The following is a 72,089-nucleotide window of genomic DNA, read 5'->3' on the forward strand; positions in this document are numbered from 1 at the left end:
TGGAGCTGGGGTGCCCTAGGAGAAATAAGGACCAGGATGGAAGCAGAGAAAATGCTTCTGAGAAAGCCTGCCTCCAGCAGTCACCTGCCAGGCAGGTAAAGGTGGAAGGATAAACTTTAACCTGCCAAGAACTGCCTGTGTCCACCACTGATGAAGAATGGCACGAGTCTTACCAACACAAACCTGCCTCACCCCAAAGATGATGCTTTCTAAGTGAAGAAAAAATAATTTTCCACTGCTGCAGCAGGGTTTGCTCTGGCATGCAGTGTAGGTCTGTTCTGGGTGAATAATGATATCTTTCAGTGCAATCTGGGAGGCTCAGCTCTCGAGGTGAGAAAATATTTTCAATGTTTTGTCCTCTGTATTAACGATCTGAAGTTGATGTTTTACAGCAAGTATATTGTTGGGTTTTCAAATGACACCAGTCATTATCCCTTGAGATATCATTTGAAATAATGTTACACAGTGGAATCCCCTTTCATTTTGACAAAAGGTGGATTTGAATCAAGAACTAAACCCTGCTACACTTCTGAGGGTTTTTTAACCTTTTTTTGATTACAAAAACAGCCATAAAATGTTAAGATCACCTTCTAGCTTTTCTTTGAGATGAGTGCCAGTAATCTGTGCATTTCAACACATAACATCACCAGAGATGTTAAAAGGAAAGTCTTTCTAAAGGTTTTTAGTGACTCATCTCCCAGTGGTGTTGTAAGAATTAATTAGCTAATGCCAGTACAGCATTATATAAATGCTAAGTATTATGTTGACAGATTAAGGTTGAGTGCCAGGTGGCAACATGAGCTTTGTTATTGAGAGTTGCCTCTCATTCTTGAAGCAGAAGAGACCTCTCTCAGGAATGACATGGTAAATCACTCTTCCTGAGTTTCCAGCCTTTCTCTCTCACTGAAGATGATACGAGTCATACTGGTGGGGTTTGTGACAGCAGCCCAGGAAGGAATTGCAATAAGCTAAAAGTCAATTAGGTAGAAGTTTCCTCTGCTGTTAACTGAATCATAGAGCAATATCCCACTGAGAGAACTGTCATGTCCCATTTGTCTGCAGCTCAGCAACCATGCACTATGTAATCTAGGATAAATAAACTAAAACCTGAAAGGGGCATAAGGCACAACACTCATTTTTGCTGTACCAGCCATTTAGAAACCTATGCATTTATAGTTCCAGCTCCCAGAAGGAGTCAATGCAAGCAGTTGTAAATGCATATGCAGCTCATTTTCCACTAACACAAACAGTGATCGTCAATCTTAAATGACAAGTTTTTGCCATGACTGCTTAACTGCTCTGATTCAAGTAGCTGCTTTAGTGTGTTTATATCTTTATATTCTAGAATGCATATGCAGAACTTATTTTCTTCAATTTACATTATTTTAGCAAATAAAATCATCAGAAGTGATGGATTGGTTAGTAAGGTAATTAAAGAGGTTAAAATATGCAAAAAAAAGGTATAAGTAGTCATGTGCACATGAGTTATAAGCAAACTCTTTTTCTCTTGTTCCAGCATACACAATGTGCTAAAACATAATTATTTGAAAACTTCCTGACTTTCAGAGGGAAAAAACAATTAGACTGAACATCATGTGGAATTCAAACAATGGAACTCATCATAGGTTACTCTCTCTTTCATCCCTTTCTAAAAGTTTTAATTTTACATATTTTCCACGCTTCCATCTAAAGTTGCCCTTTTACCAAGCACCAAAAAATTATAGCATATGAGGCACATCAACATATCTCACAGCAAAAGAGTAATCAGGTTTTGATTTTCTGTCTAAGACCTTTGCAAAAAAGTAATGCATTAACAAAACCATTGCTTAAAATTACATTTTACAAAAATTTCCAGCATGTTTCACCTCTGCTAGTTCTGTCACAACAAAACAAAATCATTAAGAGAAGCAAAACCAAACAAACAAAAATAAAAGCAAAAACAAAACCCCAGAGCTTGTTAGTCTAAGTGAAAGACACAGATCAGACTAAACTTTGCCTGACAAAATAAACCAGATCAGACCTTATCCCTATGATTGCCACCTAACGGCCTGGTCAAAAAGGGCAACTCAGATGAGCAAACTGGATTAAAAGTGGATACATAATAAATGCTTGCATAGAAATAGGATGTTTGATCATCATCTGTGATGAATAAAAAGGTTATGACCAGAAAATAAGTCAGTCATGGCAAAAATATTGATATTTTTCTGATCATTTTAGCATCAGGGACAATTCAAATATTAACAAAAATTTATTGAAAATAGATAAATTAGTGCTCCCCTTTGGAAAATTTTTCTGAATTTTTTGTTTGCCAAAAAATCCAATTTAACATTTCTTGGGTTTTTCTTGCATTCCTGCCTTCTCATTATCTAGAATAAAAACCCCTCCAGTAACTACTATTTTCTTCCTACTTGCAGTACTTACACTCTGTAATTAAATATTCTATGATCTTGTTTTAATAAGCTAAACTCTTCATCTTTATCATCTTTCTATTTTCTTCAGTTTTTACATTATTTCTGAGATTCTTCATTATGCCCTGCCCAATACAATACAATACAGAGAAGGAAAAGTTTTCCCCTGACTGCACTACTATTTTGCCTAAAAGGGATTTATTTTACTACACAGTCCATGTTGTTTCGTATGACTGTCTCACCCTCCACCTTAATTGCCATGCTGCCCCACATTTTATCATTCCCAGTAGAAGCATTGCATGGTGTTCTGTGCACAGTTTCTACAGAGCTTCAGGAAAAGATCTCCAGTGAGATGCAGTGAGAGTAATTCCCTCTAATGATTGTTTTGGCGGGCTGCAGTTAGTTAGTTCTTAACCTGTGTACTACACTGTGCCTGATTTACCCTGTACAGCATTATCTTTTAAAGAGAAAGCCAGGTAGTACTGACTCAAGTGTCCAGAATATGTCAAAGCAGACTGTGAGTTTGGTAAGTAATGGAAGTAATCTCCTCGGTGAAGAAAAGCAAAGTTGTTTGACCATTTTCTCTAAAATAATATGTATTGTACTGATTATATTTATGTTTTTCTATCAGTGGAGTACCAGCTTTCTTATTTATCATTGTGCCTGGGAATAAGGACGTGCATAATTCTCCACATATCTTGGGATCGTCTTGTTTGACTTTTGAAAAACCATTACAATATTAGCACTCAGAATTCTTGCTTGTTCTTAGTACGACAAAATTTAAAATTTAGTAATCAGATCAGGGATTACCTCCACCTCAGACTAGTGAATGCGAGTTGACTGGCCCTATACAGCTGAATTGCTAATCTAGCATCAAATTTGAATAAACAGTGCTAATACACCATGTTTCTGTGCCTCTTACCTTTGATGTGTTTGTTACTTCCAATGTGTTTCTGCAGAAAGTAACCCAGAAAGCTGTGCTCAAGTAATGAAGTGATACAATATTCATAATTAAATACTTAGTTCCCACACTCAAAAATGTAAAAATGCTGTTATACTGATTATTGCATTAGCTGTACATATGAATGAGTGATTGAACATGAAAATACTCAGATTTACATCTTCCTAATATTGCGCTTTTTTCGCCATTAATTTAATACATTTTTTTTTTTCTGCGACAATAACATTCACTTTTGGAAAATGGTGCCTATTCCCTGATTTCTATTTAATCCCTGCAATCCCCATAATCCTGTGTGGCATTTCCTTGGTACCAGGTTAGTTGCAACACTTTCCACCCTCTTGATCGTCTTCAAAAATTCTCTTTGGGCAAGGCCTCTTGTCCAAATTTTTATTTTAAATCTTGTATTCCTGGGTGCTGTGCAGTTCAATAATTGTGTGTTATGATTCCTATCTGTGGATGATTCACCTGAATTCATTCAAACAAAGCCTTTTATTGCAATTTTTTCCTGTAATTTGTAGGACACACTAAACATGTTAGAATTAATTTAATTTAATGCAGTATTTTGTTGAAAACTGGAGTGTTGCTATATGAGATTACTTGGTTGTGTGCAGCACAGTGACTGCCCAGCACTTCTTTAGTTGGAGGCTGGAAGAGAGGGCCTCAGCGATACACAACCAGGGGATGCAGGGTGAATGTTTTCAGGATGAGAGGAGGGAAACAATTTGAGGAATACTTCTGTATCACTCACAGTTAGCATGTAGGCTGCTGCCAAATGCTGGTTATTGTCTTCCTTCCTGAAGCGCTGGTGAACACTGCAGCACAATGCTATTTTCAGCTCCTTGACAAGATGATTACAATGTAAAGTCATGCTGCGTGACCAGCATGCCAGGTGTTCCCTGTTCTAGCTCTGCTTTTATTACTTTGGGAACGAGAGAATGATGAAGGGAAGGATTGGAGTTACTTAGATTTTCCAACAGCAGGTCAGCTTAGATAGCTGGGCTATACTTACGTGAGGCATTGGCATACTGAGTCTGTCATTTTCTTTGTTTTACAAATAAAAATTAATTGGAACAAAATTAGCCAAAATAAAATGCAGCCTGTTAAGAATTTCCAAGGCAAAGTTTGACTTCTGAGAGGTTAAATAATACCAGGTTGGGTAGACTTCCCCTGAGCAGAACAGGTATTGAGAAGGCTGCAGCTGAGCAAACTCCCCAAAACACACAGCATACATGCTCACAGGCACACAGGGGTTGGAAGGCAGAGGAGAGATGTAGCATAGACACCTTTTATTTCCTTCCAGACCTTAAGTCTCCTGCTAAGTCTATTAAAACTAGGAAAATTACAGATGGCCCTTGCAATTCTGTATTTTAGTATGCTTTCTTTTTAGTAGGAATTTAAGAGAGATCAGATACATTACTTAAAAATCAATTACTTGTAATTATTGATAACTACCAACTAACATGTTTCCTCTGAATTTCTGTTTTGTATACTGTGTTCGAAAGACATAATTCTCATTCTGATTTCATAGCAGCAAAATTTTCCAAAGATGTCTTGCAACTAACTAAGAAATGCAAATATATTTCAAGATACCTATTTAAATCCAAAAAGACTCAACTCTGACTGAATTGTTGGTTCCAGATATATTTTAAGATATCTGGCCTATATTAGCAATTTCCCTTTTTGATGGAAATGGGTCAAAGAACAGTATGAATGGAAGTATGAAGCTTTTTTTTTTTCAAGCTTAAGAGGTTAAATACGTATAAGCAATCCCAAAGGAAAGGAAGTACTGATGATATTAGCTAACAAGGACTTCAAAGAGTCTTTCAAAACTTATCAGTCTAAAGGGAAAGTGATAAATGGCAAAACAAATGTATGACTCTACAGAAAATAAAGATACATATAGAAAATAAATTGGTCCCAAAGCCATTTGTGATAAAGTAAAATATCAATTGCTATTTTAAATTTGAGTCATAAATTTTGATTGCCTTTGAAAGAAATTCCAGGGAAGTTTCCTTACAATTCTTAGGTTGAAAATCCTGTAATTCACAAAATTATCGCACAAGTTAGGAAAAAGCCTTGTGTCAGTAGAGGCATCACAGTAGAAATAGCTCTATCATTATTAGACTATGGCCTGATAAAACGACACCAGTGACCCACTTTTCATTGGCACAAAAAGTTTCTTTAGTTCAATTGTATGCATGCAAAAGAGCTCTGGCAGTGACCAAACGAGATCAGCAGCCTGAAACACCTCTACCTAGTTGTAGGCTCAGACTAGTCTGCGCTCAGTGCAGATTTATGGTCTTCTAATCTCACTTAACCATATTCAGCAATAAAGTGGGAACTACCTTTGCAAGGATTCAGAACTAAGGAGAATTTAACCAAAGCTACTAGAATTTTGTTATTCACCTGTACAGTCATGGAGATCATTCATCTGAGAGATTTATTCTGCAGTTACTTACGGTGAAAAAGGAAAGGCAGTCTGAGCTGCATGATGCCTCAGTTCCCTGTGCCTCACTGAGGCACAGACATGAACTAAGATTCTCAAGGTAAAAAAAAATAAATCTATAACCTCAGTAAACGAGCAATCTTTTAAAATATTTCCCATTTTCAATCAGCTGTTTTCCTGCCCCAACATTTATCCACCACTTACCATCTTGGAATGCTTGTTTACGTAGGAGAAACTGTGATTTGGGGCAGCTGAAGTGTCTCTGATGAAAGCCTGTGTATTTGCAAAGAATGTACACAAAGCTTCATTTCCCTGAATGTGGTAGGAACAAACAGCAGAAGGTTATTTCCTTGCTCAGAAATCTAGCTCTCCATTTTCAGTAGGTACTCTATTCAACAGGAGCTTTTTGTCTTGCCTTTCTCCCTGGGCCACCCACATTGCCTATTGTTTTATCCCAGTTTTCTGATTATTTCTAAACACATAGCTCCTATCAGTTAATGTCTCAGTCAGTGAATATATAATAATTTCCCAGAAAGTTCTTTGTTCTTCACAAATTAGTTCATACTTCAGCTTGTCTTTGTAGGATAACTGCTTGGGTGGTGTCTTCTACTGTTTTTGGCAAATTTACTTCGTACAGGAGCTTAGCTGCTGCTTCTTGTTTAGACTGAATGGAGGGTGCCCCCATAACCAGGGAATTAATGAGCCTTGGAATTTTCTGCAGATCAAAGACAAACTTTATGGCAGCCATTAACATCTCCCAGCACTTGAGCACAGCATTCTTGAGAAAAAAAAAAGAAAAGCCTATAATTATCAAACCACAACATCACCTAATCACCCATTTCTCCTCATCGCAGTATTTCCCTCAGGATATCACATGATGTTACACTTCAGACAGAAAATTAAATGAAAAAGAGGAAAAAAAAATTTAAAAGATTACAGAAAAAGAAAGCTGAAGCACATATAGCATAAATAAATACACCTGAGAGGAAAGGGAGAGAAATAGTAGGATTGTAAATTTCCACAGAAAAAATTCATCACCTATGGGCTCTGATTTATACAGGGCAATTAATGAAAAATTGGTGGCTGCAGCATGCATTCTGATTTACTTTTATACCCAGCCTCTCTTTGACTATGATTACCTCTTAACAGCTCCTAAACTATGGTAGTTTTGATCTTGGTGTCCTACAGTCAATAGTCATTCCATGAGATATTCCAGTTCAGGAGCATTTTATGAAGAATTTAAGTCTTATCCTCTTCAGGGAAAACAGCCTCCATCAGAGAGATGCAGCAATCATTCAACTTTAACCTTCTGGAATGTTTCTATCAGAGTCTTAAGACAGATATTTCCTGGTAAGAGGACTGTGAACAGCCATGGGAAACAAATTAATAGTCTTGGAACAGAAGTTTCCCTAGGTGGAAATGCAAATTTTATTCACCAAATACTTCTTATTTGCACAAACATAACACCAGCAAAGACTGCAATTATGCTGCTGGATGTGCCAGTTCTCCCAGACCTTGAGCACAACAAGCACATATCTGTACTCCACATGCGTGCACAGCACTTTTGGCAGGCTGGGCTTGCCATCCTTGCTCAGACATTCTGTGCCCTGGCAGCTGTCTATCAGGTTATGGAAGCTGGATGTCACACCATGACCTGGGGCCTGAGAGCCCTGAGTCCATGCATCGTGAACAGCAGTGAGTGTGGGCACAAAACTGTAACGTGTTTTGAGGAACACACATGTGCAAGCTGTCTCTGAATACCTCCAAAAAAATCCCTGCAGGAGCAGAAATACAGATTGGTTGCTCTGTAAGGTAATCACAATAAATTTCATAATTTTTTAACGCAGACAATACAAAAGAAATAATAACAAATGGGATCCTTTATCCACTGTTACACTGATGGCTTTTCTCCTTAGCAAATTAGTCTGGACAAAGCCATAACAGTACAGAACTCTGTTCACACTAGTTATAGTTTATAAGACAAGTAAATTATTCTTCTACCAAGCACTGCATTCATGTAGTGACAAGGCTCTCAGGGAACTTCCTCACCAAAGTGATAGGAACAGTCTAGATAAGCTTGTGAATAAAACTGGAAAGCAGGCAGATTAAATTAAGAGTTAGCATGCCTTACTTAGGCAATTTTGCTTAGTTTTGTACTGCTGATTTGCTTTTCATTTAGCCAAGGTTTTGGTTGTTGGGGTTTTTTTTAATTAATTGCCTAGTTTCTCTTTGTATTTGCAAAGAATTCAAATAAATAAGGGTAAAGTAACAGAAAGAATTTAATTTTAAACATTATTCTTTCACTTTCAGACATAGAGACCAGATGGATAGGCAGATATACAGATTCTAACTATTCACAGTGGAAGCAGTCTATTACGGCTTCTCTGATCCAATTCGGTGCCAGATGTTTTGAAATAAAATTGCAAACTAAAGCCATCTTCAAATATTAATTAACAAATAAAATTGTTAATTGAAAAATAAAAAAAATAACTCTTTAGGTGAATAATTTTTTCTGTAACAGGAACATTCTCAATAAGAGTATTTATATTTTATTATAAATAAAAAAAAATCTATGTCCAGCATTTTAGAAATTCAGGGAGAAGTTTTAAATTTCTGGTTTCAGCTGCCTTAAAGAGAAATAACTTTGATCATTTCCATAATTTAATGTTTTTGTATTATCTTAACTCCAAAGCAGGCCGATTTCAATGCCTTGGTAATAATTTTTTTTGCAAGACATCTGAAATTACTAAGGCTCAGGAAGTATGAATTATATGGGAAAAGCAAGAACAAGAGCATCTAAGGTTGCCACCATGTGGATCCTTAAGCTTCCTGAGTCTCAGGAGATCTTTAAATGTTGACAGAGCAATGGTTTGGCTGACTGCCTGAGCAATAGGTGGGCACAGCTGTAAGCATGCCAAAAATGCATAACTGTGGCAGGAGTCATCTGCTGGCCAGGTACATTAGCATTCATTCATTGACAGGTTTAATCATGGGATCAGAATGACAGTTTTATAGTCTCCTGTAGATGGGTAAGAAGTAAAAAGAAATAATCATCTCCGGATGAAGGAAAAACATGACAAAACAAGTCAAATTTATTATGTCTCACAGGCAATAGCATAACAACTCCATGCTCCCAGCTTTATTCATAAGTCCATGTGAAAACCACTCTTGTAAGCTTGCATTTCCCACTGGAGGGATGAGAGAGAAAAAGCAACACAGAGGAGGAGCAACACACTGAATGTGGGGCCTGTATGTCAACAGTTGAAAAGAAAGTGCAATTTTACTTCTGCAAAGTGTCTGAAACTCAGCAAAATCTCTCAGGCTGAGGCAGTGAGAGACATGGAGTAAGTTTTACAGATGCTTTTACAGAGCTGGAGCAATTTCTCTACTGATTGAACCGCCGAGTAGACTGCCCAGAAAGTGGTACAAACTCATTCCTTTCTTCTGTCAGGAGGAAACTCAGCTTCCTCATAACATCCCCATGAAGAGCTATGTTTGATGGCTGGTAAATCCAAATATTTCTCATTTTAACTGTTTCACTTTGCTTGTATTCTTTAAATCGTCACAGAGAGGATATGAATGAAATGCCTGCTTTGGTCACATTTAGGGCAATTAAGAGAGGTGGCATTCTCTTGAGTCAATCATTACCAGCCCAGCTGAACAGTTTAACTCATTCCCTGAATCCAGAGAAAAAATTAAAAATCTCACATGCCTCCATCTAATGGGTTCTGTCCACCCAGAAGGCCTCTAAAGCTGGCTGCTGGGCAGCTGGGGTTGTACCTTAATGACCCAATGCTAAGAGCATTTTCAGGAAAGCCTGGTTATATCTGTTCAGCAACTTCCTCATGTATGCAACCTCCTCCTCTCAACTGCTGCTGAGATGCTTTGAAGACTCCTCTTCCCCAGCTGTTTTATAAATCTACCTTCAAATATTATTTTTTTAAATTAGAAACTATTCTTCAAATTTGAATCAGGATGACTGACAAACTTCATCAATCCTCCATTTTTAACATGCAGTCTACACAGCAAACTCCTTGGCTGAATGTTTGATCTGATCCAGGACCATGCACAGTGGTGGGGAAAAGATGGAGAGGTCTTGTTCCCCAGTGTTCACACTAAATATCTGGAAGAAGACCATTGCATGGACAATTTTTTTAGCCTAGTTCTCGTTGGAACCTACAAGTAGGATCCGAGGCTGCCCACCATCTGAAGTGTCTTTTGCCAGACTGGTGTCAGAGAAGATGGGGTAGGAATCAAACCTAACAACCATGTTTCTTACATTTGTACGCAAAAAGGATGTCTGACAAAGAAGTTCAAGCCAGTGGAAAATTAAAGTCTGAAACTGTAGCTGTTGGAGAAACCTGACAGCAGTTTTTTGTTTAATGACCCATTTCAGGCCAACCATGCTATTATGCCTCAGAATATTAAAACAGGATTGTAATTTTCCAGAGTGTTTGAAGGGCATAAGTCCTGTTTTTTCAAAGGCTACATGCAGCTTACCTATTTTTATCACCTCATTCGGGCATTAAGTTAATTGATATAAACATATAAAGCCCTAGAGATTCAGCTAGAAGATGATGGAAGGTTCCCAACACATAGGATTTTTTTAATTTTCTTTTTGCTTACTGTAGTCTAAGAACAAAACTTACTTTGCTGAAGTAGTGACTAAGTTATTTAGTGCATATGAAAGTGCTTTTCTTGATGCTTACGCTTTCATATAGTCTTCAGTCCAACAAAATCTGAAATTCCTGTGATTATTGAGTTATTTAATAACATACTTCTATTAAGACTAATCTGACAGTTGGAAATAATGCAATATGAAGTCTGTCATGCATCTAAAAATCACTTCAGAAATTCTTTATTGTGGTTATCTTTTTTCAGGAAGCTTCAGGTGTGGGGAGGAATCGGAAGAATTTATCACCTGAGTTTAGAGGACATAGATTGCCTTGCCCCACAGTATGTCCCTGTGGCCCTGGAGTAATACTTTTTTTCTCTGAGGAGTCTGAAAGTCTTGATTGCACCAGCATAAATTGGATGGTGTAGATAGAAAGATTAGGTACAAGAGAGCCTGAAATCTCTGTGGTTTGAAAACTACTTATGCATAGTTAGACAATGCAGTAATCCAAGACACTGCTTGGGAGCAAATAAAACAGGATGGTACATTATAAAAACTTGTGTAAATCTTTTTTTTTTCCTTAGTTTTGGGCATTTTTTAGGGAATCTATTGAAAGACAAACACGTATTGGAAAAGCAGGGGAATAAATCCATCTCTGTAAGAATTAGCCCCAACCAGTTTGCTTATGATTGTTTATTATTTACCATCTCTCTTGAAAGATGTTTCAAGATCAGAAAGCTGTGTCTCCTACTGTAGGGCAGGAGAACACATTACCTCAAAAACTGGTAGCTAATAATAATGTTAGACAATGAAGTCTTACATAGGCACATGTGCAAAGCAGTAAACATTTATCTGCCGGGTAGCAGACAAATGGCCTTACACATAACAAGTAAACCCTAAATACATAAAAAGCATAACCCTAACTCTAACCCTAATCCTAACCCATACCCTAACCCTGACTGCTCTCTGGGCTTTTTTTCTCTGTTTGCTTATTAGCATGTGTCACTGTAGACTGGTTTTATTGGGAGGGACCAGACACTGACAGATAGGGTGCGAGTTTGCCATTGGAATCATTGGCAATGAATGCCACCAGCAGGAAGCTCAGGGATTCCAAGAACCCATTGCAGCTGAAATCATTGTTGGTGTGAGGTTAAAATTGCCTGGGATGGGAAGGTTATCCTTGGACAAAATACTTTCATGTCAATCCTTGTTTTAAGTCACTGCAAAGGCCCAGGCTAGAATGATTAATCAACGAGTTACAAAAAGCCAGTGAGGAAGAAGGTTCCAATTCCCATTGAGATCTTTTAAGCAATCTGATTTTTCCTAACAATGCAGAAGAAAAATCCATTGCAAAGCTCTTTGTCGTGCTTCAATCACAGTTCCTGCTTTTCTTTTGGGCTATGACACACACATCAGACAGAGGAACAGGGAGATCTGAGGTACAGGAAGCAGCTGAGTGGGCAGTTGAAAAAATATGATATTCATTAACAACTGTGCTTCATATGGCAGAGGAAAAGCAGGAGGACTTCAAGAAAAAATTATCTATTAATTGATCTCCCTTTAGATTTGCTCAATTTTCAGTGCTTTTTTAGACCTGGAAAACAAACTTTCCTGGCTAGATGTGTAATATGGTGGAGCAGGGTGTCCTGCATGCACCCTATTGTGTCTCCAGTTCTCCTTGAAGCAACAAACCCTACCATCCATACATGTTAGCTATTTTACTTCACGGGATTTATTGTCCGTAGATGTGTTTCCTACCTGCATTCCCCTCCTGCTTCCAAGATATACTCAGGAAAGAGAGAGAGCCAAGAACAGGCTGTTGTAGTTGTCAAAGTAATTTTTGCAAGATAAGAGAACCTGTCTTACATAGTTATACTGCCAAGGCATCCCAGCAGGAACTACAGACTAGGCACCATAGAAATCTGTGAGGAGAAGGCCCTGTATCCAAAGCTTATAAATGTATTAAAAAATAATACAAAGCGATTGGAAGAAGACAAAAAAGCTTGATGTTCGGCAGGTCACATAGGTGAGCTGCTCCAGATAATATATTGCTGAAATGCGTGAAAACTTCTCTTTAAATTTTCCACAAGTTATACAGAATATATCACTCTGCAGCTCTGTTGTGTCACACAGAGCAGAGTTTTGCTTTAGAGCATGAATTCATTTTACTGTAAACTTCAGGTCTTAATTACAACACAGAACAGGTCAGTAATCTAATCACAAATCTGGTTTCCAAAAATGAGGTAAGCTCAAAATTCCTCAGTCAAAAGGTACAAAACCTCTGGCTTGGTCAAAGTTTATCACTCAATTCTTACTTTGTAAGCATAAGCAGAAAGTTTTATTGTACTCTCTTCTGTCTTAGGGTAAATCCAAAGTGTTGTTACTGCAATCACCTCTGTTCCTCTGCTGCCCTCCTGGAACGCAGGAAGATAATTTTTTTTTCTTTTTTTTTAATTTCAAGAATATTTTTACTTAGCCTAGAACATAGTAGCAATCACAGCAAAACTCATTAAGCTACCTCAGAAGGATACATATAAAATTAAACTCTAACTAAAATCTCTCCAGAACAAAGTTACATTGATAACAAGAAAAAGGTAAGATTCTCTAAAGAGTGTCTTGTAGGGAGACAATAAGCTACTGCTGGTGTCAATACCATAGGAATCATTTAAATAGAAAGAGGGAGAGGCTGCATGTTCAAGAAGTGTGCAGATGGACTCTGTATGTGTTTCTTATAGAAGTCATCTTGTGATTTGGTCCTACCAAGCCCTCCCAAAAACAGCAATTATAGTCAAAGCTCATGTTAGAAGTATCTTAGCATAACAAAAAAAAACCAAACCAAAACCAAACAAAAAAAAACACCCACACACACCAAAACAAAACAAAAAATAAAATAAAATTAAACAGCATTTATTCAGGTGATTCCTACTCCACGTTCATTGCTGGGCCTATCTGGTATGTCTGTAAAATGAAAAGTTATTGTCCAGGAGAAATGACTTCCAGGGAGCCTTAATCTCTAAATCTGAAAACTTAAACAGGGTTTCCTCACTGAGCAGAGGCAATCTCAATCCCTGACACCACCGCGAATGTCTTTCAGCAGAGGTGCAACCAGCAGATGGTGGCATTTCCACTGTATAAGGTACTATGGTGACATTTGAGTTGGCACGTAATTAACGGGATTCACAGCACACGTGTAATTTTCTGTGTAAGAGCAGCATGTTTTAAAAGGAGCTATAACTATAACCAAAGGACAGCAGTCTTTCAGAATAGGCTCAAATTGTTTATTCACCATTTCCACAATACCCAGCAATACTAGGAAGGCAGAAATTTTGAATTAGAGAAAACTGACTCTAAGAACTAGCAATGACAGGCAGGGGGGAGCATTTTTCTCCTGAGTTACCTGATAAAACCTGGGCCCTTCCTTCTGCAGATATCTTCCACTTCACCAGCAGTAACTTCACATACAGCTTAGGAAGAACAGTTGCTTGGGATACAAGAACTACATCTCAGCAGTGAGGACAAGGAAGAAACTCAGAAATTCTATACACCTACAGTTGCTTTTATTTCTTTTTCCTGAGAAGTCCATCAGTGGATGTGATCCATACAGGGATGCGTTGCTGACAAAGAGCAGTTGGGTACTGCTCCCTCTACAATGTTTTGAAAACTGCCACAGGCTTTCCCTTAAAATGTAACATTATCCAAGTGATTTCAAGCTAATTTCTTGCATTGGTCTTATACAACATCAGGGGCTCAAAAAGCTGTAGCCAGCAATAACAGTATGAAATAGCATTTTTCACCTAGATATCTTCTGGAGCTGAGGTTTCTTTGCATTTGATATCCAGGAAACAGCACTTCTATCTTTCGAAATTTTTGCTGTCTTCTATTGTAACTCCTAAAGTGGTTTTGGAAACTTAGGGCTGGGAGGGTCCTCCTGGGTCATCACGTGCATTGGTGAGCACTGTGAGTCTCTACTGTCAGTCTCTCAATAGCTGGCAGTTCTTACCACTACAATTTCTCTACTGAGAAGCAATTACAGGATGCTACTCCTTTAGTGATTAGTAATATTTACTAATTACATACAAAATATAAATTGGCAGTAATTTATATAAAGTAAATTCCAGATCTCTAAGAACTCCTGAAGGACAACTTTTATTGCTCTCTCATTGCTACCACCCTTCCACTTCTTTTCCTGACACATGTTGCTCACTCAGGAACTTGTAATTCAAGTTACAGTTCACTCTGCACAGTAGTATTGAAGGAGTATTTTGCAGTTTTCAGCTCCTTTTGCCTCTGCCCCAACATAGCTGCACTATCAGGACTCTCTAATTCAAAAAGGGTTAAGCCAGAAAAAAAGAATTGTTTTACTTCCACTGTCTCACTGGTGATGGGTGCCTTTCCACAGTCTGCAACTGCATGAAAACCTTTTGCCAACAGAGTAAGCCAGTATTCTCATATCAGCAAAGAACTTCTTGTGTAAATACAGCCTTGTTCAACATCCTGGCAACACTGGCACAGAATGAATAGAGCAAACAACCTGCTTCCTCACCCCTGAAAATGTATCTGAGCACATTAGTTGGTGCTGTTGGGCAGCTGGAACAGACCTTTCTTGTCTGGTACTTCCTGTGTCATTAGAAGGTAATTTCAAACTTCAGGGCTGGAATGTTACTGTGCACTCTGCGGAGGGGATTGGACAATTAGAAAAACTAAACTTTCTTCCCCTTCCTCATCTCGTGTAGAAGAGAAAAGTGCTTTTAAGACACTCAAGAAAATTAAAACTTAACCCTTCTGGAGTTAATATGTATATATATTGCAGTGCAGAACTTATTTTACTTAACAAGCGGTTAAATGCCACAACATCTTGGTAGGTCATTACTCTCAAATATTATTCCTGTTGCACTGGATTTAAGTCTGCATTTCAGATTATCACTTCCCCTTCCTCTGTCTCTTCTCGTAGACACATGATATGCCTTCCCTACCTCAAATCATAATGGATATCTAAGCTTTACAACAAGTGTTGAAGCCACCTGTCCTTACCTCTTATGTTTTGCCGCTTGACCCAGGAAACCACTGTACATGAAAAAGGGCCTGTTTTGTATCACGCACTCCAATAAAACAGTAAAATTATACATGGGCAAAATTCAAGTCACAGGAAATCATGTCAGTGTCTTTAGAGGGACTGGATTCTTAAAAGATTTGACTTTGGCAGTTATCTAATCTTCTCTAGCTTATTAAAATGGAATTAGGAATAAAATATCCATTATTTCCCTCTTTTCAAACAAATTACAGTAAGAACTGTCTCCTTCATTTTGCTGCAGCCTGGCATGTAAAGTATTTAGGAAACAAGATCTCCAAAGCAGTCAGTAGATTCATGCTCTGTGCTTGAGTTGCTTTAGACCTTTCAGGAAAACTAACAAAAAGTGACGAATGTTCCTTGGTTGAAGCAAAACCAGAAGGCCAACCACCTCAAGGGTGTCTGTGGCTCTCGTGGACTCTTCCTGGAGAGCCTGAATGCTTTAATGCCCCCCTGAGCTGCCTGTGCAGCAACATATATGGCATGTCGAATAAACAGGAAGAATTAGACATTTGTGTGTGGACCATGATCTCACTGGGACTACAGAGCCATGGTGGGAGAGCACATGTGACTGGAATGTTGCCATGGATGGCTATGTACTTTTTAGGAAAGACAGGCAGCAAATCAAGGTGCTTGAGCTGCTCTTTATGTGAGGGAGAGAAGTATGACGCTCTGCTTAGGGCTGGATGAAGAACGTGTTGAGAGCTTGTGGGTAGGAAATAAGAGACAAAATAATATGGTGATGCTGTTGTGGGTGTTTAGTAGAGGCTACCTGAACAGGTAAAAAAAAAAATCAATGAGGTCTTCTACAGGCAGCTGAATGTAGTCTAGTGAAACTCCCCAGGGGCCAGTACTGTCTTCAGTCTTGTTTAACTCATTCATCAATGAAGTGAGTGAAGGGCCAGAGTGTAAGTTTGCTGACAATGCGAAACTGGGAGCAGTGACTGATATACCAGAAGGCTGTGCTGCTATTCAGAGAGATATGGACACGTTGGAGACTCGAGGGGAAAGGAAATTAATGGAGTTCAACAAAGGCAGATACAGGGTCCTTCACCGGGGAGAAATGACCCCATGTACCAGCAGAGGCTGGGGCCAATCCACTGGAAAGCAGCTCTACAGAGCAGGACCTGGGAATCCTGGTGGACAACAAGCTGTCCATGAGCCACCAGCACCTTTGTGGCCAAAAAGGCCAGTGAGATTCTGGCGTACATTAGAAAGAGCAATTCCAGCAAGACACAGTAGGTGATCCTGCCCCTCTACTCAGCCCTGGTGAAGCACATCTGGAGTGCAGTGTCTAGTTCTGGGCTCCTCAGGACAGGAAAGACAAGGAACTTCTGGAGACGGTCCAGTGGAAGGCTATGATAAGGGGACTGGAGCATCTCTCTTATGAGGATGGGCCAAGGGAACTGGGCCTGTTTAGTCACAGAGGAGAGGAGTGAGAGGGAATACTATCAGTGCACACAAATATCTTAACAGCAGGTGTCAAAAGAACGGCACCAGACTCTTTTAAGTGGTTGCTAGACACAGGACAAGGGGAAACAGGAAGAAACCGATTCACAGGAAGTTCCACTTGAACTTGAGGAAGAACTCCTTTACTGTAGAGAGCAGGGACAGAGTCTGCCCAGAGAAGCTGTTGACTCTCCCTCTCTGGAAATATTTAAAACCTGACCGGACGTGATCCTATGTAGCCTGCGCCAGGTGAACCTGCTTTGAGGGAGAAAGAGGATTAGAGGATCTCCAGGGGTCACTTCCAACCCCAAAGATTCTGTGACTCTGTGACAATCTGTACCTACCTTTAAAAATTGTCTTTGAAATTTTTATTATACAATAAAAATTCTCTAGAGACTTAGCAAGAAAATTTATCTGTGATGAAAACTAGATAAAGGTCATGAAAATAAAGATTTTACTAAATTTTCAATATAAAAGAACTAGTATTCTAGAATATAATTACTGTAGATACTTTCATGGGCAAAAGCCAAGTAATATCTCTCAAAGACAAAGAAAAGCAATCTGTAGCCAAACCCAGAGGTCCAACTTTTCAGGTGAACATGTAGTGAGCAATAAATTAGATAAAGCTGGAAGAAAATTGGGCTTTCTTTACTGTTTAATGTGAAAGTAGAAAATCCAATGTAATTGCCTCATTTAAGAACACAGAGGAGGTATAGATCAAGAAATGTCACAGAATCACTCACTAGGCATCTGGATGGGGATAGAGAAGCATATTTTTAGAGCAGCTGGAGGATTGTGTTCAATTTGGCTATGAGAAATGAACAAACAGGTCAGTAGGCAGCAGAGAGGAAGAGATGCTTTATGACTTGGCAGAAAGATAAGGAACAGGGACACAGAGATCCAAAACTACAGAAAATAGAAGAAAAGTGCTTCTGGGTTTCAGCACAATATTTCCTCCCCTAGATGTGCCTATTTTCCATGTTAGTAAAACAAAAAGTAATACATTATTAATCATATATAAAATGTGTGTGTGTGTACACCTGCACACACATCCTTGACAAGTGAGATCATGGAGCAGTGGTTCAGGGAAAGTTGTGCCCGGGACCCAGGGCATCCACCACTGTTTGCAGGAGTGCAATCAGAGCTTTCCTCCCATGAAGGCATGGCCTCGGGATCCAGGTTACAGGAAAGAGCATTACTGCTGTTCTACCTAAGTGAATGAAAGCTGAAGATCAGGCAGGTGGGGTGGAGTGACACCTAGGTGGCAGTCTGGAAAGGTTCCAGCTGAAAGGATGAAATCCTTACCTAAGGTGATTAAGCAGAGTCCCATTTACTTCAGCAGAGCTGTGACATTTTACACTAAGGGAGGATGTGGCCTCGTTTTCTTCCTTTGTGTCTTGTTCTTATTCACGGTGCTCAGGAAGGCAGAGATTGCAATCACATTACACCTCACTCAAGACCTGTACACCTGCTGTCACCCACTGAACACCTTCCTTCTAGTTCCCTGGGAACTCAATTGTGTGCTTTCATTTCATGCTCATGCAAGGACAGACATGTCTCTTTAATTCTACCTATTAGCATTGTCCTCTAATCCTATCTTTAAAATAGTAGAACAAAGGTAGTAAGTAAAATCTGTTTTGCTTGAATATATTTTTTTAAAGGCAAAACACCAGATTTTCATTAGCAAAGCAGTGAGTCACCCTATCAACTGTACCCAGAATAAATAAGAACTGCATTTGTTGAATTTAAACTGTGTGCTTTCCCTTAATGGGCAAGTGTCTCTGAGGAGAACCTGGTAGGGGAAAGTTATCGAGCTTTTGGGGATGTTGTTCCTCTCTCTTCAGTTGCAAAAATTAATTTATTTTTTTTTTAGTTCCTGGGAACACAAAAGGTACATACCATGCAAAACAATACTCTCTGTTCTTAGTTGCTAGCAAAAAAGGTCTCTATCACAAAAATGTTCATAATAAGAGCATTCCTACATTCATGCCTGATATCAGATAATTTATTATCTTTTTTGTTATTGACAGTATTTTTTGCAGTGCAGCAGTTTTACAGAGAAACGCTATGCATGAACACATAGAATGAGAAGATAAAGACAAAACATGAAAGCAAAATAAGAAAACAGCACACTAGCAAAAACACAGTCACACACTCAATTACCTTAATTAAATATTATATTCCTACAATAGTCCCACTTACCTCATAGATAAATGAGGACATAAAACTTATGAGCAGAACAGAATTTGGCCTACACTCTGAATTAAAATAAGATGATGCATATTGCATAACTGCTCTGCATCAGTTGCCTATCAGGGATCAAGGCTACCAGGCAATCACAATAGCTCTCCAGAACCAGGTTTTGTCTGTCCTTTGCTGAAATTTTCACTAATCCATGTGGTATATTATAAACATTTGGAATGTGATTCAACTGAAAGAAGTGACAAAACAATGGTTTTGTGTCATTATCTACTGCCTCTTTTGATATCTTCTTATGTGCATCAGGAAACATAGTCCCATGAAGTCACTTACACACTTTCAAAATTCTGGGCTTTCTCTGTTGGATAAACATTCCAAATTATTTACTTAAATCTTGTAAGGTTCTTTAAAATAGCCCTCTAGAAAGCCCAGCAGCCTCTGACAATTTGTGCATGCACTTGCTGTCATAAGAAACCTTGCTGGCTGCCAGGTACTGTATCAATTCCTTGGAGCAACAGTCAGTCAGGAAAACCTAGGGCAGTCAAAAGGTTACTCTGAAAATGGGACACTTACTTGGCAAACGACTCCCTTACTCAGTGCTTGCTATTCTTTACTCTGAGTTTGCCAGAGCAAAGGAATGTCACCATTCCTTTAGGGGTGAGGAGTCACATTAGTACCTTATTTTAGCATAGAATTAATCTTACCTGTTTATTTCTAGAGTTCCACTCAGTCTTATGAGCATCTTAAATGACAGCACCTGCAAAGATTCCAGGGGAAAGTACTCCACTGCCTGGTATATTCCCTTTATTAGAGAAGGAACTTCTGTTCATTTACTCCATGTAAAATTTAATCCTCCTCTCTATATAACAAGACTTTTTAGGAGAACTCTGAAAGTTTAGGATTCTCTTTATGATCAGAATTATATGGGAAGGCTGGATTCTCCTAGGGCTTTTGAAAAAAGAGCCCCTCAGCACTGAAATTTCCTTCATTTATAGATAGTTAATACTCAAAAAATAAGCACACTAATCACACACAAACCCTGATCACACCAATTACACAAATCACACACAAAGTAGGTATACTAAAGCTTTAGCCATCCAGAGATGTTTACTGCATGCATGCATAAATAGTTGTGCATGTGCTGAGATTTCTTTTTCAGAATGAAGCTATCAACACCACAACCAGAAAGGTAAGTGCTCATTACCCATCTAAGCCAAACCCTTGCTGTACGTCAGGCTGTATGCTCATAACCTGGAGCAAGGAACATGTGTAGGTATATTTGGAAATGTCAGGCATTTTCTTCTAGCAACTTTTCTTCTAGCAGAGTTGTTCTGCTAGCAACAAAATTTTTCTGACAGCCATTTCCTTCTCCATCATCTGTGAAGTTCTCCCCAACATTCCTTCTAACCTAGTTAGGGTTTGTGGCACAGATGACTCGGAATTCAGTGCAACAGTCACCTCTCAATAACAACCCAAAAAAGAATCCCTTCAGGCCAAGTGTTCCCACAGGTATGTATACTCAAATCCCTCTAATAGCCCTCCAAGCCTAAAAGGAAATATTTCAAGTGACAGAAGGAGGGAAGCTTTCATGTTCTGCCCCTCACAGTCATCATCTGAGACCTAGAAATTGCAGAATATATTTCTCCATTTCAGAATAATTCTTATGTTTCATCATAATCTAAATTTCAGCAAAAGTGGACTATGGCAGAAGAACTTGATGATGAGATTCATATCGGGATCTTCATGTTTTAATTCTGGTTCACTGTCTCTTAACGTATTTATTAGCGACATTTTGCAATATCTTACATCACTTGTGACTGCAAGCCAAGACATGATGTGACTAACAGAAAAGGGAAATCACACATAATGATATGCAGCTAAGTATAAATACCCACCTTACTTCTAGCAAAAAACAAAGGGGAGTATGAAATTCTCTGTGACATATATTTTTAGACAGATTCATGAAAAAATCCTTTTTGGAATGGTTTTGATTACTCATTTTGGTCTTTCAGAGCTTTGAGTATATTATTACAAGCTGTGTCCTTCTGTCAAATCGCTCTTTAGTGAGGCAGAGGTCTGTGCAGAGAGAAGAAAGAAACACCGGATTTCCTTAAAAAACCTCTGGGCTGAAATCTAACTATTTTTAAAACTAAGGGGCTTGTAAGGGGTTTGGTTTTGGGGCTGGGGTCTATTTTTTGTCAGTGGGGTTTTGGTTTTTTCTTTTCAGACAGACACTGGTAGTGCAGATGAATTTTCCTGTATCCTGACACAAAAAAAGAAATGCTGTCAGAGAAGCTTTACATTATAGAGAAATCACCTCTCCTGCATTTGCATGTCCTTCTTAACTTGCTCATGTTTGCAAAAAAGCCAGTAGCCTTGCTTTCATTGCTAAAAGAAAAACTGCTTTAAAGATGAAGGCAGAGGTAGCTACTGGGTCATTCTAGGTTGGACAAAATAAATACACAAAATGTTTTTGCTCCTGTGTCTTTGACTGGCTTTTTCTTTCTTTTCTTTTTCTTTTTTTTCCTCTTTTTTTCTTTTTTTTTTCTTTTTAATAAAAGGATTAATAAATTAGAAAATTAGAAATAGAAATATTCTTCCAATTTTTTCTGAATTTTCTGGTGCTGCCTACTTTCAAGCCTTCTATCCTGATGCTGATGTCTGAAAGCATGCATATGCAAGAGGTATGTGCACTTCTCTCTGCATGAGTCAGTCGACAAGAGAAAGAAATTCCAGCAGTGGTGGGAACCCTAACTCCTACCCCATGCTTATGAACTAGCTGCTGAATGCCTTTGCAGATTACTGTTATGTCTCATGGCATAACAAAAAAAGCTCCAAAAGCAAAAACAATCAAACGCCCTATAGTAAGGCATTGCTAAAAAGTATTTTCACATTCTTTGATTAACATCCATAGTATTAGTAAAAAAAAAAATCCTCTAAAAATATGTGCATGAGGTCATGCTATAGAGGTGTTGAACTTGAATCTCATAGTGTGAAGCATCCAGTACAATGCACTGATACTCTTCCCTTACTCTTTAACAACCCAAGGCTTCACTACTGCCTACTACTAGGTATCTCTTTCTTTTTCCTTTTCTGAGATCTCTTACAAGTCTTATATTCTGCATATCTCTGCCTGAACAATGACTGCAAGAGATGTAGCAGTTACTGCTGATCCATTCAGCATCTCTGTAATAACTTCTCTGCTCCAGGACTGGCAGTGTAAGTAATTTTTCTGACCACATGAAACTCATTGTATTTTTCACTGAGAGCATCTATTCATTTAAGGAAAATAGTATGTCTATCAATGGAGAAAACAGTGTGAATATCAAGGGATGAAGTCTAAACAATTCTAACAAGAAAGAAGGTCAAATCCTTTCTATTAAGATACAGTATTCTGGGTGATATAATGACCCTCAACATCCACTAAAATATAGTATTCAGCAAATATCGAGTAAAGGTTTCTAAATGGTAGATTACAAGGAAAATAACAGACAGGATATCAAATCCTGAAAGAGAAGCAATGTGTATTTATTCATTATCAATGTTTTTTTTGCACAGAAGTGTCTTTCATATATCAAAATTAGTATCAATTTGCCCTGACTTCCTCTAACTCAATAAATAACTTTGGAAATGCTGTGATTCCTCAGCTGCATTTAAAACATTTGACGAGCAGCCTTTTCCATACACTGATAAACAATTCATATGCCTGAAATGCGCCTTTAACACAAATCAGAAGTGAAAGGATCAAATAAATCTCTGGTATAATTACAAGGCTTCTATGTGAGCTAAAGTAAGATGAATTTCACTCGAGGCTTTATATTTAGCCTGGAAACAAGCAGCCCGGGCATCTTCAATCAGACAGACCCAGCACACGTGCAAACGCTACAGCTGCCACCGTGATGCAGGTGCTAATAATTCAGCGGCTTTGTACCCTGTGATTATGCATGTGCTGTCTAGTGCTTCAGATTAAAGAGTTAAACAAAGTGCTTCTCCCTCCCCTCTTGGCGGAAGATAATTCAAACCCAGCTGATATTCACAGACAGTTGGACAGCAGCTGAGGTTTCATTAGGAATCCCACGTATGGCCAGAAGCAGCATACACCTCGGTGTTTCCGGGAGCCACAGGCAGCCAGAACAGATGGTAGAAATCATCATCCCCAGACAGTCATCAGGGGAACCTCAGGCCACATGCTTGATTTTTTTCTCAATGAAGCGCATAGAAGGCAGGCATTCGATCCATGTGACGGCAGCTGCCGCGTCCTGGGGGAGCGGGAGGCAGCCGAGTGGAGGAAGGCTCTCGCAGGTTATTAACAGGTCACGCTGTGACATTAGCAGTCCGGAAATATCGCCTCTCCCAGGGGGCTGAAACAAAAGCGAGGGAGAGGTTCCTCGTAATTCAAACACAGTTCAGTGCTTACAGATTACAGCACATAATCTGCTTGGCAACAGCACAGCGCACGGAGACGCTGACTTCCCTCTTTCTTCTAGCTGCTTCCACTGGAAATGTCAGAAAGGATCCTTGATGCAGCGAGTGTCCTATGTAAATCTCGAGGGAGGAGGAAGAGCACAACTTCCCTGCAATTTTCAGAATGAAACCCGGAGGCAAGGTGACAGCTCAACTCCCTCATTCAGATGTCCCTAACCTTTCTGTTCCGTTTGTGACATGCTACATGCAGCATTCCTCATTGATCATCCCTGCCTGTCTGAATCACCCAGTCCCTTCTGTGAGCAGTGAGACTTGCTACAGCTCTCAGCCTCATTAGAGCGGAAATTTCCTTGCTGACATTTTGGAGGAAACAAAGCATTTGGAGGAATAGTCTTAAATACTGCATTTGACAAAGTGGATGGTTTTAAAAATCATTGTCCCAGCCCTACAACTGCCTACCTCTTCAGTCTCACCACAGCTCTCCTGTGCATACCCAGCCGTGCAAACCAATCTGCAGATGGAAACTCTCCAAACCCCGGGCCTGCTTTAAACCTTCTTTGCTGACAGGTCAGGACCACGGTGCTCAGCCAAGCACTCCAGAATTACATCCTCGAGAGCGCAGTAATATAAATATACATATGTTGTGGGTCTGTGTGTACAGAAATAAATGGGTGAAGATGTTTGGGTGCATGCATTTGTAAATACAAATAAAATGACTTCATTCTCAGAAGCTACTTCCTTTTTGATTGCTTACATATTCTTAGTACAAAATGGAGTTTATCAGGATTGGAAGTGGACAGATTTTAAAATTAAATATGCTTTAAGATTTTTCTTGGGTGAAGTGTTTTACCAGTCACCTTTCTCTCTTGAAAAACTTAGTCATCTACCTTCTTGGCAGGACTTTCTAATTTTAGGGAGTTCCACTTTTCCTGCCTTGTGGAATAGACAAGGATTCCCCCACTCACACTTCTGGTCTTTTTTTCCTACTATGCTGGATACTGCATTTCCCACTCTCTTATTTGTCAGTTCATTCCTGGTAGCCTCTATGCAGATCTCTGCTGATGCTTCCCGGCTTCTCCAATAAAATTCAGTGCTCACAGGACTGTTGGTTAGAATAAAAAATCTTTAGTCCTGTCCAAAGGATCTTTTGCACTCTTTGTGTTGTACAGGGAAACGATGAGTGTGGACTGTGCAGTGTCTGACACACTGGTGCTTTCCAGTAGCCATTGCATATGACTTTCACCATTACCTGACCAAACAGCAGAAACCTGGATTTCCCATGCAAATACTGACCGTTTGTCCAGGACTTCCAGGAGCCAGGAAGACTGGCTGGAAGTGAGAGAACTGAATCTGTACTTGATACTGCAAACTGATTAGAGTGTTCAGCAGCCTATTAAACCCTAGGAAAAGAGTCAGGAAACTGACTTAAGGCCATCCAGTCATTGACAGTCAATTTTCATTCTATCACCATGTATCCATTACCTTCCTAACATATTTCTAGTTTTACATGGAAAACTCTTAAATGAAATCCTTATTTCATGAAAGGATTCCCAGTCATAAATACTTTGTGGGGTTTTTTGTTTTTTTTGTTTTTTTTTTTTTTTTTTTTTTTAAGACTTGAAGTTTTGCTTTAGAAACAGGGGAAAAAAGCAATTACTCTTTCCAAGGGAACACTGCACCACTGACCTTTACAAGATGTGAAGATGTGCAGTTATGTCTATTTTCATTCTCTGATTCAAGCTGACAGCTCAGTTACTTGTCCACCCATTTCCTGCAGGTGAGAGAGGCAATATTGGTCAACAATGTATCAATGGGAATTGATAGGAATCAACAAGGCTGTCCAGCAAATTTTGCTGTATGCCACAGTCTCTCAACAGCACAGCATGTCTTTCCTACTAATATAAGCCAAATGTCCATGTTTTATTCCTATATGACCTCATACAAAATCAATAACACCAAGGGTTAAAATCTTAGCTTTGTATATAGTACCCACATGAAGTTCTGAGCCCTACAAAATGCATTGTAAGAAAAATTGTATTAAGGAGGCTGAGATGCTGAATCACAGCAGAAGCATGTCACCACATACCATATATTAAAGTAATGGTCTGCTCCAGTCCTGTGGCATTAGCACAATATGAACATCCTCAAACAGAGTCAAGACCAGCACATTCCCCTTGGCTCACTGTGGAGCATGAGGACAGGGCTTCACTAAAAATGTATGGGCTCATTTGCAGACAAAGCAGGGAGGATATTACAGCTTCTGGCAAGGCAATGAAATATGCAAGACTGAAAAGGAGCAAATTAGACCACAGCAGAGAGAGCAACTATCTCAGAGCAAGCTTATGCTATTTTCTTACCCTGGCACAGTAGTACAACAAATCCTCGGAGTGTCAGAAAGAAGCAGGCTGAGAAAGGTGATGGCAGGATACTGGAGATGAAGCATTAATTCAGTGTGATCAGTCACTCAAACACTGAGTTACTGATTGCCAAACATAACCCTGCACTTTCAGAGAGCACAAGCTGACAGAAAGATTTAAGAAAAGCAAAGGTACATTAAAAGCATGCATGAGAAAGGCAAATACTGAGAAAATAGTAAGAACCGAGAATGACAAACAGAAAAGGAAGAACAGAAATACAGGCAAGTATGCACAGAACAAGCAATGGACAGAAAGAAAGGTAAAGACCTAAGTAAAAGTAGTGATTAAAAGAAAGGTTATCCCACAAATATTTCTGCAGTTTTTTTAGTCTCTGAAGAAGGAATTCAGTTGTAACAATTATTTTTCCAGAAGGGAAATGAAGACCTGCTTTCATCAACAGCAATACAAGATTCATAGTTGTCAATCATAGATTTCTCTTCTTATATTGATGTATTTCAAAGCTGCTGCAAAAAGAATCTGAAAATGCAAATGACAAAGCATCAAAATCTATCAAATTAGTAAAAAAATCTGGGAAGGATTTTTTTGTTTGTTTGTTTTAGTGAACTTTGGGTGGTGGCAACAGTGAAAATTCTATAGTCTTGCTTTGTTACCACTATATCAACTGTGCCAGCTTTTCACATATGTAAATACTTGTACATTACTGACTGCCTGATGTGAGAGCAGGAGTAAAACTCAGTCCTTTGAAGTTTTCTCTCAGTTTAGGATTTCAGGGTTACAGTCAAGATTTAGTACAGCAGGATTTCCCTGTACAAAAGGCTGCAGTATGCATCAATATTTCTTTTTGCCATTGAAATGAATTTCAGATAGCATAACCCAAATGTCAGGGAAAAACCATTTCTGTATCTAACACAGTGTCAACCTGAAATATTAATGGTGTCCAAAGAAAAATCAAGTTGCACTTCTGAAGGACCTCCCACACATATTTGTAAGCCTTTTCTGTTATGAAAAAATGTCCATCTGAATTGGCCCAACAAACTTCGAAGTCAGAATTTAAATTAATATCTCAAAAAAATACTCTTGGCAATAACAAACGCATACAGTTGCTTTGTTGCATCTTTAAAATTATAACAAAGCACCAGGTAACTAGCTGGCCCATTGAACAGCTGGCTTTGAGAGGAGATTCCTTTCCAGGACAAGTGTAAGGTGGTTAAAGATCTCTTTCAAAATTCCCCTGAGATTATTTTTATGGATTTAAAAAGCTGTGAATGAGACCCCTGATTCTCCATCTCCTCACTCAGTGTTCACAGCAGAGTTTAGAGTCAGAAGAAGTGGAAAAGTCTCCTCTTAAACAGAGGAGGACACATGCCACTTATTAAAGGACTGCATTAAGTAAATCTTTATAGACAAACATTGGGAGACTTGATGAGTTCTACCAAACAACACCAAAGTTCCAAATACATGTCTTTTTCTAATAACTAAGCTAGGAAGCTACCATAAATAAAAGCAAGCAAGCTGCCCTTCTTCTTCCCAACAATAAAGTCTTTGAGACATGAACTATAATCAAACCCAACTTATGTGTCATATTGCAGATTTTGATTAACTCAGCATAGAATCTCTTCCTAATAACCAACATCTCATGCTACTGATTCTCCTGTGAAAACCATGGACTGTGATACACCAAGGTCGTGACTGTTGCTCTGAGTGTGCTCTAGCGCAAAGTGGAATATCTCAGAAAAAACCAAATTACATACTTTAATTTTTTCTCTGAACTTGGAAGAACTCCACTGGCAGCAACAAAAACAGCTCCCAGCTGGAACCAAATTACACCTTTAGCCTCAAACATCAGTCTTCTAGCAGCCTGAATGACGTAGCAATGTAAGGAACATAACTTCAATGAGGTAGAAGTGAAACAAAGATGAGGTTAATCTCCAGCAGAGGTGATTAGGAAAGAAATATCCTAAGTTCTTGCAGAGAGCAGAGGAATGCCACTCAGGAAAGCAGTTGCCATTGTCATCCTTCCTTCCTTCCTTCCTTCCTTCCTTCCTTCCTTCCTTCCTTCCTTCCTTCCTTCTTTCCATGAGTGATATAAACCATTTTAATTCAAAACTTCTAATTAGCATATTCTGTACAGCAGGTGTTCTTGCAAAGTCATAGGCATCTGAATTAAAGCTTAAAGGCCTTGGATTATCTTTTAACACTAGAACAGAAGACTTTAATCAGGTCTGCTGTGTCTGGCACATACTGAGAGTTAATTAGGTTTAGCAGTAATAATCATAATAGAAATGCTTGGATTTTTGGGGTCTGGGATTTTTTTTTTTTCTGTTTTACATCAGTAGCAAGACATGAGAAGAATTCAGCTTATTCTTTCAAGATGATTTCTGTGTAACCTTGGGGCTCTGAGAATTTTTCTTCCTCTGGTGTATTCCAGAGCGTAAATTCTAGACTGTGTTACTGTCCCTGACTCTGCCTTCCAGATAATAACTTAAATGCATGGCTGTATCAAATCTGGAACATGCTACCAGGTTAAAACTGAAACACAGGACATGTGCTGCTGTAAATTAACATGCAAAGCACTCATTTTGCTTCAGGGAAAGAAAATATTTAAGGAGTGCCACCTAAGAAAGGACAACAGTTTGTGTTCCTACACTAATACTTAGTTAACCTAAAAAAAATCTTATGTTCTGAGACGCATGTTTTGTGTTTCTTTATTTATTGCCAGTTGATACATGACCCAGGCCCTGAGATGTAAATCTCCTTAGTTTGAATAAAGATTACAGAATTGTTCCCTTAGCTTGCATGTTGCTGTCCTGAAAAATCATTAAAACTATTGATTATCTTAGGTATTAACTTAGCTTCTTCACATTTCCAGTAAACCAATTTGCAATGTATTATAGGAAACATTTCAGCTCAAGCCAAAGAACTTCATTTTCTTTCAGTTATTATCCTTCTGTATTGTAGAGTCACAATTTACCAACTTCCCTATGAAAAATTTATTTATACTTCATCACAGTAGCATCAGAAGCAACCAGCCAAACAAAAACAAAGGGAAAAAAAAACAAAAAACAAACAAACAAACAAAAACATAGACGCCATTAAAAAATAATGCAGGGGGGGTTGAGCAGAAGGAGCTAAGCTACTTCCACACTAAGAACTGGCCTCCCAGAAGAGACATTGAGTACTTGCATGATTAGACCAATGAAAGTGATTTCTCTTTGGAATGAATTTATGACCCACTTTCAAATCCCTGAAGAAAACAGGGATTTAAAATGAGAAAGCTGAAAAGCCACAACAGCAGCAATGCAAACGTCTGTTCTTTTTCTCAGTTTTATAATAGTGTCATGGCCCTGATGTTAAAAAAACCCTAACAGTGTGTCAGCAACGTGCTGGAGGCAATGAAAGTTATCAATCAGTAATATGAAGGGGATTTAAGCAGCTTAATTGAGGGCAAAATTCAATTGATTAATGGTTAGGGAAGTACTCACTGATGCAGAGGTTTCAAGGAATTACAATCTGATTAAAATTCCATTTTAGAAATGAAGGGATATAGGATGCTAATCAGTTCTAAACCACAGATTATTAGTGCCAGCTATTTGAAACAGCTGGGACTATTGTGATAAAAACAAAACGTGACTCAATTTTTGTGAAGGGGAATAATTTATTTATTTTAAGAACTGGAACACATCAGAGTAAACAACACGCATGCACTAAGGTTGGTGATATATGGCTGTCATTTTACACCTGAAAACCTAGTTGTCTTTTGGACAGCTTTGGTTAGAAAGGGAAAATCTGGATCTCTTCATTCATCTACAGCACAACAAGGTCCTGTGCATTCACAGGGCCACCTCATAAGGCTCCAGAGTCTTCTGCAAAGCACTTCAGACTAGGGTGTTTTTGGAACAAATGTGAATTTAGAGACCCTGCCAGAAAAACAGGAGTCTGTAAGAATGTTTCTTTTAGACATGTTATGCTAATATCTATTTGGGCTAGAAATTTAAAAACTCAAAGAAACCTTTCAGTAAAAGTAGATGAGATCTGCGTCATCACACTTCTGTCCCCAGAAAGTGGCAATCTCATGGGATTGCTTGAGAAAAAATGGTTTAAGGCAGTATTTCTCATCAGTTCCTAAATTAAGCAGACAATGACTGTACTGCAGGATTTATATCATGGTTTTAGTGGCTTCAAATTTTGGCTTTTCCAAACCACACTTGTACTGTTTCTGGAATGCATTGTCTTGTGCTTTGTATGTTTTTTTTCAGCTCTGCTATTGACAGCATTGGTTTGCTCTGGCATGGCTTCTGCTTGTGAATACAAAGAGCTGTGACATTTCAAAAGATGTGTAAAGTCTTTTGGAGCCCAACATCTGTTATCAATTGAAGTAAGGAGCACTGATCTTAATTTGGAGTTATTCTGGCAAATTAAGACAATTTCTAAAGATTTATCAAGAGAACATTTAAGTAAGGAGATTTGGTCTGGGTAAAAAACAGAGAATACATGAATAATTCCTAATTGCCATGTATCTATTCTCCAGACAAGAACTGTATTTGGCCCTGGGGAAAAAAAAAAAGAATTCTAAACTATTTCTAAGCACATACAAAAAAACTATTCATTAAAATAGACAAAAATATCCATCACTTATGTTTTTTAACTTGTTTTAAAAAAACCGCTTCGCTGGTCTTAATGAATATTAGGTCATTCAGGGGCAACATCATTGATACAAAGAAATAAAGAAGCCCAAAGGAAAAAAAAAAAGCCAAATACATTCCTATCCAGTGAAGACCCCTAGCATTCAGACTTCTATGGCCTAATTTAGGCAATTTTTCACTTCTGGAGATGACCTCATACTATGAAGCAGAAAATACCTGGGGCAAAATTAACATCTGGTAGACTTGAAAAGATTGCATTTTCTTCAAACGCTTGTTGTTTCCTGCCTAAAATAAAGAATGTGGATAACACTGTAAATAGAGCTAACAAATCACTAGGAGAAGGTCAGCAGCTCTTCAGACGTGCTCAGCTTTGTAGCTTACCTTTCCAGGTAAGGAACAGTCATTTTATGTGAGAGACAAATTACATTCACCCTAATGCCACCAGAGAGCTTCTGAATGGACACTGCTCCTGACTTCCATCCCCCTCTCTGTGACCCACTGATTAGAGGCATGCTCCTGACCTGAAAGGCCTGGAAGTAAAAGTACATGAGGTTTTCAGTAGTTAGGGTGAAAGCTGGGGCTTAGCAGACGTTATTCAATGACACTAGATGGCAGAGCAGCTGTTTTGAATTTGTTAAAACGGCATCTTCCTGAGAGCTTTGTTGCTACTTTGTTTTATGACATCACAGTTTGAAACTGTGTTGTCTTAGATATCTACACTGGCTTTTGACTTTTATGAGTTTCTTGGTTTAAGACTGAAGTCAAAAGAATAAGGGGATCAAAACAAGTTTTATAATCTAACCTAAAGGTGACAAAATATTAAGAAAGGGGAACAGAAAGGTCAATCCATTAGCCTTTGGGTCACATCAGCTAAATCTCTGTTCCTTTGATAAAGGAGGATATAAAATCTGGGGTCTGAGAGAGGTTGTTGAATTGTGGAAGTAAAAGATTTTGGACAATTCTCTGAAAGAAATGTTCAGAGCTTTGATGTCAGAAGTTTGGGATAAGCAGAGTGCTGGTTCTGGTCTTCAAGAATTGGAGAATGATTCCTCTTGCTTCCAGGACCTGATTGGGGCATGGAACCCCACGCTCAATGGGACCCTTGTCTCAGAGCTGCTCACATTGACTCCTGCAGACCTTTCACTGGCAGCACCTTTCCACCACCAGAACAGCCAGGAGGTTGGTTTTCACCTTGTAGTTATCACTGTGCAGGGTAACTGCTCCTCACACAAATCCAAATCAAGCCTAAGGCTCACCATAGCCTTTGGACATGCTGTAGCTGTTTGAACTCTCCATATCCCAGAGAAGCACAATAAGTGCTAACAAGACCAATTGCTCACCCGACATTGCTTCATCTGCCAGCACAGAAGGTTTACAAGTATCCTTGTAGGGATGAAATTGTTATTGACCCTCAATGAATTTCCAGAAACACCCGCACTTCCTCTAAAGTAATAAAATTACTCTGAAAATATGAAAAACAAAATTATGAAATGCAATACAACTTGTCTTGCTTTTCACTCAAGTCTCTGCTTATAACTTACAAAGAAGGAAATTAATTATATCCTTGCTGCCATCAGACACAAGGCAGAAGCGTTTGCAAGAGTAAATTTCAGAATTGCACCTTTATATCACAGAAGAGATAGAGATAAAATGTGAGCAAGACAGCTTTTACAACAGTGTACTATGAGATGAGAGTTGTCAGGGCCTTCCTTCTATGTTTTTGGGTCAGCCAGAGCATGAGTCAGAATGCAAAGAGAGCCGTTTACAGAGGACAATTGCTGTCCTTTGACTCTTGTGGGTAATAAGGGCCATCACCCTTTCCCCTATCAAGTGCTGTTTCCATCAGAGAATCATAGAACCATGGAATGGTTTGGGCTGGGACTGACCTTAATGATGGTCCAGTTCCAATAGCCATGCTATGGACAGGGATGCCTTTTACTAGATCCGGCTGCTCCAGGCCCCATCCAACCTGGCCTTGAACACTGCCAAGAATGGGCCATCTCCAGACCCTCTGGGGAATCTGTTCTAGTGTCTCAATGACCTCTGAGTATAAAAAAAAAAAAAAAAAAAAAAAGAAAAAAAAAAAAAGCCACCTTCACATCTAATGTAATTCTAATTCTCTCACATTTTAGTTTAAAGGCATTCCCCCTAGTCCTGTCACTATCTATCCATGGAAGAAGTTGCTTTCCCTCTTTTTCATAAGCCCCCTTGAAGTCCTGGGCAGGCTGCCGGGAGGTGTCCGTGGAGGTGTAGGATGTACCCTGCTGCCAGAGCAGACTGCAGGCACACATCTGTAAACACAGGCGGAAAGATCATTTCGCAACTCTGCAAACCGGACAAAGCCCACAAAGAGAGCTGAAAGAATGAATTAATGAATGCAAAGACATGCCAGCATGGGAGTTGCTATGGAAGCAAAAAGAAATATTTATAGATTGTTCTTGCATCACATATTCTCCCACACAGAAACTCCCATTCCCTCAAATTACCTTTGATGAGGAGTGAAAAAGAAGCATCTCTTCACCTCATCATCCATTCTGCCTGTTTCTGAGCTGGTAGTGAGCCTGTGCTGGACTTACACAGCAATCCCTTAAGAATCTGACAATTGGTAAAAGACAGAAATATGTAAGAGAAGGCATGCAAATTTTTGTAATTTGAAATCCAGAGTGACTTCTCTGCATTCCTGTAATGAGCATTCATTTGTTTCTTTTTTCTGCAACTTCTGGAAGTGCAGCTTCCATAATATTAACTCAAATATACAGATCTACTGTGCAAGAAAAAGAAAAGGTGCCTTAGTTATGTTATATGCATTATGGAGAGGACATAAACAGGCCTATGTTTCTGCATAACTGGATGATTCTCTAGGGAGAAATTAGCATTTTGGCAGAGAAGCTTGCAACTGTTTCTGTTCTTCTGGCAGAGAAATTTGATGGGGGGAATCCTGGTTTTGGTTACTAAAAAACAATTTATTGTATAATATTTTAGTGTAGCTACAAGATATACTTTAAGGTAGATAAGGTAGCAAATTTTACAATTATCTCTTTGCCAGTGACCTTCTCCCTCATATTCTTTTGCCAGTTTTAATGACAATTTTAAGATGAAATATGAACTGGAAAGAAAGAAAAGTGTTAAAGGATGGTCTTTCAGAAGTATTGTCCCAATCTTAAAAGTCTACAGTTTTAAACAAATGTATTATTTGGTTGTTATGCCATAAAATTGATTCAAAGTAGCATTAAGGAAGATATTCTTTCATGACTGGCGGATATATTACCCAGAGGAAAGGACTCCTACAGTATCTACAAGCCAGTGGGTTGTGGAGTCTACAAAGACCTACACAGAGTTGCCATGCTGCAGATAAGAATCACTTTCACAGAGCCTCTTCAGCAAGTGGCAGGATGGTGAGGAGAGAGACCGTGACGTCCGGTCCACACAAGTTCCTCTTTATAGTCACGCTAAGAAATGCTACGCCTCAAATAAACCTTCCCACAGCAGATGTTTCTTCCTAAATCCAGTGCAGTGCTTTGAGAGGGTGTCACCAAGTCCCCCAGTGCAGCTGGGGGTAGGCGTTCTCAAAGCCTTAATGTTTGTTTCTACAATAGACTTCTTTCGCTGAAGAGGGGAGTTATGCTCCCCTCTTTGGTTAAATGTCATATGCTGTGAAACAAGTGGGGGATCCCACACTTGTTCCTTTCACTCTGCAGCTCTACGTCATAACCAGCCCTTTTTCAATATCCCACGGGAGAAAAAGAAGATGCTGAAGCAGCACACAGGCGCCTGCAATTTCTGTGTTTCCTAAGAGCTTGGGAAGGCTCCTGACAGTCTTTCCATACTGACAGAAGTACTACCACCCACTCTGCCAAAGGCAGTGAGATACACCAGAACAGCAGGCTGCAAATGGAGGATTTGCTCCAGTAGCAAACAGGCAGAAGCTGAAAGGAAACTCCTGGGAAGGAGGAAGGAACTCTATGTTGAGGGGAAGTGAGGTTCAGGAAGAGAGCTGCTGATAGATGTCCAGTGAAACCAACCTCATCCATTCTACTGTAAGAAGACTTCATTTGCTTATATGGCCTCATTCTCATCACGTCAACCACTGTGCTTTATTAACAGAGTGAATTATCTTGCAGTTCTCAATAGATTACTAGCTAACATGTTTTGGCTGCTTTTCATTTGATATAAGAAGGGAGTTGCAACAGAAATCGCTGAAAGGAATGGATATCACCATCCATCACATGACAGGGTGATTAATGGTACTACTGCTTTGACCCCTTCCAGTTAGCTCCAACCAGGAAATTGAAAAGCAGCTTCTCTCTATAGCCCTCCTTGAACACACCTTCCCTAAAACTAACTTGATGCCTGAGGGGAATGACATCTGATGTTGCCTGCATCACTGGGAGGATGAGAACTGATGGGCCATACCCATCAAAAAGATGCAGCTGGGAGCAGAAGTCCATAAAGCTTTCCTCTGACATGGTAAGAAGAAGAAATGCTTAGAGAGGGGTATTTGAATCTGGTGCCCCTCATACTTTACTGCTCTGAAGTGTAGTGTACCGAACTGGACTTAAGATTTTTAAGGCTTTCAGTTTGAAAACAGGGTTTAAAGTTATCCCATGCTGTCTTTCCAGGGATAATTCACTGAAATATATGAGAATAGAAATCTATGGAAAACTTTGTATGGCCTCTCTCTGCAGATTGCTAAAAATGTGTTCCTCTTTCACTTTTTGTGAGTCCTGTTTTTCAATGGGCTGTTTACTTACTGCCTCAAGTTCTAAGGTTTATACCTTCCCACACTGCTTTATGTATCTTAATTATTATTTTCTCCTCCAATTTTGTCTCCAAAACAGAGGTCGATCCCTTTTATGCAGCTCAGCTAAAGCCCATGCTGCTGGCTTGGGACAGGAAGAGTTCCCACTAAGCTGAGCCATGTCTGAAGAAAATATCCAACAGACCATCTCCACTCAGGGGAGATGGAAAGCTGATGGAATGCTGATGGGCAAAACCAATTTGTTTGTAGCAACTTAAATATCATTTGAGACAATTTTCAGTCCAAAATCAAGGTGGGAATGGGCAAGGTGATTCTAGACTTGTCGGTAGGCCGGTGGGAGGAAGAAAAGAAATGAAACAAAATTTCAGCATGACAAAATTGGATTGATTGATGGGAACAACTGAGATCTGCAGTAGTGAGACTGATCTGGAGAACAGATTTAACTAAGTGGTTTAGCAGGGACTGGGAAATGAACATTCAACTAAAAAAAAGGTTTTATCAAAACCCTCAAAATTTGCAGCAGGAAAGAACATCAATGACTGCAGCAAGTGATGATATTTTATTCTGCAGAGACACCTGGGTTGGACAAGGGCCACTGGAGTTATTAATCAGATGAGAAACCTAATCTACCTTCCTAGACCATGGAAGCTGGGAACTCTGTAGTACTGCCAAGGATAGTATTGCTGGGTAAAGTGTTTGCTCAAGTCAGAAAAAGGCTGCATTGTTCTAGAAACAAAGAGTGTGTTGTCCAGCTCTCCTACTGCAGTGCTCCGCTACACCTTTCTCACAGCCATATCATGGAAGTAAAAATAGATCCTGTCTGGGAAGTGTTTGTCTTCTAAACAGCCCAGAAAAAATGGGGAGAATCTCCTTGAGACACAAGATATGTTTATTCCTGGGGCTGAGACCTTGCTTCCCTAGCAAGGTGGTTTTGCTGGCAAGAGGCAAGAAATCATTTCAGGTAAGTAGAATAGGAAATGGGTTTTGATCCACTAACCACATCACACCCGTTTAGTCAGTTCCTTCTACGTTTCTCCCGTAATACACACAGGACAAAGATTCAGTAAAACTGCCCTGAGGAAGCATAATATGGATGAAGCCATGTGGTGCTACTGCATGTGATGCAAGCACTGCAGCCCTGCTGCTGAAGGACAAGGCTGCAGTGATGTGGGAGGCACACAGGGCTCTGCCTGTGCTCCACTGGCACGTACCTACACAGAGACAACATGCAGCAATAATAGCAAAAGGAGTAGGGCAGCAAAGGGCTCATCTTTCTCATTAGCATGGGCCAAATAAATCCACTTTTGTTACATTTTTTTAACAATATTTTTATTCACTGGGGCTTTCAATGAGGATAGAACTAATTGAGCTGGGATATTTATTTCACAAAGAATTTTAGCAGAGCAGGATCAGCTGTTTCAGTGAAGGCAGAAAAGAAAGGATTTAGCATGTAGGATATTAGAAATGTTGATTTTCTGGCTTAAAATTATTGCCATTTTTCCTTCTTGTTTTCTGCTAGCTCTCTTCCCAGTTGGCTTTGTGACAATTGCTTTCTCTGTTCACTTCATCAGTCACTGTGTAATAGATATTATATCAAATAAAACTGTCTGCAGTGGGAGACATGCACTCTTTTTGGCGTGCACGTTTTTATTGGCATGCGAAAGATAATGTCAGTAAAGGTTCCTTAGCCACCTTATCTGCCTCAGTGATCTCTTCTTGACTGAAGTGAAAACTTCTGTTACAAATTTTCAATTCTATTCTCTCACTTTGGTATAGTGATGAGAAGGACTCCATAGTTGTTACACCCATTCAAAAATAGCTCTCATTAAAGATGCTGTTAGGCATTCTTAAGAGTAGGACAGTTCTTGGGGAGGGTTTCCTCACCCGAGATTTAGAGTGTTTAAAGTCCTTGGCCCTCTAAAAGCCCTGAGTCACTTTGGTATAAAAAAAAAAAGCAGAGTCTTCAAGGTTTGTTTTCAGGTTTCTCGTGATGTTTATTATTTGGTATCTCAAAATTTTCTCTGCTCCCAGTCAAGGTCCGGCAGCAGCTGGGACACGGGGCAACTGCCCCCCAATTGGATGTTCCCTGACATTTATACAGATATAATTGTTGGTTATTTACTATTTTGTACCAATGCCTAGTGCCCACACTAAAAGTGTCATTTCTACTGTGGCCCAATCAACTCTAACTACTTTGTGCCATCACCACCCCAAAAGATGGAGGACGAGGAAGAAGGAGAAGTACATGAGTACCACCCAAATTCCACCATCTTGTCCCCATTTACCTCTATTCTATGAACCCTAAAACTACTATATTTTGTATCTTCTACTGTGTTAAATTACTGTTTTCACATCCTGGTGGTTTGCAATTCCTCTCTCTATGTCGGAAGCCTCTCCCATGGACTAAAATCAAACCCGGTGTTTTCCTGGGCTTTGTGCCAAGGTCTCCAAGCCCCCTGGACCGGCTCCACACCCCCCTGTCCAGGGCTCAAATTCCCTTCCTCGAGTCCCAGGCCATCCAAGGGGATGTCCTGGACTCCAACAGACAGTGATTTAAAAAAACTTTCCTTCGCCTTACAGGCCTTAAAAAAAAAATCTCTCTTCTTTGGTAATGGTTTTCTTCCTGATGATGCTGGTTTACACTGCAATGACACAGACCCCGAGATCCAAAAGGCTGAAAATTACTCTTTTATTTTTGGGATGTGTCTTTTTTTTATACTATTCTATACAGACCAATTTGATTGGTGAAGCAAAGGCAAACCTCTTCAATCGCATTGGTCAGACCAGAGGGACATCAAGAAGTCCCTCTTTAAAAAAAACAAGGAATAAAAAAAGTACAGCTACAGAGACATCTTTCTTGTTTACAAAAAATCCTCTAAGAAAAGAAATTCAGAAAACCATAACACCTCAGACATGGAACCAGGATGGAATCATAGATGATGGTCTTTAACACTGGTTTATTGCCTATTATTTGTATATTCTTAGTTAAGCCATGCCATACATATATTCTTATATAATGTCAAAGTGATAAATAAGACTTTTAGGACAGAATTCAAATGATCTATGCTAGGATGGTAGAATAGTTTAGGCATATTGACCCTAAACAGCAGTTCTGGAAAGTCTTCCTGGTGGTACTGGTTTACATCAGTCATGTTTACAACCCATAGAGAAGCTCCAGTCCAGTCTCTGGGGCTCTCATAAGGTCCTTGGGTACAGTTACTCATACATGATGAGCCTGGCATTCAGTCTAGCATCTAGACAAGCCTGTGACCCCTGAGGATGTACATGCTGCAGGGACTTAGACAAGTGATCACAACATGGAGCACCAGAACTATAGTTAGTCTGAGTAACATTCAGCTTCAGATTAAGACCCCGAAATATGGGTGCCTACCTGTATGTCAAAACTCCCACCACACTCATCAGACATCTAGACAGGAAGGAGAGTGACACCCTGGGATGGATTGAGATGCCCAGGTTTAGAAGTCTAACACTATTTTGGTTGTTGTGGAATATCCTTCCTGGCCTCTAGCTGCCAAACCAGGAGTTGAGGATGTCCTATAAGTCATAGGTCATTTCTATCAGCCTTCTGCAGATATTCAAGTGGTCTGAGGATCCCAAATGGGTTTGTGTGGGCAATTGAATTGCACCGTTAATGGCTGGTAAGCTGAATATCACTGTCAGCTGCAGTGAGACTGTGCTGATTAGATGTACCCTGACTGTAAAAGGATCATAGAGGCAGGTACTTTAATCTCAATCTGGAACTCACCACTTCAAAACAACAACAACAACAGCAATAACACCAAAAAAAACAAACAAACAAAAAAAAAAAAAAAAAACCACAAAAAACCACTCTTAGCAATACTCATCTGTACACACTTATGAGTCAGTACAGTCATTGAGGGAACCAGGGATTTGATGCGAAGCTTTGTCTAAACCCAGGACTCAGACATCTGTACTTGCATCTATATCTTAAGAGTCTATATAGACTACTATGCTATGTACTACCCAGAGGACAAGGATGACATGTTCTTCCCTTCAGGATGAAGAGCCCTATGCAATGTGGGGAAACAGTAGAAAAGTGTATAAAGAGGAACTTGCCTGTGAGATCTAGCAGCCACAGCTAACATCTAAGTAGGATCCATCTCCTGGACTTCTCTGTCATCAGGACCTGCTAATGTAAAAGACACAGAGAGGAACAAGGTCCATCTCCCAAAGCCATCTAGCAGGTTAATACAGACAAGATCCTGCCTCACTGATTAACTTGCTGGGACCAGGAACCCATCACTAATCACAGACTCATATGATGTTTTTAATCATATTTGTTTTCATCATGTGTCTGGGTGTTAGAACTTCAGGGTCACATATCACAGGCAATTATATTTTACCTGTACCTAGGTCAATAATTTGGGCTTGATTAAAACTTCATCTTCCAGAAAGGCATCCAGAGTACATAACTTATTGCTTCTCCTGAAAACTTCTTCTGAAGGTTAACTTCACACTCAAGGTTAAAAAAATGTGCTCTTTTTTTAGGTTGAATTTGTTGAGCTCTAGCTGAACACCCATTCATGTTAAATTTTTATCTAGTAAGTTCAACAATATTATTCTAAATAATTTTTACATGCTGGTTCTAGTAGTCAGTAACTCAGACATGTCTTAATCTCCATTTTAGTAAACTTTGATTTGTCCTTCCTCATCCTCACTACAACTCAACCTTTCTAGCTCTGAATGGTTCCTGCACCTTCTTCCAATATGGTTGGATCATTTTAAAGCTGCCATCAACTGACTTTCATTTCTTCTGACCAAGGGTGTATGAAAAGTTTAAACCATGACAGGTCTTTGATTCATCAAGCATTGGCTAAAGGGTTGCACTGGTTGCTCATTTGGAGCAACTTGTTGCTTTCTTTTGGCTCTCTGATACCCTTGTCCTTTTCCAGGAGTGGAGACTCTTGAGCTTGTACCTAAGACAGAAGAGAGAAGAAAAAAAAAGGAAGAGAAGCCCTCTAGAATGGGAGGGTGATCCACATGACTCTTAAGGAAAGGAGCAACAAGGGCTGGTAGTGGTAGGCACTGAGTGGTTGGAGTTCAGAAGAACAAGCAACAAAACCAATAAAATAGCTTTGTTTCAGAGCTGATTATAATTTTAAAAGGTGGTGGAATTGAATGGTTTCTGTCTCCTTATTCCTCGGGTTTTAAGCTAGAGAACAAGTAGTATTGGAGTGGAGTCACCACGATCAACCCCCATGCTACAGCTGCTAACAGGGACTTATCTGATGAAGTGCATTGGATGTACTTGATGAGGTGGCAGCACAGGCTAATGAAATTTTTGTTCACTCAGGCATGTGAAGATTTTGACTATTATCCCAGGTCTGACTGTTCTTCTGCTTCCAAAAGTAACTTAATCATAATGCATTTCAGTTTCCTCAATATCTTTCCCTCCCACATTTATCTACTTTTGTAAAAACAGGACTTAAAGTTATCATATCGTTTAATAAAGAACCCTGAACCCACTTACAATCTCTAGGCATTACTTTCATCTCTTTCTTATTCTCTCAGATTAGCAGTGACAATGGAATTAGGTGCAATGTTTCTGCCTAATTCCTATGGATAAATATTCACCCTATATCCAGTTTTCCCCATGACCTCCCATCCAAGTATAGAACAGGCCCATAATTCCCTACCCTCTGGCTACATGTCTCCAGGAATAGCCCTAGTTAGTAAATACTGTATTCACCCTGACACCCAAAACACCACCAGCATCTTTGATGTAATTCTGTGTGGACAAAAATGGCAGGAATGTAGGAATCATTAGAGTGTAAGCTAAATGTTGTGCTTTCTAGAACAGACACTTCACGCAGCTGCCAAAATAACTCCACTGAAAAGCAGACCAGCATACCAATTTTCAGATTTTCAGATCTTACACTGTGCATACCAATGCACTTGAAAATAATTTTTTACTTCTACAACTGTATTACTATACATACAAAATGTGAATTTATTTATTTATCTAAAATCTGAATTTATCTATTTATTTTTATTTATTTACCTAAAACTGCTTTGTAAATAATTCAGTCATGTAACCCTGCAGGAATGTTACTGAGATCATAAAGATTACTGATTTTAACTTTTGTCTGTATGAAACAGAATAAACATTTTAGACCATACACTATGAACTTTCCTCAAGGAAAATTATATCAGACTTGAGTCTCATGTCTTACTATGTCTAAGTAAAACATCAGTTTCAGGTTTCATTATGTCTACTAAAACTAACAGAGTTGGTTTTTCTAGATCCAAGTCACCAACTTAGTCTCACATCAACATCCACAATCACACTTTGGGTCACAATGGATCTTAAAGTTTTGCACCTCTCAATTTTTCATCATAAAAATACAGAGAGTATTAATAGCTACTCGCATTTCCAGCATTGCACTTGACTTCTGGAAGGGGATCTCCCGCAACATTCCAGACCTGACCTGCTGGGGACAGCCATCCTTGTAAGTGCCAACTGAGTTCCTGCAGGGAAGGGCTCACATCCAACATCCCATCTATCGAGCAGAAGGCGGACAGAATTAGCAGTAGGATAGAGAATAGATGTCAGAAAACCTTGAAATCAGCATGGCATTCCATGGATGAAAGAGAAGGAAGATATGGAAAGAAAAAATCAAGTAGCTCTTGGCTTGCATGTAAACAATAAGTTTTACATGTTTTTTATTTTTATTTTTTATTTTAAATGAAGATTCAAAGTTACAGGAAAAAAAATATATACATATTTTTTGTTCTGCTTTTGCCCATCAAAGTAATTCTCCTTGTTCCTTTTCAAGTCTTGCATGTTTGTAATTTTACACATCTATTTATGGGTAGAGCAGTCTAATGCAACATTCAAAGAATTAATCTTATCACCACTGAGGAAGTACTAGAAGATAAAATCAGGATTACTCTTTGATCATTAAATGGCTTTAGAATTCTGCACACAAACAGATCTCGCTCTCCCTTATCAAATGTCAGAGGCACAGTTATGGCTTCTTGTGAAAGATATCTTTTTTCCTGCTCACACATAATACAGAGATCTTCAGATGGGACACATGCCCTTTTATTTTCAAGTCTTTATCAGCTAAATAAATTTTGGTTTTATTTGTAAGCAGCAGGGTGGAAAATTTTGGGTTTGTTTTCTGTGGGGGAGAGAAGAAAAAAGTCACATAGGGCAAAGTAAAAGAAGGGTCTGTGTTTCATATGAAGATGCTCGTAATCTTGGAGCACAGCTACCCAGCTGCAAGGAATGTAATCTCACATCCACAGTATGCAGCATGTTCAAATATGTGGGGAAAAAGCCCAGTAAAGTATTGCCATAGTGATTTGCAAGTAAATCCCTAAACTAACATGGAAATGTTTTGGGTGGTGTTGATATGCATAATGAATATGCCAGTTAGTATGCATTTTAGGACACAATACATATATTCCCTATATATGTGTGTTCATACTAAAGTGAGGCATCTTTATGATCCACTGTGACCAGCCCCAGACTGGAGCTGGGCCATGGTCCATGCAAGATCCCCATGGACAGTGGCAGAGGAGGCTGGAAGAGCAGGGGCTCAGCAGTGTCTGGAGGAGGGAAATGGGGGTACAAGCCACGGAAGGGGGTCTCAAAGTAGAAGGCTAATACTTTTTCTTTATTCGATTATCAGCAGCAGTTAGGATCTGATGTTAATAATCTCATTAGAAATCTGGAAAATTGGCTTGGATTGAGTGGCAGAAAGAAGGTCAAGTAGAAAAGAGGGTAGAAGGACTTACAGATTACCTCTTCTGAATGAGTCCCTGTATGAATGCTTACTGATCTCTACTGCTCACTGCCATGCATTGGAAAACTCATTTCGGTGAATGAGAAAAAAAAACATTTTGGCTGAAATGTATATCAAAAAAGGGTGATTTATTGTTTTTCTGTCAATCTGTGCTTTTCCCAAAGCCTAGCATTTTCCTCACCCCATCCCCCTAGCCTTTCAACAGACACGTTTCCTGTGTCTGTTTTGTAATGGAGTATTTCCGAACTTGGTCACAGACTCTGCGGTGTGCTGAGAAACACTCAGTCCTAATGTGCCCTAACAGAAAAATACAAAAAAGCAAATTGACTGTCAATCTTCAAGGCAGCTTAAACAAATTATTAACTAACACAAAACTAAATACTAGATATGCTAGATACTTGCTTTAAATGCATTTCTTTTTTCTACCAGGAAAATGTTTTCACTGAGTGCATTTGACTAGATAAAACAGATAAATACAGTTAAGCAGACCACTTGAGTCAATAGATTAATCAATGAGAGGAAATTCTCTCAGAGTTAATATCTAAATATACCTTGGTATTTACGTACAGATACAGACACGCACAGCTATTGCTTAATAAAGGCCCCCAGAAACCCAAACAGGCTGCATATTAACACCCTGGTAAAAATTCCTTCATTCTCTTATAATAAGAAAATGGCATGTTTTGTTCATGGCTAAGGCCACACATACCCACAATGTCACTTATCTGAACAAACCTGACAGAACACAGCAGGATCTAGCTCAGCACAGAGCCCAGGAGTGGGTCATGGCATAACAGGTCATCTTAAAAGTGACACTTCCCAGCATGTGCACGGTATGTTGAGGTACTTATTTCAAATCTTTGTACAGAATGAAGTCAGTGAAATTACACTAGGGATGAATTTAGCCTGATAACTTTTTCTGATCTATTTCCTACAATTCTCTTAAGTATTTAGTTACTTCCTGCTAATTATTTTTGCATTATTTTACAGCACGATAACGTGTGCCACATGGGCACATGGGGCTTATGTAAAATATTCTTTAATCATTGTTGCTCAAAATAATTTAAGTTTCTGAATGAAATTATATAGTAGTAAATGATCTGTTAGAGAAAAGGCTATGGTTCTTGTTTGATGGGTTATTAAAGTGAAGCAAGTACTTACCATAAAAATCTCCTTTAAAATATTTTGCTTAAGCTCAACTCAAACTGAATTTCTGCTTTGGTGAAATTAATGAAGCCCACCAGATTCATAAGTCTGGTCTGGATGGATCCAATTGCACATTTAAGGAAAAAAGGACGTGTTCAGACCATGAACTAAGCTTGCAAAAAAAAAACAGTTTTAATTTTTTAAGTCTGACTCCAAAACTATTTTTCTGTGTCTCATAGCATAAGATTTCTTATTAGTAGACAGAATTAAGCATGAATCTTAAATCCAGGACCCTTCCATTTTTAATCAGTTTCATACAAATAAGGAGTAGATCTGGAGTATTGTGAAAATAGGTGAAAACATAAAGATGATTGTAAAACTCAAAAATATTAACCTCCATTAGGGAAAAACTGTTTGTGCAGGCTGAACCTGGTACATGGATCAGTTTTTCTAAAGTTAGTACTATGTAAGACATGAAAACAATGTCTCAGACATTATGAGCAAGATCCATTTACTTTAAATATCCTAAATCAGGTATAACATGGTTCAGCATATGCCTGAAAATATATGAACAATCTCAAGTTCTTTGCCTTCACCTGCATGCAGCCTTCCCCAAGTAACAGATGATTTTCTGAGTCATCTCCTGTGTGGATTAATACTAGAGTTTTCTGGATTCCTTGCAAACTATTCCAAACACTGCATTTACTTAAACAAGCAAACACATGAACAAAAAATAAAGAGTAGCTTCAGTGTCATTTTTAGACTTGGTCAGGCCAGGCACAGGATACCATGAAGTCAGACTAAGCCAATTCCTACTCCTGTGCTTTTTCAGCATTTCTGTCTTTCTGAAAGTTGTTAAAATATGGTCCTTCAATCACTCCAAGTGTTAGGTAGGTGGTTTTGGTAGTAGATTCAACTAAATTGTCAAACACTTTCTCAGAAACAAATAAAATGAGAGAGTGGAAATAGTAAAAACATGGTCCGTACCTTGTTAATGCCATCCTTTTAAAACATCTAAAAGGTATCTGAATTCTATATGGCTAGTTCTTTTTTTATGTAAGTTCTGCATTTAGTTGGAGGTCTGCCATGTTTTCCATCACCAATCATCCTTTGCTATAACAGTTCGGGGTTCTTTAATTTCTGTTCCAGCCAAAGTCTCACCACCACAATGACAGTTGCAGACTGTTGCACAAGACTCCTCAGTAGCTGAGCCACAGCCTGAATAGAGGCCAGCTGATCTCCTGGCTTCTTTTCTGAAGGCTGAGTGGCTCTTATTCAAACATCCCCTCTGCATGGGTTATCTGGTGTCAATTTAAAATTTACCCCGCTAGATACCAGCCCCTTGAGTATTATTTCACAGTCAGATAATTATTCCATTCAGCTTCTTTAAAATATTCTCCGCTGCTTTGAAATAGGAGAGGCTGGGGTGCCTAGCACATAGTCTTTAAGCTCTTTTCATGCAGCTGAGAGAAATTATTCAGACTGCCAATGTGGATTTACTCATTAGGTCTGTTGTGCTAGTAGATGCCCTGGGGAAGCTGACAGTGACCAAATATTTCCTTTTTATCAGTGCAGCTATTTCCCTCTCATCTTGATGCAGAGCAGGTCTGGTTGTCACTGGTATGCTCTGCAACCTTATCAGATCTGCCTTCTCTTTCTTTCCTCTGCTGCTGAAAAGTTACTCTACTGACTTTCTTAAAGTATATTACCAGTGCTATTTCACAGCACCATCTCTTCAATTGTCAAAGGCATACCAAATATTTTGGTCTCAAAGGGGATAAAAAAATATTCAGAGGCAAAATGAATGTTTTAAAAGATCTTGTCCCTCTCTGCTCTGCAGTGATGCAGCCTCACCTTGAATATTTTGTGTAGTTTTGGGTGCCACAACATAAGAAAGATATTAAATTATCAGAAAGCATCCAAAGGAGGGCAATGAAGAGAGTGAAGGGCCTTGAGGAGCAGCTCCATGAGAAGGAGCTGAAGTCACTTGGTCTGTTCACCCTGGAGGAGACTGACAGGAGACCTCATTGTGGTAACTTTTTTATGAGAGGACAAGAAGGGGGAGGCACTGATCTTTTCTCTGTGGTGACCAGTGGCAGGACTGAGGGAATGGCTTGAAGCTGTTTCAGGGGCGGTTTAGTTAGGATATCAGTGAAGGATATCAGTCTTCACACAGAGGGTGGCTGGGCACTAGAACAGCTTCCCTGGGAAAATGGCCACAGCACCAAGACTGACAGAGTTAAAGAAGTGTTTGCACAATGCTCTCAGGCCTATGGTGTGACTCCTAGAGCTGTCCTGTGCAGGACCAGGAGTTGACTCAAGGATTCTTGAGTGTCCCGTCCAACTCAGTACATTCTGTTATTCAGTCATCTTCCTGCACTGAGTCTTCATTTTATTTTTTATATGCCTTCCAAAATTAATACCATCCCAATCTGTCAAATCGTTTACTGACTAAGAGCTACAAACCCTTGAAATAATTGGTAAATCTAACTTTTCAAATCATGCCTTTATGTACGTATGGAGCTGAAAAAACTTTACTACATTTTCACCACTTTTTGTCTTTTGTCTAAGAGCAAAACTTCCCAGGAAGGAGTTCAAGGACTGATGTTGTCATAACCTCCATAGTCACAAAAAAAAAAATCTTTTGTCACTGGAGTTCCAAAGCAAGGGGCTTGACACTAGGGGCTTGATTTGGTGCTGCACATGAAGAGTCTGCGGTGGCTCAGACATCGTGCTGCAAATGTTACCCAGTTCTTCTCCTGCTTCTCTTAGAAACTACAAGTTTGTGTATTCAGTTCATCATCAAATTATAAGATGTGATTAAGTCAAATCAGTTTTGTCATGAGTAATTACTCATTAACTAGTAATCAATGAGTAATAATAGCCCATCATCAATGCAGTTTTTTCCAGGTTAGGTGAGGAATGATTCTGAAGAGGAAAATAAAACTGTTCTGGAAGTAAAGATAGGAAGATCTCAGTAGCAGCATGCCTCCTTTAGATAATGAATTTAAATACTGTGGTCATCTGTGGGTGAGAAGAGAGTTGACAAAGGGATTAAGTACTACCTAATTACTTCAGAAAGCTGCCTGGTATTGAGGTTTTAGTACATGATATAATCAAGAAGATAATTTATGTCAAAGTAAAGGGGCTTTACCATGAGGAAAGATCAAACATTCTATTTCATAAAAGTATATCTATAACTTCGTGCAGAAATTAGAAATGTCTATACTTACTATAAGTAATGTGCTTGACAGCAAGACTTCTAAAAGTCAAGCAGCAACCTGCTTGACTTTTTTCCTCTGGAGCAGGAGAAAATGGCTACAGAAATTTTTTTTTAATGAATTGTCTTTTCACCAGGATAGAGCTGATATAAGTATAGGATAGCTCTTTCATGTTCTTAATTATTTTTAAATGACCCTTGTGTTCCACAGTGCTTAATCAAGGGAAACCTCTGATGTTTATGCAACTAAACCATGTTTCTTATCTCCATGGTTCACTCACTACACTCTGCTTGTTATTGATACACAAAATTCTCTCTGTGAAAAAGAAATGTGCACAGTGTTCGTATGTCTGTTTTTCTTCACTCTGCTCCTATGCCAATATTACAAAGTGTGTGAGTGACAATTTCTAATTTAACTACCTTCATATGCTCAGTCAGATATAGAGCAGAGCTCTTGAGATAGGCACTAGGGATATACATAGACATCAGCATTACAAGCTGCTCAGTTATCATTCCTCAATAAACACTTCTTAGGGTCCTTGGAGTGCAAAGCCATTTGTGCGAGCGAAGCTATAGATTTTTGATTGTACCTCTGGATGGGCAGGATAGATAGGCACCAGGATAGGATGGGCACCAGCCCATAGCAGCACAAGCTTTTTTGTGTAGACTCTGTTGAAACTTTCATAGGTTACATGTGCTTGGTCTGAGTCAATAGAATAGAGGAGCTGGAAGACCTTAAAAACTTGTTAAGCAAAAGTTTGAAAACATTTTTCTCTCAATCCCTAAATAACAAAATGCTTGACCCCCCTCACCCCTCTTACCACGTATGCATTGAAAGACATCTACTCTAATAAGCCTGTCCATTTATTTTACCAACTCTTTATAACAAATGATCACTTTCGTATAATCACAGAGAAGAATTCTGCACTGAACTTTGAGGATATGTCTTCAGTGCAAAGTAACAGAGAGCCTGGGAGGATGCTTGGACACTGGAGCTCTGATTGTCCAGACTGTTTTATTATTTGCTCTCTGCTGCCAGTTTTCTTCAAGACAACACTGCTATAGAAGGGGCAGGACATGAGCCAGTCCGTGTGACTGTCCCAGGACCAGTAATCAGCCCTGAGGCCAACTAGACATAGCTTGAAAGGTTATAGAGACATCTTTTCTTCTCAAAATAGAAAATATGCAGTAATTTGTTCTGTTTCTATATGAATTAAATCAAATCAATGAGCTTTGTGGGCTGAATACTCCAAGGTTGTGCTGCCCAACAATTTCCAGTATTTCTGAATTTTGCTCTGCTCCTGCTGACATCAACAATCCCTCATTGTCACAAATAAGCATAAATAATTTGCTGCTACCTCTCACAAGCCTCAAATTACAGTATTCCAGGAAATTTACAGTAAAATAATCATTTGCATTACTTCTCAAGCCTTAGGATAGAAAACTTCACTGCCAAGATAGTCCTAATTGTAAGGGGTTGTAATGCCAGCTCCCTGCACTCTCTGCACAGACACCAACCCACATGTGTCCATGGGAACCATTGGAAAAATCATTCAGTAAAGTCATCTCAAAACTCTCCCTGGGCTGTGAGCCTTGGAAAACCCTTGGGAATGCAGGAGGTAATCCCTTGCAGGAATCCTTGCAATATGTTTGTTGTCCATAAAATGCAGCAGAATAAGCCTGTCTTAGATGATGATATACGGAGTCAGTACTGTAAAGCATCAGTGACACTAATTTCTCTGTTAGACTGCAGTACCTCTCAACATCTTCAGTAAGGCTTTATGAAATTGAATGAGGGCAGAATTTGGTCTTGTAATTCTACTCCTTACACTGAATAAAGCCCAATTGCAACCAGAAATACTGATATTTTTACCCTTATTCAAGACATCCCGCCACTAAGGGACATAGGGATTACTATTAATTGTTAAGGCAAGGTAGATACTTTTGTACAACTATTCATCAAAGCAAATATTTTAACTCAGTGTGTATGTCGGTGTGCACATGTGTGTGTGCACATATGTGTGTGTGTGTGTGTGTGTGTGTGTGTGTGTGTGTGTGTGTACATGGATTTTTCCTTTCAGATTGGCTGAGTGTTCCTCTTTCTTATTCTGCTTTTCCTAATGCAAATAACTTGCAGGAATAAAATGGAATAACTTTAAGGACAGTTTCACTTCTGCCTTCTTAACAGACAGGATTGTCAGAGCATGAAATACCCCTACACAGGCCTTGTACCTGCACATCCAGCCTCAAGTCCCTTCTGTTTCCCAGGCCTGTGAGGTAATGAGATGAAGAGCAGTTGTTAGGATAAAACCCAAGAGCAGAGAAAGACAGAGTCCCCTCTCCCCACCACCATCATGAATTCCCAGATCCCAGAAAATAGTGATTATCACCAGGTTGATAGCCTAAGCACCAAAACCTTTAGTCCTGTCCATAAGCTGTGAGCAGTTCAACAGCTGCCTCCACCTCCTCTATATTTATCCACAGAAGTCTCGTGGATGTCCCAGGGTGCTTCTCAGTTAGTTGTGAAACACTCAAAGCACCCTTTGTTACAAAAGAGACTCTTTCAGTTCCTCTCAGCAGGCTGCTATGCTATGGGCCTTCAAATCAAAAACAGACTCATCTGGGGTTCCTCTTATTCTTTTTTAGAGATGCCTCCCCGCATTTAAATTGCCTTTCTTTTGCCAGTGTTAGTGTTATTTGTTAGATATTTGGCACTGTTATAGTATATATTTCCTCCCTCCTAACTTCAGCCTATCTTTTGTTCCTAAATGAAAGCAGACTTCAGAGCATCCATCCCATGTGGCCAATCTCTCTGTGCTACACCTGATTTCACCTCATGCAAAACTCAGGGAATCATGAACAAAATATCCAAAAAAATGCCAGTGTGTAACTTAGAAAACCCTTAATGAATTAGCCATGAAACATGGCACTGCTGTGGGGTGCCTGCCCATGTACACGCAAAAAGTGTGCCTGACATGCAAGTGTACAGGAATGGAGTGCAAATACTTGAAAAGCATTTTTCTGAATCATATCTTTCTAGTTTTCAAACTGTTCTTTAGACTATTAAGACATTTTAGTTCTATGTTACCTTTCAGAACATGGACAACATGATGTCCTAAGCATCTTTTTAAAGTCTCATAAATCTAAAAAGGTGGTGATTATTGTTTACAGAACACTTTACTTAAGAAGCTATTCCCCTCTTCTTGCAACACTTATGGGAAAAAAATGAGTCGGAATTGCTGCAGACAAAGCTAGGCTCAGACAAGGAGAATCTGAGGCAATAGTGGCAGCCACTGCACCATACCTCTCCATGATGTCACTGCAGATCTGGCGCATGCAACACCTCCACTACATTTACCATAACTGAACACATCAGGATCATTACAGACAGCTGCTGAAAATACTGAAATTTACATAAATTTCAAGATTTCTTACAAAAAACCACAGTGTTGTTTGGTTTTTTTTTCCCCTGCCTCTAGCAGCTTGCAAAAAACCAAACATATAATACTTGCTTTTGGTAGACTCTGCAAGTGTGTTTAGGTCTTTTTTGCTGTTAGTAAGGTGTTTTGCTTTGAAAAGGAGATCTTTATTATTATTACTGACACTTTCTCTTTGCCTTTGAGGAAGTTCCATCTGCCCTCATTTGTGTGGAACACGGCACCACCACATTGTCCATGGGACAGCATGTAAACATTAAGCACTTACTACACAAATTGACAGGGTTATCAATGTACACATTGATAAAGGAAGGCAGTAAGCCTCATTTTCCAGATGGGGAGTTGAGCTGTGAGAAAATTGATTTATCCAAAGTGCAGTTGAAGCCTTCTCATATTTTCCTTGAACAGTAAGAAGAATGCGATGGTTTCACTACAGACGCATGGACAGTGTATCACAAAGTCACAGAATTACCTAGACTGGAAAATACGTTTGAGGTCATCAAGTCCAACCTAGCACCACCTTATCAACTAAACCATGACATTGAATGCCACACCCAGTCTTTATCAGTTTGTACACATGCCCCTTGCATTGATGAGGTAGAAGACATAAAGGTCCCTTGGGGACCTCTAAAATCCTAACTTTTGGAGGTTAATACGACAGCAAACTGATTTCACTAAAATTACAGAGCCCCAGTGAGTGCATATGTCCACGTGAGCTGCTGGAGGAAAGGCTCAGGGGGAGCAGTTTAGTCACAGCTCAATGGGAAATCAGGGTCAGACAGCAATGAGTCTGCAGCAGTGTTTAAGGATGTGGTAAATGATCTGCAGCAGCTGGAAACTGAAAAAAAAAATAGTGTAGATACTAGATTTCAGAGAAATATTTTAAGGTGGAATATTTCAAGATTAAAAAATTTAGATTTTGGTTTTTAACTTCTCACATACCAAAGAGATGACCAGCACAGCTGGCTAGACAATTTTCCTCAATGTTTATAAGGTAATAAAAATTCACTGAATGTGTTTGATCTTTCCTGTTAGTGTCTTTGTGTTTCTATTGGAGATATCCAAATCTTGCAAGTCTTGAGCCAAATATTATCTGTATGAAATCTTTGTCCTAGTACTTTATTCTCCCTTGCAACATCATTCACATGTTAGTTGTTCTGTTGCCAAATTCTTCAAAATTGTAAGTAACATCCCTTTTACTGACTCTCAGCCAAATCAAGTAACTGAATGCTTGCTATGTTCTTTGCATTCAGGTTGTAAACTGCCATACAATGCTACTGACTAAATTTATTTCAATTCTCCCATTTTCCCCTTACCCTCCCATGTGGGCCAAACTTCCCCTCCTTTGCTGCTTTCCCTTACTCCTTGAGTGAATAACAACATATGTCTTAGTGAAACACAAACCCACCTGTTTTTAAACACTGTCACACCTCCTCCCCCAAACTCAATGTCCCAAAGTCCACATGTTCTATGTAAGGTAAAATCTGGTATTGATTTTGAATGACTGGTCACAGATCTAGGCTGATTTTTTTTATCCAGTGGGAGGGGTGGAGATTCATTACAGTGAGATGATTGCCATAAAAACAAAGCCTTATCAAAAAACCCTGAAAAAAGCTAAACAAACAAACAAACAAAAACCAAACCAAAAACTAAAAGTTGCCATCTCCAATAGTACAGGAATTGAAGGGAAATGGAGAATAAATCAAAGGCCATTGAAATAAAGGGCAAGTTTTCTATCAACTAAATGACAGTCAAGACTTTAAAGTCCAGAACAAGCACCCTTTTTGGAAAGAAAAACTAAGGCTAATTTAATGAGATTCTAGATATAAAAAGTCTCAAGACCTAAAAGACAAGACAAACTGATATTTTTTCCTGGGATGGACACAGGAACAGTGGCAATCCAACAAAGCAGGGTTATTTCAGGAGACAAGCTCACCTGTGAGGAATACTATTTATTCAGGTGTCTGTGACTTCTGCAGCTGTTTTGTTAAAACTCCCCCAAAAATATGAATTCAAGTGCTATCAGTGCATTTTAAGAAAGGTGCATTTCTAGACCTTCTCATTGGAAAGTATCAGTGATAGGGACCTCTAAAAGGACAAACCTCTTCCTGTTAATTGTTTAAGGGACAAGGAAGTACAAAAGCTGCAGATGAGGAGGTGAAAAGAGGAAGGAACTAGTCTCGGAGCATTGCAGCACAAATCTGTTGCAGAAAGGATTATACAGGTCTGGTTGGGAGGTTTGCCTGTGCAGACATGCCTGAAATAAGCACCAACACCAGCGTCATTACAGCTCCCTTCAGATTTAAATAGTGTGAAATAAAGCAGTTTAGGTTTTTCTCCAGAAATGCTGCTACTATAGATTTGCAAACCAAAGTGGAAAAGATACTGTTGGAAAAAAGCAAGAAAACAGACGTTTGTTAAATATTGGCACCAAAAAAAGGAATATACATTTTTAGAAATCTCTTCAATTTGAAGGTAGAATTTTGGATTACATATGTTAAGGCACAGGCTGAATCTGTCAGGATTGTGAATGCCTCTGAACTTCAAATTCCTAAAGACCCATGCATGCTTTACATGTGGAACATATCTCTGAGATTAGGCCTTTAAGTCTTCATTTTTCTGAGCAGACATAATAAATGGAACTGTTGGGATGGGGTGAGCAGATATTTCAATCATATTTTGCCAAAGTGTAAATGACTGTAAGAGGACTAAAGTGGTAAAAAGCATGGCTGAGGTATGATGACCCTTTATAAATATATGAAAATGCCACCTTGTTGAGGAAATTCATACCGAGCTTAGTGTTTGTGAGTGGAATGCAGAATTGTCCAAGCTCTAACCTCCACAAGTACAAAAATATACAGATTTTAATGGTGTCTACAGCTTTCTAATCACACCTTGAAAGATTCAGTTTCAAACATGCTAAATTCAAACTCTAAAAATTCTGTTTGATCCAACTCTACCCGTATACTGTTACAGAGCAGTTCAACCTGTATTAGCCTAACGACTTTCATGCTTCAAAAATATAACTATTTTATGAGGATTGGGCTAAGTTAGCTCACATTTAGATAAAAAACATGCAGATGAAAGAGCAAATGATGTCAGATAATGTAATCACAAAAAAATTCCCTCAGTGATTATTAGGTTTTTTTCCTGTTTCCCAGTCATTCAGGTACACACCCTTTCTGCCTGTAATTCTGAAAGTTTACTGCTTGATTTAGATGGACATATCCCTCTCTGAAGGTAATCTTTCAGGACAGCACTTTAGCATTAATCACTGTATGCTATTATTGGTAAGCAACAGGTCATTTAGGCAATATGGTTTACTTTGTACTGGTTGTGCAATGGCAATGCTGAAATAATAAATGATGAACATACTTCCCAGACAAAGTTTCAGATGAATGACTATTCATGGTAGCTACCATAAGAAGTTCATTATTTACTTATGTTTTCCATGAATATGCTTCTGCTCATCCAAACAATAAATTCAATAACCAGAAGAACAAACTTGTTCTGCAGATTCTGAGAAAGAAATTCAGTTCAAGAGTTCCCTAAGCTTCAAGCCCTTTCCAATATGCGGAAGAGAATTTCTGCAATCGCAAAGCAGATAAGTGCTGCATTTCTCCCGGCTTTTGCTTGTTTGTTTTCTTTTTTGTCCCTAGGAAAAAGAAATTTAAAAAATAGTTGATTAAAACTGTTGGGCTTTTTCATGAAATTTCACATGAAAGGAAGTTTGTGAACAAAGAACTGGACAACAGAAGCTCCTGAATTTTAAAACCAGCTCCAATAACAAATTTTTCTGTGATTGTTGGTCAATTATATGGTGTGACACACCAGGAGTGTTTGTTTTTTTCAAGCAAATAATGGGCAAAAAATAGCATCTTGGATAAATCTGGCTTTTCATTTGTGAAAAACCTATCATCTATTTTCAGTCTGCTCACATTTTTGAACTTAAGTTTCACTCTTTTCTGGACTTCAGGGAAATATTTTTGTAACTGTGAAAGGAACACAACATAGCCTTTGGAAGGCCTTGTGGTCAAAGGTGTTGTATAACCACCAGTTATTTATTATGAAATGAATGTACTCTTCTTCAAGTGAATTCCAGCATGAATATCATATGACATGACTGAGGGAAGTTTGTTTATTCTATAGACCAAAGTAGTATTTGTCTTAATAAAATGATAACATTGTCCATTTATCTTTGGAGAATTAATCTGTCTTTCAGTTAAGCTTTAGGGCCAGATTTTTCCACACTGATTCACCTTGTCAACAATTTTTTCATGTGAACCGGCCTACACAAACTTCAGGTCATACTGTATGTGAAAGAAAAGAAGGAACAGCCATGTCTTAGGGTCTATTCTGGGCCGCCCTGAGTCTAGAAATGACATTGACTGGGAATTTAACTGAAATAATCTCAACAGTAATGCTCTTATGTTAGAAATAAGGTAGCATCAGCCAAAAGAAAAAAAAATCAGATTTAATTAAGCTAATATATGAGAAAGATTAGAGACAATGGCAATTCTTCCTATGAAAAATAAAATGTTACAAAGTGACCCTAGCAAACATCTGCATAGAAATGGCTTGAAGAAAAGGATGGATGGATTATTCAAATAGTCTTCTAAATATTCAGAAAACTAGAGTAAACAAAGAGTAGTAACTTTGGTGTCAGTCTGTAGTGAGAGTGAGTTACTGCACCTTCTTCAGTCTGTAGTGAGAGTGAGCACCTTCTTCATTTGCTCAAGTGTCTTTTCTCTGTGCAAAAAGATCAGAATGAGACAGAATAACATGTATTGAGTAGAATGTGCTTTTCTTCACAATGGTTTGTTCTAATCTGCCAATACTGCTTGTGCAAGATCTTTGTGGAATACTCTACCCATAATGCTTCAATGAATTACTTTCTTTCAACAAACATTGACCATGATGTGAGTCCAAGGGCCATGGCCATCACAACAACAGTTACAAAACGGCATTTCTCACTAAGTCATGGCATACAAATCACAAAGGTGTGGAACACAATAGTCAAAACATGTCTTTCCAGCTTCCTCTGAGAGTCCATGTCCAAGCCTGTGCTTGTGCCAAGACATGAAACTAGCCAGAGCAGCAAGGTCTAGCTCATGTAGCAAATCCACACTTGATCTAGATCTGAAAAGTTTTTTCCACACACAGCCTGCAAATAAACTTAGCACTGTTTGTTACTCAGTTATTAATAATAATCACATCTTTTACCTGCTCTTACCCTCAAAGTATCAAATTCAAATAAGATAGAAAATAAATATATCAAAACAGAAAAGAAAACAAAGCAGTCTGGGAGAAAGCTTGCATGATCTTCAGTAAGGCCATGTTTAGTTTTGTATTTTAAAATTCGTTACTTAAAAATCTCAACTCTTTCTGATTCCTATGCAGGTGTGCAACATATATCTCCAATTGCATCTTACAAAAACACCTCTCTGATAGCCTCCAGGCCAGTCTCTATGTTATTTTACTTTTTCAATTCAAAAAGCCCCCAAATAAAGTATTTCTTTTTCTTCAACATTATTTTGCAGTTATTTGCCCCTCCCCACTCCCAGGAACTGCACCAGAACAATCCTGTTTTATTCAGCATTTCAGATGCACTCTAAATTTCTCTACCTTCTATTTTGAAATTGAGTGCTTACCAAAGAGTGACTAGCACACTCATAAGCACTAAATCTGCATTATTTATAATATTTTAGCAACTCTTTCTTTGAGGAATATCTAGGTGCTGCACTAACTCCTGGCAAGACTCATTCCAAGTATTTACAACACTACAATTCAAACTGTGGGTTAAGATTTTGGTTCTGGAGGTTCCAGCTTTGGTTCTCTGCATTTTATCTACCACATGACTGCTGTGCTGTAAATCTACCTGGAAATTTATGACCATGGAGTGACAGTCATGACTGCCACTATATAAATCTAAACCTGAATGCTGTCAGCAAGCTTCCCTTCCTTCACTGCTGCATTTTTAATGCCTGAGCTAACTAAGATTATTTGAATTGCTTCAACCATTTAAAATATTTATGCTTCTACGGAAGTCTTAAGGTCATAAAGAAATTGCTACTAATAGAAGCAACATATTACCAGAGTCAGTGTTTGTGATTCTTAACTTTTTCCTTCTATATGACTCACCCCATGTAGTTATTTAGAAGTGAACATTTTTTAAAAGGACTGCCTCCTTCACTGAAAGGACTCTTTGCTGAGGCACAAAACAGAACTGCAAAACAGATCCAAGATTTTGAACAGACAGAAAGGAAAGTATAAACACTGATTCCTGTATTATTATTTTTTGTAGACATTGGTATTGCATTATATGATCTGCCAGAGAAAGTCAAAGGAAAGACAGCAAATACAAAAATGTGAGTTCAAACTCCATTTAAGACCTGACCTGGAAACTCAGTTTCTAAAACAGCCAGAGCCAGAAACATCTCCACACTCACAGCTGGCAGCAACTGTGAAGAAGCTGCTGTTTATTCTACCATACTGGTTCAGAGGGGAAAGAAGGTGAAATTTACCTCCTGGTGCAGACCTGCATTTCCTTACTACTCTCCATCAATCAAACCTAAATCCCAGAGCCTAAGGGGCAAGCAGAAATCTGGTTGTGTACAGGCTCCAGTTCTCGGTATCTGCATAATTTGCGTTTTGTACAGATTTCTAATTTCAGGGGAGAAAATACTTAGAGTAGTTTTTAGACATGGGTAACACTGTAGGTTGACTTATCATAACAATTTTCCTGAGGCTTTCCAGGGTACTTAATCTCAGTTTCCTACATTGTCTCTCTCTTCCGTCAGTCTCCCACCTCAGTAAGCAGGGCAGGGCACAGTTGCCCTGTTCTGCACCTCGCTATCAGTACAAATCAATTTCTAGTCAGAGAGCTTGCAATGGGACTTGAAGTCCTAAAACATTTTGGTACTTCTAAAATAATAAAAGCATCGGAGTGGAATTCTAGAATTAATTGCTATTAATGGAAGTTTGTTTTTACTGGAGAAATAGAATGATTACTGATAGTATAGTGAACTTTGTTAAGACTGTTTTTGAAGCAGAGGCCAAAGAGGGCTAAATGTGGTGCTGGTTTTTCAATTTCTTTTTCTAAACCAAAAAAAAAAAAAATTTGATTCTACAATATATAACTCATGGAGTTAAAATAGTCATAACACAGACACCTCCCCTCAAGCGTAGACAATATTTCATCATTTCAAACCTCTTGCCTAGAAAATCTTTCAAAGCTCAAAAATGTGGTACACTGGTGGCATTTTAGATTATCTGACATGAGGCATTTGCCATACTGTAAACCTTATTAATGTTGGCCTGTAAGGCTCTGTTTATTTTTATTTAATAATGGAAACCAGCATGGAAGTATTTAAATTTTTAGAAAATATGCCTGGGTTTTTAAAGTCTATAGCATAAGAGATAGTTCATGGTATAATTTTTTCCTGGTGGCACTGCTGTTTTTAATTAATGTGTATGTGATGCAACCCATCAGGTCACTGAATCCCAGCCTGGCTTGAAATGTTTGCAGTGCTGGAACTTCAGGGACTGTATGCCCACAGGTGATCTCAGAGGGCTGATTACCACAGTGACCCAATGTATCCACCCCCTGGAAATAAAACACATTAACCAGGTCTGACTGTGCTTCCTTCCTTGCTTTGCAGAATATACAATATTTATGATTAAGTTTTGTAAATGAAAATCAGAGCGGTTTCTGTGCTCATTCGAGCTGCACAGTCTTATTCTGGCTGATTCATTCATTGAGTCAGGCAGCCATGCATGCAGTCATTCATAAGTAATGCCACGCTTCCCTTCAGCATGCAAGAATGATTTACCTCCCTGCTGCCTTTCAGTGTTTGTTCAGAAAACACAGTGAGCCAGAGAGTTCCTTTTTCAGGCTTTGTTCTTATTTTAAAGAAACAGTGTTACCTAAATGTATGCATGTGTACAGGGTGCTGTACATGGAAGTGAGCACATACATCTGTAAGAAATTATTGTAATCCATAACATCCCTCACAAGGTATTCTGTCTTTTCTTAGCATCCATGAGAAGAGGCTTGTATTTACAAGTAAGATTTCAGTTCTTTTTATACTCATGCTTTGCCACAAGTAGGCCTATAAAAACAGAGACTTTTAAACCTTCCCCAGGACTCCTAGAAAAGGGCAGATAACATCCTAGCCTCAAAGAAATCAAGCAGATTTTCTGTTACAAATTTTTTTTTTTGCTAATTTCAACACCTAACAGGAAATAAAACCATAGGATGTCAGAGACCAAGGAAGAGCCTTCGACTTGTGCAATTTTAGGAAGCTATGAAGAATGAAGATCTGGTAAGAGCTGAAGACTGGCAATCATGTGTGCTTTAGTCTTGTAAATTCATAGCATAGGGAGTTGGTCTCATTCAACTTTACACAAATAGAAGAGAGCTGATAGTGTAGGCTAATCATTTTAGTATCCTCTCTGCTTCAAGAGGGGAGAGAGAGCAAGCTTACATGGAATTAAAGTACTGTGTGACACTGTCTGCATGATTCCTTAGTCTTCTGGCACTAGCTAATTTCTCTTTATGGTGAAATTACAAAGTCAAAGCAGGTAAAATATAAACAAATACACAGCTCAAGGCAGCCCTCACAACTGAACCAAAACTCAGAGTGCAGACACACTGGGTGAAAGAGAAAGGTTATGCAGCATGGGTGCCTTTTCCTCCTCTTCCCCTTTTGGGGAGAACAAGAGACTTTTTTTTCCCTCGTTTCTAAATAGACTTCTGACCTGTTGAGAAAGCTGGCCTTTGAAAATGTGGTTGGTTTCTTTTGTGTTGTTGTTTTTGTCTTTTTTTTAATGTACATGAAAAAAAAGGAGGAGAAAAAAAAGTAAACTAAATCTAAGAAGTTTTCTAGATGTGACATCTTCATACCTCCCAAACATCTGAGGTATCACAATTAGAAACCCTTTTTGGACATATTTTCATTAGTCACAGAAAAAGACAACTCATTTTTTCCCATTTTCTCAAGATTTCAAGGCTCTATCTGTATCCTTAAACATTAGTCATTGAATTATGTCTCAAGCTAAAGGAATTTCATGCTTTGAAATGCTTTTGAAGTTGGCAGATTATTTTATTTGTCTGTTTTCCTTTTTTAATTCTTAAACAGGAACTTCAGTTTATCTTTCATTATTCTTTTCTTTTCTAGCTCATCAAAGGAGATCCTTATGAAAAGGTACGTATTCATATTAAAGGATAATGCTTTGAAATCCTCTACTGTATTTTGAAATATCTGGTAATAGCAGGACTTTAAAAATACCTATTTAAATTATTTATTTTTCTTCTATTTAATTGGATTTTCAAGGAAATCAAAATTATTTTCTTTGAATTTTTGTTTCTTTACTTTAAAATGTATGTAACATATTGCACCAACAAAAAAGCAGTAATATTGGATGACATTTTTCTGCTGTCTTTAAAGTTTTGAAGAATTTTAACTATAAGAATTTACACTATTAGGACACTGTGAGGCCATTATTCCAGGTAGCAGTCTACTGCTGACCCTAACAGTTTATAAGAAAAAAAATTGTGTTTGCAGACAATATAGGCATTGTCATGTTATGGATTTACTGAAGTGTCTGACTGACAATTCTTTTTAAAGGGTAGTGAGGTTTTCACTACGCTATAATTTCTACAGGGTGGTTGGCTAGTGCAAAAAATACTGATTGCTTCTCAAAAGAATCAAACACTCCAGAATCTGAAATACTTTGGTAGTGGTACTTGATTTCTTTGTCCTTATGAATTTTGAATCAGATTTTTTCCAAGTAATTAAATGAATGTTGCATGCTAAAACTGTGAATGTTTCATTTCTACTTCAGAGAATTTCATCCTTACGTTGTGTTGGAAAAGCAGCCTTCCATTACAATCAATAAGTGGACCCACCTCTCTGAAAGAGATCTCAAACTCATACACGATGAAGCAAAACCAGATGCAGATGTGAACAGATGCAGGGATAGGAGGAAGATATGCCTTGTAGTGCAGCCATGACCATGGAATTCGACTAATCTCACTTGGACTCAAGATTTATAACCCTTCATACTTTCTATGAACTTCTCTGGACTCCAGTTGCACGTTCCAAGCTTTAAAGTCCATTGTACTTGACCACCTGTCCAGGACACAATACAAAAGCTTGTTCCACAGAAATTATAGCTTCACAGACTATTTTTCTATGTAGCTGAGTACTGACCTACAGTTAGAGCATGGAATGTAACCTCTTCCTGATTAAAGAACATTCGTGAAAAAATATTAACCTTAGGGGTTGATACACTGGCTTTACATATCTACCTGATCAAAGAGACTAATGTTCTCTCTTTGCCTGATGCAGAACAGGGGAACCACAACTCTCCGTGTCGTTCCTTATGTTACTTGACACTAATGTAACTATTACTGTTAGAGTAAAGCAGCAATAATCAGCTCTGTGGTCAAGTGTGAGGCTGGATTGTCCTGACATAGGAGCAACTGGGCAAGATTTCAATCCTTATAATAAACCTCAGAACCATAAATTGCAAAGAAGCAGAAGTATTTAATTGTATTCATTTTTCAGACGAGGACACGAGGCAAATGAACCTAAAGTTCATTGATGCATCAGCATCAAGACCTGAACCCAGACCTTCTGATTTCACTGAATCACTGTTTAGGAGGTAGTGGTCTGCCAGAGAGTCTCATTGTAGGCCAGTGGCAGTCTTTTCTTCTTCTAAAAAAAAGAATTTTTTTAATTCTTTTATTCACTTTTCTGAAACCTCATTAGTGACTCTCTTCCTTTGTTCTGACCATGTGCTCTTTGTAGTATGGATGTCTGAGGAGAAGCTGTCTCCAATTTGGCTAAATGCAAATCCACTGTTTTTTACACAAGAAGGAAGAAGCTGGACATGGCTGAAGCATAACAGACAATAATTCTTTCCTAGGACCTACTCTTGTTCTTTATGTACAAATTAGACTGTTGCACAAACCTCTTATGTAAAATAAAATCTCTGATTTCCATAAGCTGCGTAAAGGTGAGTATTGGAAACGATGAAGTCCATAAGATAAGATCCATAAGATAATTCTTTAGCAGGATTGAGCTGGTGAGAACTACTGGCTCTTAAAACTGCTCTAACTTGTTAGTTTGTACTTCAGTAAATGTCTCTTTATTAATTCATTGCATACTATCTAAATCTCAGGTTGCAAGTCTTGTGGAACAGATCTTGGTTTAGGATTATTACTCAGAACAGAGATGCCCTCAGTGCAGAGGGCATCATATCTTCTTCAGTAGCCTGACCACAAGAAAAAGAATGAATAATGACTATTCTGAGTCTACAGAATGAGCATGTTTCATATTGCAACCTTCACAGGAGCACAAACAGCTCAGTCATCAACACGCTGTTCATCAAGGCATTTCCAATAACAACTCCTCTAAGAACCATGATATTATGGGTTGAATAGCATTTCTGCTCTACTTTTCCCTTTCTTTTTGAATTCATTTAGGTACCTTGAAGCCACATGTAGACATTGTAGTGACACTGACTGGAGGAGGCTGAGTTGATTACATTCTGCTTCATGGTCTGCTGAGACTCCAGGCACCAGGTTTTTATGGTACTGATTACCCTCACATTTTAGCCCATTAAGCATTGCATATCTGCTGAGCTATCCAACTTTTATTCAGAAGCTAAAAACCTGTACCATCATCCAGCACTCTGCAGATGTCCCAGATACTACAGCAGCACAATCACTCTACTGTTTAGAGTACTTTGTTCCTGTCTCTGTGAATTACAGGGTGTCACATCATAGCATGTGTTGCTAAAGTAGGAGGTAACCCAGCATGACGTGACATAATGGGATACAGCCTGTGGGCCCAGGGAAAAGAGTGGGAAGGGAGATACAACTAGATCCATATTTGATGAAAAATCAGTGACCAAAAATTTAGCTAAACAGTTACTAACATCTTATCAGATTATTCAAAAAAGAACCAACTTTATGTTGCACAGTGACCTATAAGGAAAGTAATTTGATTACATAGCTATAAAAAGTATACTCAGAATCTTTATTTGTATTTCTGTTAGCTCATAACTTCTGCTGATTCTGAAGATGCCCCATTTAGTCAGCATTAACAGCCTCTGTAGTTTGAAAAGTTCTGCAAAAGCTCTTCAGTTTCATCAGTCTGGAATAGACATTGGGTGGGGTTCAAAGCCTATATGTCTCTGTCAAAGATGTGTTTATGATTTCCTGTCAAGCTTATCTCTTCTCATTCCTCCCACCCTTGCAGTTTCCCTGGCATCAAAAGCCTACCAAAGTCCACCAGTCTGTCATGGGTTCAAAATTCCCTTGTCTTCAAAAAATAATTTTAGCCCTTTTATTTCTCATTCTATTTCAGATCAGAACCAAATGTTACAGTGACAAAATTATTTGTGGAAAGGCTTTACCTGTCTCCACAAAACTCTACTCAAAAGTTATAGAAAGAACCAAATTAACAGCAAAGCTGCTGTTTACCATGACACATAAAACCAATTTCTTAGGAAATGTTTAGGGTTTAGTCACACACCAGGCTCCTGTCCTTCTTTTCCTCTCTCTACCTATACTTAAATATACTCAGCAACAAGCAATGAAGAAGAGTCTCTAAAGAGAGGGATATATTAGCCTGCAGCCTTATTGTTCTCAAGGGAGAAGTACTTTGCCTGTCCTAGAATAATTTTTTGTAACTGCAAAACATACCCTGACTAAATAAAAGCAAGATTCCCCTTGGCAAACTCAGACAGGCCAATGCTTATTTATTGTTTGCAATATCATTACACATTTGAACTCAGTCATGAATCAGAATCCTAAGGGCCACCTTGCTACATATAGATGAATCTAAACATAGGGTTTTATATCCCTCCATTTCTGACTATGATTTTTATAAGTGGGTCATTGAATTAGAGAAATGCACACAGCAAAAAAAACTGGAAATACATTCCAGGCAAAGTGCTTGTCTTTTATTAATGTACTACTTGTTCTGTTGAGTGTTTTTGAGCAATATGAATAAGGTTAGTTTCTGAAAGCAGAAAAAGGAAACTGAAGAAATATTTTGAATGACTCAGAAAGTTTCAGAGAACAAACAACAGTCTTTCACCTGCTTATTGAGAAAATGCATTATGTACTGTAACCTTACTGGATGCAAATGTTTATGGTCTTGTTAGGTGCCACACTCCTTTCAGCTCTGATTTTACTATTTTCTGTTTAAGTCATGAACAAAAATTAGGATTCCCTTCCATGACTTTTCAGGTTGCTGGCATCTAACCTTTTCTTGCAGCTCTTTGCTTGCCTCTGGAAGGTGACTCACAGAATAAGAGCTATGTGTTGGTGTGTCATTTAATGCACATTTAATGAAGATCTTTATTCCTCTGTTCCAAACCTACTGGCTCCATCAGGTGCACATCAGAAGGGTATGCTCTAGTTCCCCCTCTAACTGTGGGAACCCCTCCTAAACCAACAGAAAAATCTCTTCCCAAATGTTGATTGTCTCCAGAACGAAGAGTTTAGTCACTGTATGCCTTCCCTGCAATCTAAATGTTTATAAAAATCAACCTAATGGACCTACAAAGTCTGTTGGTAAGGGCACTGTCTGATAACTCAATGCATGTTACAGATGAACTGAAATGGAATAGAATCAGCAACTCACTACATCTTTGCTGAAAATGCTATACCTCTAAATATGACAAAACACAAGCAAAAAAAAAAAAAAACTCGAAGTACTTCTCCCTGCTCCCTGTAGACAATAGACTAAACTCAGTTTTAAGGAATAATTAATGGATGTCTTCCTAGGTGCATTTTAAAAAATAAGAGGTTAACTCAGTAGTGTTTTATGCTCCCTGAGTTAACCCCATTACTCTGGATTTTGCTTTTGTGTGAAGGTTTATAGTAGACATAAAATTTGTTTTTCTATATTTTCTTGTCTATTTGCCAGTTGTTACGTGAAACTTTGCCTGTTTTGAAAAACTGATTTAGCAAGATCTACCAGATGTTCCTTCTGGGTTGATTTTTCTGCCTGAGCTAACAGAGGATGAATTTTAGTCTCATGGCTCTGAACACGTTTCCATCCTTACTTAGACACACAGTCCCTCCCATGGTGTGGAAGGGTTCTCTCCTCCCAACAAGCATCTGAGACAGACTGCAGAAAGGGGAGGTGAAAGAATGAATTTTTTTCAGATGCCCGATCTGCATGTATTGCTCACAGGCCCAGGGACATACAGCTCCCAAATATAGAGTCGACCAGGGAACTTCTTATTTCAGTTTCTTCTGGAATTTGAGAAGCTGAGAGGAGTAAATTAATTCACCTTTTTATATAGCATGGTTCACCTGCTGTTATTATCTAGGCATCTTTTAAATGATACTTTTCTCTTTCAGCACTAGTGACATTTTGTTCACTTGTATCTTCAGACAATGACAAATCTGGTGGGGTGTTTTATTCAATTGAACTTTGAAATATTAGATCTGACTGATGCTTTCATGGGAATGGAGAATGCTGTGTTAGACCAGGTGAAAGTGCTATCAATTGAAAGCCCAGTAGCCAGTTTCCTGCAATGGCCCATTACGTACGCACAGGTGGGAAAGTAAGGACAGCATAAGCATGTGTAGCAATATTAACCCACAATACTTTCCCAGCCTGCAGAATTCTACCGTACCAGGGCTTCTGATCCAGAAACACTCCAGAAGCACAGTAGTGGCCCAAGCTCACTGGTTTTTCAGTTAATAAATTAGATGTATCCAACCACTTTTTAAGTGGATTTAGTGACTCCTAGGAGAATTAAAATGGAGACAGAAGGGAAAGCATGTCCATTATAAGTGTTGTTTTTAAGACATAGTTTTACAAGACTTTCAAAATGTAAGAAATTGAAAATTACATTCAAAAAACTAGGTAGTCAGGTATGTAAGCATATACAGTTTCAAATGATATGGTATTTTGAAGATAAGTTTGTGGATTTTAAGTTTAGAATGGGCTTGATCACTTCTCTGATATCCTGCATACTACAGATGGACAGATGGGTGGGAGGAATCCACTCCTTTTTAAGTCTAAATTTATTCAGAGTGACAACAATTGGTCCCATGCACCTGATGTTCTGAAGGGCTGGCTGGTTTGGAAAAAAAAGAGTGTGAAATTCTACAGCTGGTTTTAAACCAGCCTTTACAGTTTAGAGAAGGCCTAAAATAAGTTTGTTTTCCCCCAAGAAGACCAACTTTATCTCAATTGTTGCTGATAATGTTGGATCTCTGAAGACATCACTTAAATATGTACATTCTACCAGTTTTAGTGATGCAGCCATTAGTGGGCTGAGGCTTTCACTTCTCAGTAGAGACTTTTTGTTTTGGTATAGCATTATTAATTTTATTATTTATTTTATTACCAATGATGGAAAATACTTCTATCTGTCTGAGGATTCTTTTTCAGGAGTTTAAATGCTTGCTATAAATTTATCCCAGACAGAGTGGAGGAAACACATGGCAAAAGATAAAAAGCAGATCACATTAGTGGGTTGAAGAGGGTTATGGTAATTTCCCTCCTTCTATATTTTGGCCAGATATTTTGTTTGGTTTGTTGTGAAGTGTGACAGACTTGAAAAAATTTAAACTTCCCTTGAGAGAGGAGGAATACAAAAGAGATTTAGATCAACCTGTCAATTATACAACAAATATCTTTGCCTATTCTCTGGAATATTATTGTGTGTTCTGCTATTACTTTTTTTTAATAATAAATGAAAGTACACATAAAAGTTTACAGATTCTGATACAAAATAAATATGTGTCCTCACTTTAGGACTTTTCTTTTGAGAAACTAAGAACTCTGGATAAGCCTCATACACATGACCCTGACTCTTGTAGTGAAACTACACCTCAAACAAGAGTCAACAGCACTTGGGTTATGAAGGGAGAAGACTAAGATCTCTAGCTCCTGGTCATCTATGGCTTAGCAAACATGATTCTTCTGCATTTGAGATCTCGCTCTCATGTTCCAGGAGGGCTGCTCCATTCCTCCAAGGAAGACTGCTCCAAGAGGACACCAGAGATGGGATCTCTTTCATGTTCATCATGATCCCTGTGCTGTTTCATCTTTGACCCTATTCACACAGATTCCCATGTATATCAGACATGCAGCAGCTTCGCTCTGCTCAGGCACTTACCTGTTTGGGTGAGGTGGTGTTATGGACAGCTGCATGCCATCTCTCCACCACTTGAAACAGGAACTGTACAGGACCAAGGGTGCAGTGGGGCTACTGGTGTTCCTCAGGCTGGGCAAAGTGGCACTAAAGAGAAGGTACTACCACAATGCCAGCCTTGTAGCACTGTTTTTTAGGTAATGTGCACATTGTAACCCATGGCACACCTGACATAACAAATACCTGTCACGTTCTCTCTCTCCATTCTGCTTCCCAGTTATGATGAGCGAAATTCCTTGGATCCTTCTATAAGATCTTCTACAACTATAAGTTATCCTGCAAAACAAAAATGTTTCTTTCTTTGCCCTAATTTGGTGGGCTTTTCCATCATTCAGGTCAAAATTTGCTCCTCTTTCTCACAGGATCAATACAACTCACTAGGAGGAAGTCCACAGCAAAGGAAGTATATCCTCTCAGGACAAAGTACTGGTGAATACGGTGAGCTCACACGCAAATCCATTTTCACTAGAAAATGAACAAAAATCTCGCTTTTCAGAGTATCCCAGCAACCAAGGGTAAAAACTTTTCAGAGACAAGCCACTAAACTGTTTCACTAACTTCACTGGGAGGTGGCACTTACCTGTGGCTGAAAAAAAAGTGGGGGTAGATTTGAACCTTAGATGGAAAGCAGTTTAAGTCACTTCTGTTTATTTTAAACCCCGACCACTATCTTCCTATGATCTGTACCTAAGGCAAATTGTTCTTCTGTGAACACACTATTTATCTTAAGGGTATTGCTCAAAACAGAGTTCAAGTTAGGAGACAATAAAATATATAAATTCAAATAACATTACAAGTTCAGAAAACCCAAGATATGGACATCTGTGGATAAACACAACGTTTGAGGTTAACAGTCAGAATTGTGTTTGAAATTCCTCTAGTGTCTCATGCACTGGAGCAGCAATCAGAATTTATGAAAAATAAAATAAAAGGTAAAAATAACAAATATTATAGTAACAGTAACTCATGCTCAGTGGAAAGCTAACTAGCTATTTTAAAAGCATGTTTTTCTGTTCCCCATCAATATGCAAATATTAGTCTTAACAGGTTTAACAGTCCTAAGGGCTGAAGAGCCATAATTCTTAACAGAGATTTCCCCAACATGAGAAAGTGCCCACATTATGTTCCAAGAGCCTTATGAATAGGAACCATGAAAAATTTTGAATAGCAATCTTCAAGCAGTCAAACACCATCAATTTATTTTTATTTCTTCATTGTAAGGCTCAAACTCAAAGTATTTTATATTGCAGGGATTTCTGAGGGGTTATGGTATCTGTGCCACTGTGTCTATATATGCTAAAAGCACAAAAATTACAGGGAGTCATTGACCTAGTAAAAGGCATAAGAATACCTGATATAAAGTGCTTTAGGGCTTTGAATATTTTTTAAAACCAATACCCAGATCTATCCTCAGCATGAAAGCCTAAGGCAACAAGTTGTCAATCCACATGGCAGCAGTGGGAAGAATTATTCCTAATAGTAGCCCAAAAACTGGGACACAGACTTTTGGAAAGTCTCTCCCCTGGGATGCCATGCTAATATATCTTTATAGCACAGCTTTTTTGGGTATCAGAAAAGGCCCTTTTTTTACTTGCCCAAATTACAAGGAGTTGTGCAAGGATAGGGGCAGGATTTTTGAATCTCTCCCATGGAGAGTCGTGGAAGAAACTCCAGGCAAATTTCCTGAGGAATATCCTTGTTACTGAAGCCTGTTTCTGCTTCAGGATTTTCTGTTGGAGAGGGAGTGAAAATATGTATCCAGAGCCCCATAACAGACATGATGATTTATCTCCGTGTGCAGCCCTGTACAGTCAGTGTGAGAAACCTCACCACTACAGACAAACCCAACCAGCAGGCATCATACTATCTGGGAAGCTCAGTGTGGAAGGAGGCACAGAGGTCAGATGGACATAGATTGAGAGACCCTTCTTCAAGGCAGCCCTGTGTTGCCTGAGCAGCTTTTGAAGAGCAAAAGGACAGCCTGCACACATGCTGAGATGGAATGAATGACAGAGCAGTTGTTTTTTTGACAAGACCAACACACACTGTGGTAGTGAGAGTCATTCACATCTCCTCTCAGAACTCAAACAACTTGACCTGGTTTCAGGTATGAATGTAACAACTTGACCTGGTTTCAGGTATGGATGCAAAACCTCAGTCTTCGCCTTCAGTGCTAAGAAAGTCCATGCTTGTAGGTGGCTCCCACACAGTAGGATGTGCTGAGCTATCTTGCAGGATCTTCTGAGTAGAAACAAAGCATTGTATTTCCCTGCCTTGAAATAAACTAGGCCCCACCAACCACAGACCCACTGTTAACAGCCCCACAGTAATAAAAGTTTTCTCTTTTAGTAAGTGACAATGTTTGAGGCTTTGAGTATTTGTGAAGACAGACAAACCAAACGTTGTTTTAGGTAGACAAAAATAGATGCACTAGCACATTCAGGCTCTTAGTATATTTTCAGGTCTTTGGGAAAAAATTATTAGGAAATAGTTGGAATTTCAATGCCACAATTTTCTAGAATGCTTTCTTCTGACTCATACCTATCCCAGGATTACTCTGACTGCTGCTAAAAGAAAGAGCATCACAGTCTCACAAGCAAATTAGCAGCTTGTTTCTCATCTCCAGAAACATCTCCTGTGTCTTTTAGCAAGTTGTGCTCTATCATATTTGTAAAAAGAGGGTTTTTTTCACAACTGAATCCCTGGTGTACCCTCGTCTGCCACAGATGTACCTCTGCAGCACAACATCCTGCTGTCTGGCCTGCATTTTCAGAAGAGAGAAAAAGGAATGGTCTGTCAGCAAAAGCAAAAACACACGGGAATGCTGGAACAGGGGCAATCGTGCTAAGGATAAACAAATTTATACAAAGCTAGTGTATTCATAGATGTACTGTAACAAGGATTTTAAAGCCAAACAGGACAATGCCCTTCTGGACTGAAAATGCATTTTACCTTGTAATCAGTACTTGAATATTTCCTACAGTGTTCCATGAGAAATACTGGTGCTTAAGCATGAGGGAAGATAGCAATAAGTAAATTATTCTGTTAGGGAATAGAATTAATATTTATTCTGTGATACAGTGACATTATTTCAGGGACCAGATAAATCACCCAAGGCAATTTCAGAAGAACATCTTTCCAGTCATCCAGACTCATCTTAAATTGAATGAGCACCATGCTGACAAAAGCTCACTATGTCCCTTTGAAAATCACCCTCGAGTCAATGGCTCCCAATGCATTGCAGACCAAACCACTGCAGTAGCAACTCCCTGCACAACCCTAACACAAGATAGAATTTTACAGATGTTTTATTTTTTTGATATGCAAGTACTATTGATTGAAATTTACTTGGGATATTTTGGTCATTTGAACAAGCTGCTGGATTTGTAACTTATATAGCACTCTCTCTGCCACACAAGCTGATGTTTGATCACTGGCCCGTACCTAAACAGCAATGTTAACCTAAAGTCCGTGTGTTCTTTTCTCTTTATGCACGATTCTCACTCACAGAGCTTCATGCAGAGGAGCTGAAAAGAGGATTTCCAGGTGGGGAAAACAGAAACCTTCTAGAGACAAACCCAGAGATTTTAATACCAGAGATGTCATTATAAAAAAATAACCCAAATGAACCTAGGAATATTTTAGCCAATTTACTCTTCCAGTGTTTACAGTGAGGCCAAACAGTGTTAAGAAATATGATCCACATATGCAGTGTTTCAGTTAACCTTCTGTGCATGATGCACTATTGCATATAAGGCAGATATCCAACTGGTCTTAATTTACATTAATTAGTGTGTCCTAAGCCATGGCTAAACACACATTGAATATCTGATTAAACTCTGAAAAGTGTGTGATCTACCAGATAAAGCACAGGACCAGGACCCAACAGAACTGGATTCTGCTCCAGGCTAACTCCAAGATATCTAGCACTCTCATCTGTGCCACAGATTGGTAATGCAAGACAACAACTTTGCCTGAACTATACTCTTTAATACAAACCAAATCTCAGTGTTGCAACTTGCACAACGTTTAGGGTGTACCTGCCTTTGCAAGTCAGAGAACTGCAATGGGAGGGGGTTTTTTTCTGGAGTGATTAGCATTAAGTGAAAATCCCTCTTCACTGCTCCCCTGGGCATGAATGACTAAGCCATTGAGACACCAAGAGATATAATTAGCCTCTTCTGCTCTCTATCAGCAATGCAACCCTTTCCTTGTCTGTCAGTAACCTGTTTCTTGTTTCAGGAAGACACTCTCTTTCTGCAGTGCCTATAAATCTCCTGCAGAAGCAGTGAATGTTTCAGTATTCAAGGTATGGGGAGCTCAGAGATGGATAAAATAATTAAATATATTCACCTAGATGAAAATATAAAGCCAAATGAGCAAATTTTTTTACTCAAATCCTAAAGGCTAACACTTGGGAACAGAATGCTGTATTATGGTCCTGCTGCCAAACAAACACTATTAACAAGTATTACTAGAGACACCTTCATTGCAACCTAAAGGCCCTTTTACCCTTCTAGATCTTCGTCCACCAGTAACAATGGTCACAGAATGTGCCTCCATCATTCTATTGTAGAATGCCTGTAAATTACTTTAGCCTGGCTTTCCTCTGTACTGAGAAAGAGAAGAGCACTTCCTGATTTAAGGAAAAGAGGAATTCAGTGCCCAGTTCTAAGCATAGTGAAAGTTTTTTTCCAAAGCTGTTATTTCATCGGTATCACACCTTTTGTCCATCCCTTCACTTGTTCCTCTTTCTGTACCATCTCAACTCTGTTTCTTTTTTGGTTTTTTCGGCCCTGCTTGGCCAACAGATCTCATCCATTTTAAAGACTCCTGACTTAGTCAAACCAAAAAATATCAGCAGTTTCTTATATTCTTATATTCTATATATTCTAACCCAATACTCTTGGGATTTTTTTTCCTCTGCCCTTCATTTCAACACTTGTTT

At 38.8% G+C, this 72,089-nt stretch overlaps 1 long non-coding RNA gene across 1 annotated transcript; it reads right to left on the reverse strand.

Annotated features, from left to right (window-relative positions):
* Window positions 1-23,444: 23,444 nt before the first annotated feature.
* Window positions 23,445-49,889, reverse strand: LOC136360884 (uncharacterized). Its single transcript, XR_010743528.1, has 3 exons — window positions 49,743-49,889; window positions 25,258-25,342; window positions 23,445-23,507 (listed from the first exon to the last, which is right to left on the reverse strand). It is a non-coding gene; the product is annotated as an uncharacterized lncRNA (long non-coding RNA).
* Window positions 49,890-72,089: the final 22,200 nt, after the last annotated feature.

The sequence above is a fragment of the Sylvia atricapilla genome, chromosome 5 (assembly GCF_009819655.1).
Source record: "Sylvia atricapilla isolate bSylAtr1 chromosome 5, bSylAtr1.pri, whole genome shotgun sequence".
NCBI classification, from domain to species: domain Eukaryota; kingdom Metazoa; phylum Chordata; class Aves; order Passeriformes; family Sylviidae; genus Sylvia; species Sylvia atricapilla.